Source organism: Stegostoma tigrinum, chromosome 17 (genome assembly GCF_030684315.1).
Source record: "Stegostoma tigrinum isolate sSteTig4 chromosome 17, sSteTig4.hap1, whole genome shotgun sequence".
Classification (NCBI taxonomy): domain Eukaryota; kingdom Metazoa; phylum Chordata; class Chondrichthyes; order Orectolobiformes; family Stegostomatidae; genus Stegostoma; species Stegostoma tigrinum.
In genome coordinates, this window is record NC_081370.1 from 10,451,417 (window position 1) to 10,523,505 (window position 72,089).

Consider the following 72,089-nt stretch of genomic DNA (forward strand, 5'->3'; position numbering starts at 1 on the left):
TCACTTATTCTGTGTGTTTTGTGACAAAACTACAGCAAGGCATTACTCGTGGCACAGCAGAAATTCACAGTCAGTTACATTGACTGATGACCCTGAATTCAACTAGAGAGAGATTCTGATGAAAGTGTGCTGAGCGATTTAATATGTTTGTTTCACAAACTTGTTTAAAATTCTTCCTGATCCCAGTTTGTAGCAACCGTTGCAGTGATAAATATATAAGATTAAGCAGCATCAGAGGAGCAGGAAAGCTTGACGTTTTGGGTCAGGACCCTTCTTCAGGCCCTTTTCTGAAGAAGAGTCCCAACCCGAACTGTCAAGCTTTCCAGCTCCTCTGATGCTGCTTGGCCTGCTGCATTCGTCCAGCTTCACACCGTGTTATCTCAGACCCTCCAGCATCGGCAGTTCCTACTACCTCTGTAACAATATGTAAGATTAGTTCATTCATGTCATTCAAACCTTCTGATCTTATAATTTAATTGTCCAGCGTTCTGACGAGCAAGGAGCAGATGTTAATTTCTACAGATATTTTCAAAAATTATCTAACATTTTTCTTTTCAGCAATTAAAAATAGGTACATGTGGAAGAACTCCTTTCTGTTTAATATTGTTTGAAGGCTAATTTTTATTTTGCAGGGAAACCTAGTGGCTAGTATCCACCAGGTAGCAATATTCTTGCTAGTCAATGAATATTTTTGAATCCCTTCTAGTTTGCTGTTGTGCCTCATTTCAACCATGTTCAAATCTGTGTTTCAACCACGGCTTAATTGAGAGAAATCTCGTCTCTACAGGAAAGTTTATGCTTTTACTATAGAAATCCAATTGGCTCAGCAGTGCCGAATACCACAGAGGTCACTGGGATCATGTAAATGGGCACCTTTTTCTCCCCATGGGTCTGGTAATACACTGGGACTGGTTTATATACAGTCCACTGGCACTTCAGAAGGATTATTTGAAATGAACTTCATCATCACAGCCACTGTGCTTCACACAATGGTACAAAATCAATGTATTCAGTTACTCAAGCTTTCACAAACTTCAATTTCTGTTATCAAAACGTTTGTCCATTCTGACAATTGGGCTTAGCTGTTTCTGTAAAAGAGATCTGTGATAAAGCGTATTTGGTATTTTTCAATTCTGTCTTTTAAATGCAGATTTGACACACAATCTCTGCCCTGATGATGATTGAGGTTTTAATTTTTGTTTTCCAGAAAAGCCTACTGACTACTACCCACCAGCTAAAAGAGTACATGCTCGTTAGTGACTGTCATTGATCTGCTAATAATTAGGCTCATACCCAGCATTGCACAGAGTCCAAACTTGAAAATATCAGTTGTAGTCCAGTGTTCAGAATGTTTGTATCTAAGATAAATCAAGGCCTGATCACAGTTGAGGCAACCAAGTGTCAAATTAGTTTAGAAACAGGACATGCCATATCAAGACTTTTACAGACAATAACGTCCCAAAAGATTGTCAATTCACTGGTTACAGAGTCATACTCTCAGAACCATATCCTTTAGTAAAATATGAGGGTCCCCCATTACTCAAATTCCTCAGTATATTCTGTCCCTTGCAAGAATATCTATAAATGGTGACAGTAAAGAAATATAACGTCAAGAAATTATGGCGGGTGCTTGAATCTGAGAACTTTTTTTTGTTTATGAAAGCTATTTAGGGATAAGATCTCATTGAATGCCAACAGGCTGGAAGGATCCAATCCTGTTCCTTGCTCCTGTGAAATTATGGCCCTTGAAGTACTCAACAGTGACTTTAATCCCTTAAAGGCTGTCAATACTAGATCAAACATAGATGGATTTTACAAAACCTGTAAAATTGAGGAAGTGCTCCCTCAGAATCATTAATTCACTGGGTTACATAGTCACCCTCTCACAATCATACCTTTCAGCAAACATCCCGGATACCTCCAACTAATTTTCTCAGTATATTCTCTCACACGTTTTGATTTGATTGATTTGATTTATTGTCACATGTGCCTAAGTACAGTGAAATGCTTTTGTTCATAAACAGTACAGGCAGATCATGGTAAGTAAGGATATACAGTTCCGAGGGTGAAAAAACTTGTACAGAGTGAGGCATACAGGTTATGGTGCAAGATCATCACTGACAAGATCAACGGTATTTGAAGCTAGAGAATCCATTCATCATTCTAAGAATAGCAGGGAAGAAGCTGTTGTTGAACCTGCTGGTATGTGTGTTCAAGCTTATGTATCTTCTAGCTGATGGAAATGGTTTTAGAAGAGTATTATTGCTGTGGGATGGATCGTTGATTATGTTGGCAGCCTTTCCATGGCAATGAGAGGTATAAATAGAGTCCATGGATGGAAGGTTAGCTTTCATGATGGTCTGGGCTGTGCCCATAACCTTACGTTTCTTATGGTCCTGGACAGAGCAGATGCCAATCCAGGCTGTTATGCACCCGGACAGTATTCTTTAAATGATGTACCTGTAAAAGTTGATGAGGGTCCTTGCAGGCATGCCAAATTTCCAGAGTTGCCTGAGGAAGTACAGGCATTGTGCTTTCTTGACCATCGCATCCACGAGGGAAGTCCAGGACAGGCTTTTGGTTATCAATAAATACTCCTAGGAACTTGTGACTCTCAACCTTTTCAACCTCGACTCTGCTGATGTAGATGGGGACGTGTTCTCCTCCTTTCTTTCTGCAGTCACTGATCAGTTATTTAGTTTTGCCAACATTGAGAGTGGGGTTGTTATCAATGCACTGCCACATCAAACCCTCTATCTCCTTTCTGTATTCTTACTCATCATTGTTTGATATCCATCCTCCCATGGTGGTGTCATCAGCAGACTTGTAGATAGCATTCGCTCGGAATTTGGCAACACAGTCATGGCTGTACAGGGAGTACAGTAGGGGGCTGACAACGCATCCTTGGGGTTTCCAATATTGAGGGCTATCACAAGGAGGTGCAGTTGCCTAACTTCACTGATTGTGGTCTATGTGTCAGGGAGCTGAGGATCCAGTTGCAAAGAGTGGAGTTGAGACCTAGGTCTCAGAGATTTGATATCAGTCTGGAGGGGATGATGGTGTTGAAGGTGGAGCTGAAGTCAATGAGCAGGAGTCTGACATAGGTGAACTTGTTTTCCAGGTGTTCCAGGGATGAGTACAGGGCTAGGGAAATAGCATCAGTAGGCAAATTGCAGGGGATCGAGGCAGGCTGGGACACTACAGTTGATGTAGGCCATGTCCAGCCTCTCGAAGCGCTTCATGATTATGGAGGTCAGAGCCACTGGGCAGTAGTCATTAAGGTCTTGTTGAAGCAGGTGGGGACTTTGTTGTGAAGGAGGGAGAGGGTAGAGATATCAGTGAATAACTCTACCAGCTAGTCCACACAGGATCTAAGTGCATGGCCTGGAACAGTGTCCGGGCCCACTGCTTTGCTTGGGTTGACTGCCAGGAAGACCAATCTAATATCTGCAGCGGTAATGGAGGGAACAAGTGCAGGGATGTTGGCGCAGGTGACACTGCACCATTGGCATTCTGCTTGAACTGGGTATGGAAAGCATTGAGTGCATCAGGGAAGGATGTGTCTTTATCTACTATCTTGTTCTGCTTCATTTGGTATCCCATTACAATTTTTAGGCCTTGCCACGGTCAACAGGAGTCCATATGGTTGGTTTGGGCCTCTAACTTGATCTGGAACTGCCTGTTTGCACCTCTGATGGCTTTGTGGAAGTCATTTCTAAACTTTCTGTACACAATCGGGTCATCTAACTTGAATGTTGCACACCTGGTCCACAGGAGGGATTTCCTGGTTCATCCAAGATTTCCAATTGGGAAACACCCAGATTGACTTCTTTGGCATGTGGTCCTCCATACATTTGCTAATGACATCTGTGACATGGTGCCATATTCATCCAGGTTTTCCGCCGAGTACTTGAATACAATCCAGTCCTCCAATTTGAAGCAGTCCCAGAGACCCTCTTGCACCGCCTCAGACCAGCACTGTATTTCTTTCTGTGAAAGGTCCTCCAATTTCAGCTTTTGCTTGTAAGCTCAGAGGAGGAAAGCAGCATTGAGATCCAATTTTCCGAAGTGTGGACGGAGAATGGAGCAGTAGGCGTCTTTGATGATTGCGTAACAGTGGCTTGCAGGAATATCTATAAGAAGTAGCAGTACAGTCCTATAAAGTCAAGTAATCATGACCTGGAAGTCCTCAACGATGACTTGTATCACTTGAAGGCTCACTGCATTCAGCCAAATTAAAAAGAAACCACCCTCCAATAATCGAGACCACAATCTCACAGCTGATGAATAAGACCTCCTTCTTGTTACACAACACAAGAGAATAGATGAGGGTAGGGCTGTGAATGTTGTATGTATCGACCTTAGTAAGGCCTTTGACAAGGTCCTGCACAGCAGGCTAGTCATGAAGATTAGAGTGTGTGGGATCCAGGGAGAGCTAGCTAATTGGATTCAAAGTTGGCTTTATGGTGGGAAGCAGAGGGTGATGGTTGAAGGTTGTTTCTCGCACTGGAGGCCTGTGACTCGTGGTGTGCCACTGGGGTTGGTGCTGGGACCTTTGTTATTTGTTATATGATGAGTGATCTGGATGTGAATGTGCAAGGTATGATTAGTATGATTTGCGGATAATACCAAATCAAGAGATATGTTACGGTCCTAATTGGTTATCAAAAATTACAGAGGGATCTTTATCAAATGGGGACGTGGGCTGAGGATTGGCAAATGTAATTCAATACAGATAAGTGTGAGGTGTTGCTTTTTCCCGGGGAAGTGGAATTGATAACTAGAGGGCATAGGTTTAAGGTGAGAGAGGAAAAACTTAAGAATGACCTGAGGGCCAACTTTTTCACACAGAGAGTGATACGTATATAAGATGGGCTGCCAGAGAAAGTGGTTGAAGCAGGTACAGTAGAAACATTTTAAAAACATTTGGATAGGTACATGGATGGGAAGGGTTTAGAGGGATATGGACCAAATGCAGGCAATTGGAGCTAGCTGAATGGGTACCATGGTCAGCATGGACCATTTTGGGTTGAAGGGAATGTTTCCATGCTTTATTACTCTATGAATCTATGCACAGCTTGCAGACTGGATGGGAAACTTCTATGGTCCATGACCCAGAATGGGTCGGTATAGCAGAACTACCGGCCAAAGTCCAAAAGTTAATTCTGCTAGACTCGGCCTAGGTGATGTGGTGTGGGAACGAGTACAAGTGAGTAAAGTTAATTGAGCTCATCATCAATTATCCTGCTGTTGCAAATACCTTGATCTATAACAGTAATATTGAGAGGGACAAGGGTACAGTCCTTGCAAATAGCATGTCTTTTCTTCACGCTGGGAATGTTGTGTGGCACTTGCACCATGCTGAATTGTATATGTTGAGAACAGATATCAAAAAAGGGTGCCACATAACTGAATTTCTTTTCATTTTCACTCTCTTCTGTGCATTTGGAGAGCCAAAGAGTGCCTGAATATCGAAAGATCAGAACATTTCCATTATCTGAGCCAGGTTTCCGTGCCAGGTCCATGATGACTGAAATGAACTCACCTCCTGATAGCACATCATTCTGCTGGACTGTGTATGTTTGCACAGTTGGAACCCTGTGATCTGATAATGTGCGGATACTGTATAATCTCGACAGGGAATTAGACGTTATTTTGCATGGATTTTCAATTTTTCACTGTGAATTTTATTCACAATTCTTAAGACCCAAGTGACACTTGCAGCCAATTCTCTGGGAGTTCTGCCTGTGTGTGCCAGCACTATGATACAACTGAAATTCACAGTCAATAACATCGGTTAGTGACCCAGAATTTAGCCACTGTGACGTTCTCATCAACATATGATGGGATGGGTGATTTGATATTTTTGTATGATTCTTTGATCAAAATTCTTCTTGGTCCCTCTTTATACCAACACAATGACGGTTATTTGTCATAAATGTACAAGGTTAATTCATTATTCCCTCAAACATACAGATTTTTATAATTTAATGCCCACCTGTTCTGACAAGCAGGCTTTGCGTCAGTTTTCTGCAGTTAACTGCAAAAATTATGTCTTTTTTATGTTAAAATATAAATTTCCCTACTTGAATTCAAACCTTGTTTTCCAGGAAAATCAAGCAATTACTGCCTACCATGTGACAAAACCTATTCCAGTGAATGAACATCTTTGATTCCCTTCCTTTCATCTTGTCCCTAGTTCTAGCTACATCCAAATTTAAGTGTCCGCAAGAGCAGTGTTAGGAGAAATAGTGACTCTGAGACAATATTTATAGCTTTAAACATTGTATTGAATTTGACTAAAAAAAATCCAGGTGGCACAATAGTGCAGTGCTAAGAGAGTGCAGCGTTGTCAGAGGTGCTGTCCTTTGCTTAAAATCTGAAAGCATGGGGCGCCTCAGAATGGCATTTCAGTTTCTCTGGCATTTTTTTCCAGGAGAGAACAGATGAGTTATTCACTGAGACTTGGTTACTATTCATTCTTCAAAGTGAGTCAGAAAATCTGTTCACATTTCTGTGTATGGTATCTTTGTGGTGCATAAGATTGGCTTTTGCACTTGCCCCATTACTAGACGTAGCTACGGTTTAATTTACTTAATTAATGTGAATGCATGATGATAATGTAAGGAGCTTATATAAATTCATATCACTCCTTTTAAAGTGAGAACTTAGGAACTGAGGCATCTTTGCATTTCAAACAATTGTGATGCTTCCTGGACCTGGGCCTGAGTGATTTGGTTAGATTAGATTAGATTTGATTTGATTTACTATTGTCACACATACCTAGGTACAGTAAAAAGTTTTGTTTTGCATGCAGTGCATGCAGATAATACCAAAGATTTCAGGGTGCTAGAACAGATATGTAAAATTATTCAAATGAGCTGAATTCATGACAACACAGAGTTCACTAAGATTGTGTAAATAGATTTTCTTTGTCCAAACACTGCATTTTCTCAATCTACTGATCTTTGAAAGGGATTATTTGAAATGATTTCTCTAAATTTCACAGTTGAGTCAAGAATAAATGATGGCTTATGCTTTTTGGGAGCACTACCAGATTGTGTCTTATCAGTCAGGAATCAGTATTGACAAAATATAAATTAATGAATATTAACTGTGCCTTAGAATTGAATTGCTGGAAGGTTCTAACAAACATATGATCTGTATTTTGATATTTTTATTTTGTATATTGAGAAGAATTATTGAATTGTTCATCCAGCTCCACACTTTGTTAACTATAGGCCAGTTAGCTTAACTGCAGTAGTGGGAAAAATGCTTGAATCTATCATTAAGGAAGAAATTGCAAGACATCTGGATATAAATTGTCCCATTGTGAACACCCAGCATGGGTTCATGAAGGGTAGGTCATGTTTAACTAATTAGGTGGAATTCTTTGAGAACATTACTTGCATAATGGACAACGGGGAACCTGTGGATGTGGTGTATCTGGATTTCCGGAAGGCATTTGACAAGGTGCCACACCAAAGGCCGCTACATAAGATAAAGTTGCATGGTATTACAGGTAATGTATTAGCATGGATAGAGGATTTGTTAACTGGTAGAAAGCAAAGAGTAGGGGTAAATGGGTATTTTTCTGGTTGGCGGTCAGTGACTAATGGTGTGCCTCAGGGATCAGTGTTGGGACCTCAATTGTTTACAACTTAGATGGATGATTTGTAGTTGGGGGCTAAGTGTGGTGTGTCAAAATTTCCAGATGACATTAAGGTGAGTGGTAGAGCAAAGTGTGTAGAAGACATGAATGTATGCAGAGGGGCATAGATAGTCTAAGTGAGTGGGCAAAGGTCTGATAGATGGAGTACAATGTTGATAAGTGTGAGGTCATCCATTTTGGTAGGAATAACAGGAAAATGGACTATGTTTTAAATAGTAAAAAATTGCAGCACACTGCTCTGCAGAGGGACTTGGATGTCCTTGTGCATGAATCGCTGAAGGTGGGATTGCAGGTGCAGCAGGTGATTAAAAAGGCAAATGGAATTGTGTCTGCCATTGCTTGAGAGAATGAATTAAAAACAGGGAGGCTATGCTGCAGCTGTATAGGGTACTGGTGAGACCATACCTGGAGTACTGTGTGCAGTTTTGGTCTCCTTACCTGATAAGAGATATACTAGCACTGAAGGGGGTGCAGAGGAGATTCACTCAGTTGATTCCAGAGTTGAGACGATTGGATTTTGAGTAGACTGGGATTATACTCATTGGAATTCAGAAGAATGAGGGGAGATCTTACAGAAGCTTATAAGATTATGAAGGGAATAGATAAAGTGGAGGCAGGGAGGCTGTTTCCGCTAGCAGGTGAAACCAGGACTAGAGAGCATCACCTCAAAATAAAGGGAAGCAGATGGGGACTGAGGTCAGGAGGTACTTCTTCACCCAAAGGGTTGTGAATCTGTGCAATTCCCTGCTCAGTGAAGCAGTTGAAGCTGCCTGATTGAATGTTTTAAAGGCAAGGCTAGATGAATTTTTGAACAGTAAAGGAATTACAGGTTATGGTGAGTGGGCCGGTAAGTGGCGTTGAGTCTCAAAACAATCAGCCATGATCTTATTACATGGCGGGGCAGGCTCGAGGGGCCAGATGGCCTACTCCTGCTCCGAGTTCTTATGTTCTTATGTAGGTGGATTAGGCATGAGAAATACAGAAATAGGATAAGAGGGATGAGTCTGGGTGGGATGCTCTTCAGAGTGTCAGTGTGGTCTTTTTGGGCCGAATGGCCTGTTTCCACAGTGGAGGTATTCTGTGATAGTTATTTTTTGGGTCAGATTGGCATGCGATCAATGCATTCAGTCATTCAGGTCTGTTTCACAACCTTCTGTTTCTGTTACTGAAAAATTTGATGATTTTGACAATGTGATATCAACTGTCTGCATAAATGAGATTTGTTGCAGAAATGATGTCTTCTTTCCCTGTCTGATTTTTAAACATGGGTAAGTTAAACTTTCTTTGTTTATTAATGATTAAAATGTTAAATCTTGATTTCCAGAGAAACCTATCATCCACAATCCACAAGGTAAGAGGCTACTGTTCATCAGTGACTCCCGTTGATCTGCTGATAATGTGATCTGTCTACATTTAAAGTGTCAGCTATGATCCGATCAATTGAAATTTTGTATTTGAACCATGTAAAGATCAAATCACGCTGAGAAGAACCCAAGTGTCAAATTAGTTTTCAAGAAAAACTGTATAGGGCATCAGTATTGACCTTGACAAAGACACATCCCAGCCCCTTTAATTGTGCACAGTTCACGTCACCACCATATGGGAACTTGCAATATGTCAAGAAAATTGTCACACAGACTAGTTGCATTACAAAGTCTCACAGTTACACGCACAGAATCAGACATGTCAACCAACAACCCATACTCCTCCAATGAAGTTCCTAGGTATGCCCTGCTCCACCAGTAGACTGTAAGAGGCAAATTAGAAATTGGCGACCAATTGCAATGCAGAGTGCAGATCACAAAATCCGATGTAAGGCCATTGCCAACCAGGTGAGATCTGCTTTGGGATCAGTGATTCACCCTGACCAAACTTGTGCTATGATAACAAGGTGTAGAGCTGGATGAACACAGCAGGCCAAGCAGCATCAGAGGAGCAGCAAGGCTGATATTTTAGGCCCAGGGTCTAGGCCTGAAACATCAGTCTTCCTGCTCCTCTGATGCTGCTTGGCCTGCTGTGTTCATCCAGCTCTGCACCTTGTTATCTCAGATTCTCCAGCATCTGCAGTTCCTACTATCCCTCAAACTTGTGCTAGATCAGCCAAGAGGATCTCTGAGTGTCTTACACTACTCAGGGATACAATCACTTATGTGCAGGACAGAAGGGTGGACACCTGCCTCATCTGCTGAGACCAGGAGAAGCCCTTTGACTGAATATCCGGCATACATGTACGACGTGCTGCCCAAAATGGGCTACGGGTAGGGAATTCACAACTGGATCCGACAGCTCAACGCAAACATCATTAGGGAGCAGACTCAATTCATGGGTGGGAATCAGAAAACTTCCCGATCAGATCTGGAGTCAGGCAGGACTGCCCACTCTCTCCTACCTTGTTTGTGTGTTATATAGAGTCTTTTGTTGAGTTCATCAGGAAAGGTGTGAGTCTGAGAGGGGTGACTATACCAGACAACAGAGACCTGCAGGTCAAAGTCTCCCTGTACATGGATGACATGCCTTTTTCTGTTCAGGTCTACTATCAGTGCGCAGGTTCATGAGAATCTGAGACCAGTTTGAACTGGCCTTAGGAGCCAAGGTAAATCAAGGCAAGAGCGAGCCCATATTCTTTGGGAATTGAGCCAACTGATCCTTTATGCTGTTCACCAATAGGACTGATTACCTGGAGGTGCAGAGAACATAATTTGGAGGGGCCACAGTGTGTGCAAAAACTTGGAATGAGTGCATCACCAAAATGAGGCTGGAACTGAGTTTTTGGGGGTGTCACTCCCTCTCCACTGGGGGTAAAATCCTGGTCATCAGGTGTGAGGTACTCTTGGTGCAGTTGTATATGGTGCAATTCTGGCCCATTCCCAGAACTTGTGCCACTGCAGTCACCTGAGCCATCATCCATTTCATCTGGACATCTAAGTTGGACCATGTTCACAAGGGCACCACATTCAAAACTCTGAATAAGGGGGGAGGAGAACATCCTCATCCTGATGACCACCTTTATGTGTGGCTTCTTCAAGCTGTGCATAGACCCTCAATATGCAAACACCAAGTGTCACTACATTACTAAGATTCTACCTGTCCCTGGTGTGGCAAAGGATGGGACTGGCCTCGCTGCTGTGGAATGCTTCAAGTAGTTGAACTGTTCGGTATCACTTGTCTTTCATGGAGAAATTTGCAAAGAAAAATACCTTTGACTACAAGACCATCAGGATGTGGTCAGCATGCAGAAAAAGGTGAAGGTAGATCCTATCGCGTCGTTCCCTGAGCAGACTGTTAAAGTCATTTGACAGAATGCCTCATCACCAGATACCAAAAGAACTGCAGATGCTGTGATTCAGAGACAATCAGAGGCTATTTTAGCACCAAGATATCACTTGGCTCGTGATGAGAAGGGTACTACCTGTGAAATCCTTCAATATGCCCAGTCAGTGCACCACCACATGCTGCCCTTGAAGCAGCTACGGGGAGGTTGAGATTGTCACACATTTTCTGCTGGAATGCACCTGGAGAAAGATGCTGTGTTTTTTTGTCGAGTTTCATCCTGAGCAACTCCGTGATGCAGGACTGTATGCTCTGTGGTCTATTCCCTGGGACATACACTGAGACAAACTTGACTGCACCTAGACGATCATCAACTCAGTGAAAGATGCTCTTTGGTTTGGCCGAAGCTTGTCAGTCTTCCATTTCAAGAAGTTGACCTCAAACCGGTGTTGCAGACTGGCACATCCCAGGGCCCAGGACTACGTGCTGAGGGACGCACTAAAACTTGGGCAGCTGCTGTCAAGGCACAGTGGGGAAAGACCATCACCTATGGTCTTTCAGCCAAAGTATAGTCAACGGACCCTGCTGGTGCCTCAAATCTATGCAAATAGTATCTTGCATAAGTATAAGTAAGAAATGCCTTGATTTTGTTTCAACTGTCGGGAAAGTCAAATTCCAATGTTAATTTGTTCTCCATATGCCAAGACTCTACAGAACCAAACCACTTTAGTGATTATATATAGATACAAAGACTTCTTTTATGAATAAAGAATATTTTGAAATATATTTTTTTTAAAAAAGAGGCCGCAACACAGTAATATAAATCTAGGAAAGCATGGCCCTGAATGTCCTGAACAATGACCCTGAAACCATTAAATGGTCACAGTACCAGGTCCAAATGTACAAGGAAAGCATTGAATAATTATTGATATAACAGTCTCAGCTGATGAATCTGATTATCAAGGGGATCGAAGGTTATAGAGGGAAAGCAGGAGAATGGAGTTGAGGAACTTATCAGCCAATGATAAGTGGTGGAGCAGACTCAGTAGGCTGAATGGCCTAATTTCTGCTTCTATGTCTTGTGGTCTCCTTTGGTATTTCACCTTGTTAAACACTGCTTGGAAGACACATAGCTTGTAAAGTGGATGAGGGACTTCAATGTCCATAATCTAGAATGTCTCAGCATAACAGATTGAATGGCCAAATCCCGAACAACAAATCTGCTAGACTGGGCCTGCATGTTGTGGTGAGAAAAAAAAAGCACAACAGTGAAAAGCTACTTAAGCTGTTCCTCAACTGTCCTGCTGTTGCAGATCCCTTGATCTAGGAATGTCAGAAGTGACAAGTGTACAGTCCTTGCCAAGAAATACATCCCTTCTTCACATTGGAGAAAATGCAACATCATGCTGTTTGGCACTTAAACCATGTTGGATTGCAGAGCTTCGGCATAGGTCAGAACAGGTATCATGAATGGCATGTCCTTCTATTTCATTGACACTTTCTTACGTACACTTGGAGAGATGCAGAATACCTGAATATCAAAGGGTCAGGATATATCCAACCCCTGACCCAGTGTGCACTGTCATGTACACAGTGATTGAAATGATCTAACCTCTTGGTAGCACCTAGGTCAGAAAAACAATGTAAATTGACACTGGCATCCTGTGACCCAGCAATACATGGACAATGGATAATCTACAATCCATTGATGCTCAACAGAGAATAAGATTAATTATTTGTCATTATGTTTCCAAATTTCACCGTAAATTTCACTCACAATTGGGTGAGGACCAAATTATACTTCCCTCCATTTCTCACAGTTCTGAAACAAAAATCAGAAATTGCTGGAAAAGCTCAGTGAACAGAGCCACTGGACCTGGAGCGTTAATCCTGCTTTCTTTCCACAGATGCTACCAGACCTGCTGAGTTTTTGCAATGATTTCTGTTTTTGTTTCAGATTTCTAGCACCTGCAGTTCTTTGGGCTTTTCTCAGGGAGTTTTGTTTGTTTGTGCCAAAGCAATGGCAAGTGATCAGCCAAAGTTTACGGTCAATAACATTGACCAATGATCCAGAATTTACGTCTCATGTGGTAATTCAGAAACTCAGTTAATGTTTTGGTAACCCAGATTTGAATCCTGCCATGGCACATAAGGGAATTTGAAGTTAATTTTGAAAAACTTACCTGGAATTAAGAATCGACTAATCACCATGAAATAACTGTCGATCATCTGAAAATCCCATCTGGCTCACTAATGGCCTTCAGGAAAAGAAATTTTCCGTCTTCCTCAGGTCTGGCCTACATGTGACTCCATACCCACAGAAATATGGTTGACTCTTAACTGCCCTCTGAAATGACCTAACAAGCCATTCAATTGTAACAATTCCTACAAAGTCTCAACTAGTAACTGAAACCAGATGGACCATCTGGCACCCATCCAGACATGGAAAAAGGCAATGACAGAAACAGCCCTGTTGACCCAGCAAAGTCCTACTCACTAACATTTTGGTACTCATGCCAAAATTGGGAGAGCCATCTCACAGATTAGCCAAGGAACAGCTTGACATTGTCATACTTACAGAATCATACCTTACAATGTTCTGAACACCACCATCACCATCCCTGGATATGTCCTCTACCAACAGCAGAACAGGCCCAGCAGAGGTAGCAGATAGTGGTGTACAGTTGTGAAGGAGTTGCCCTGGGAGCCCTCCACATTGACTGTGGACCCCATGAAGTGGGCACAGAAACTTCCTGCTGATTACTATGTACCGACCTCCCTCAGCAACACTTGGAAAAAGCACTAATGGTGGCAAGGGCGCAGAATACACTCTGGGTGGGGGATTTCAATGTACAGCACTGAGTGACTTGGCAGCAGTACTCTTGATTGAGTTGATTGGATCCTAAAGACATAATTGCTAGACTGGGTTTGCAGCAGGTGGTGAGGGAACCAACAAGAGGGAAAAAAACATACTTGACCTCATCCTCACCAATCTGCCAGCTGCAGATGTACCTGTCCATGACAGTATCAGTAAGAGTGACCACCGCACAGACCTTGCTGAGACAAATCCCACATTCACATTGAGAATACCCTCCACGTGTTATGTGACATGATCACCATGTGAAAGGAGACAGACTTTGAACAGATCTAGAACTGAGGATAAGTGCCAAACAGCATAAGCAACAAGTAATTATCAGAGGTAAGTGATCCCACAACCAGTGGATCAGATATAAGCTCTACAGTCCTGTCACATTCATGTGAGCTATCAACAGCAGCAAAATTGTACTCCAGCACTAACTACAACCTCATGGCTTGACATATCACCCACTCAACCAGTAACATCAATTCAGGGCTTCAACCATGGTTTAATAGAGAATGCAGGGGGACATGCCAGGAGCATAGGTAGAGTTGATAACCAGACACTATTTCCCAGGGCAGAAAAGGCTAACACGAGGGGTCATAGTTTTAAGCTGGTTGGACGAACGTATAGAGGGGGTGTCAGAGGCAGGTTCTTTACACAGAGAGTTGTGAGAGCATGGAATGCGTTGCCAGCAGCAGTTGTGGAAGCAAGGTCATTGGGGACATTTAAGAGGCTGCTGGACATGCATATGGTCACAGAAATTTGAGGGTGCATACATGAGGATCAATGGTCGGCACAACATCGTGGGCTGAAGGGCCTGTTCTGTGCTGTACTGTTCTATGTTCTATGTTCTATGAGCAGCACTAGGCATGCCTAAAAATGAGCTGTCAACCTGAAGAAGCTACCAAAAAAGACTAATTATGTGCCAAACAGTGTAAACAGCAAGTGATGATCAGAGTTATGCAATCCCACAACAAACAAATCAGATCTAAGCTCTGCAGTCTTGCCACATCCAGTCGTAAATGGTGGTGGAAAACTATACAACTCACTGGAGGAAGAGGCTCCACAAATATCCCATCCTCAATGATGGAGGAGCCCAGCACAATAGTGCAAAAGATAAGGTTGAAACATTCACAGCAATCTTAGCCAGATCTTGGCCTCCTCCAGTGGCCCCCAACATTACAGCTACCAGTGTTCAGCCATTCAAATCTCTCCATGTGATATCTAGAAATGGTTGGAGGCACTGGATAATGCAAAGGCTATGGGGCCTGATAACATTCCAGCAGTAGTACTGATGACTTGTACTCCAGAACTCGCCACTCTCCTAACCAAGCTGTTTCAGAACAGTTACAACACTGGCATCTAACTGACAGTGTGGAAATTGCACAGGTATGTCCTGGGACAAAACGCAAGATAAATCCAACACTACCACCCCAACTTGATCGTCAGTAAAGTGATGGAAGGTGTCATCAACTGTGCTTTCAAGCGGCACCTGGCCAGCAATAATCTGCTCAGTGACGCCCAGTTTGGGTTCCACAAGAGCCACTCAGCTCTGAACCTCATTACAGCCTTGGCTCAAACATGGAAAAAAAAACTGAATTCCAACAGTGAGGTGGAAGTGACAGCCCTTGACAACAAGGCCATATTTGACCGGGTGTGGCATCAAGGGGCCCTCAGCAAAACTGGAATCAGTAGGTATCAGAAAGCAAACTGTCCGCTGGTTGGAGTCATAGCTGACACATAAGGAGATGATCGTGGTTGTTGGAGATCAGTCAACTTACTCCAGGACATCTCCACAGGAGTTCCTCAGGGTAGTGTCCTAGGCCCAATCATTTTCAACTGCTTCTTCAGTGACCTTCCCTCTATCATAAGATCAGAAGTGGGGATGTTCACCGATGATTGCACAATGTTCAGCACCAATGTAACTCTTACAATAGCAGAGCAGCCCGTGTTCAAATGCAACAAGATCTGGACAATACCCAGCCTTGGGCTGATAAGTACCAAGTAACAATTGTGCTACACAAATATGAGGCAATTAGCATCTTCATTTAGACTCAATCTAACCATCACCCTTGACATTCAATTGTGTCACCATCTCTGAATCCCACACAGCCAACATCCTGGGTTTACCATTTGCCAGAAACTTAACTCATCTTGCCATCTAAATACGGTGCCTACAAGAACAGATCAGAAGCTAGGAATACTGTGGAAAGTAACTAACCACCTAGTTCGCCACATACGTCGATGGGCGCAACACCGATAACACTCAAGGAACTTGACACCATCAAAGACAAAGCAGCCCGCTTGATTTGCACCACATCAACAAACATTCACTCCATTCACTTCCAATGCTCAGTAGCAGCAGTATGTATTATCTACAAGATACACTTCAGAAATTCATCAAAAATCCTTAGATAGTACCTTCCAAATCCATGACCACTTCCACCAAGAAGGACAAGGGCAGCAGATACATGGGAACACTAGCACATGTAAGTTCACCCCCAAAACCACTCGCTATCCTAACTTTGAAATATTTTGCAGTTACTTCTCTGTCACTCAGTGAAAATCCTGGAATTCTCACCCTAAAGACATTGTGGATCCACCTACAGTACTGGGATTGCAGCGGTTCAAGAAGGCAATTCACCACCACCTCTCACAGTGGCTCAATGATTAACCTCCTGCCTCACAGAACCAGAGTCCTGGGTTTGATTCCAGCCTTGGGTGACTGTCTGTGAGGAGTGTGCGTGTTCCCCCCATTTCTGTGTGGTTTTCTGCCAGGTGCTCTGGTTTCCTTCCACTGTCAAAAGATGTGCAGGTTCATTGGATTGGCCATGCTAAATAGTCCTTAGTGTCCAGGAATGTGTTGGCTAGGTAGATTAGTCACGGGAAACACGGGGCTACAGGAATAGGGTGGGTGTGGTGGGATACTCTTAAGGGTTGGTGCAAACTCATTGGACCAAATGGGCTCTTTCTGCAGTGTAGGGTTTCTATGTTTCTCAAGGAAAACAAGAGATGGGCAATAAATGCTGGCCAGCCAGCCATGTCTCATGTCCCACAAGTGAATAAAAAAGACATGGTATCTTTTAAGCACATGAACAACTGCTGAATCCCCAACTATCAAAAGGATTGTGATACTTCCAGTACCTGATGCAGTGTGCAAAGGCATGTACATAAATTATTCAAATGAGCTAACATTCTAATGACTCAAAACTCACCTGAACTGTGTAAATGTTTTGGTAATATACTGATGCTATCCATTGACCCTTGAGAGAGAATTAATTACATTATTTGTCATGCTTTCCCACAACTTCGCAATTGAGTCAAGACATGTTGTTTCACGCTAGATAACAAAGTGTGGAGCTGGATGAACACAGCAGGCCAGGCAGCATCTTAGGAGCACAAAAGCTGACATTTCGGGCCTAGACTGTTTGTTTGGGAGTGCTGCTGGATTGGGCCAAAATTACTGTCAGGACTCAGTGTTGGCACAATGTAAATATCCATGTGACCATGCCACAGAACTGAAATGGTGACAGATTCTCATAAAATGTGTGAGGGTTATTTTGATTTATTTGTGAGACGGACAGGATTAGGATCGGATTGGCACACAGTTAGCTTCAGTAATGCAACCAGTGTGTTTCCCAGTCAGAGATAATGGGAACTGCAGATGCTGGAGAATTCCAAGATAATAAAATGTGAGGCTGGATGAACACAGCAGGCCAAGCAGCATCTCAGGAGCACAAAAGCTGACGTTTCGGGCCTAGACCCTTCATCAGAGAGCCTGATGAAGGGTCTAGGCCCAAAATGTCAGCTTTTGTGCTCCCGAGATGCTGCTTGGCCTGCTGTTTCCCAGTCACTTCTGTTTTATAACCTTCAGAATCTGTTTTAGGGATGTGCATCCTTGCTGACAAGTGGGCAGCAACTGTTTCTATACATGAGTTTTGTGAGATTCCTTTGTATTTTTCCTTAATGTTTTTGAGAAAAGGGTATGTCAAACAATTATCATTCTGCCGTTGATTCAAAATTTAATTTTCTCTTCCAGAAAAACCTACCAATTATTATCTACCAGGTAAAAAAAGGACATACTCATCATTGAATACTATTACTCTCCTAATGATGACTTCTGCCTAGGATTATAACATGTTCAAGTTTTAAAGTGTGAGCAGTGGCCTAATTGGCAGAAATTTTGTGTCTGAGGCACAGTAAACTCAAATCGCACTTCAGGCCAAGCAAGTTTCAAATATGCAAAAAAAAGTAAACAAACAGGTTGTCTGGCATTGATCTCGGCAAAGTCACTCAAAGCCCAGTCGACACTGCAAAGTTGAATTCACCAGTACCCACTAACTTGTGACATGTTGAGAGAGCTATCCCACAGAATCATTGTATGACAGGCTTACACAGTCACCCTCATTCAGTCATACATTTCAGGCAACATCCCAGACTCCCCCAACAATGTTCTTAAATATGTCCTGTCCCACTAGGAAGGATATTCACAAAAGGTAGCAGCACAATAGTAGAAAGCTAGGAATGCATGGCCCTTGTCGTTCACAATAATGGATCTGGACACCATGAAAGTTCATGTATTTGGGCCAAATTGTGCAAGGATTGTACAAACTGTACAAAGATTTGTCAAATTGTACAAAATTGTACCTGCCAGCTGCCAGATGCTACAATCTCTCAGCTGATTAAGTACTGTTTGGAAAAAGCAAAGAATGCAGACCAGATGTCGGACTCCAATATGCTTCACCAAGAATAACTTGATACAGCAGAACTACTGACTCATTGCTGAAGGGAAAATCAGCCAGACTGATTGCTATCCTGTGTCAAGAGATTGAGCTTGAGGGATAAAGGCTACCTGAGCTGTTCCTAGTTATCTGGTTTTTGCAGATATCTCTACATATGACAGTAATGTTCAGGATGACATGGACAATCCTTATATAGAAACATTACTATCCTAACACTGAGGACCTTCTGCATCATATTGTTTGTAATTTCCACCATTCTAAATTCCATAAATTCATAAATGTGACAACCGCCATACACTGTACACATTAGGAGAATGAGCAGAATTGTATTAAGTTAGAGTCTTTCACCTCATAGACCCAAGTAGTATACCTCGTCTGTTTCCCAGTGAAGCAAAGGATTCACACTGAGTGGAATATTCAGCCCCTGAAACCTTCCCAGACCCTACAATTGTGCAGTTGTATACTCAAGCCTTTCACAGTACTGATCAGTAGTTTTTACCATGTACTATTGCACAATTTTTCAGTAAGAAATTATTTATCCTTTTCAGCTATTCTTTCAACATGCATATGTCTAAGATTTACCATCTTGTTTAAAATTGATTTGTGTTTGAATTCACATTTTTCCTGAAAAACCTACCCTATACTATCCACCAGGTAAAAATAAACAGGCTTATCAATGTTTAAGCAGCACATTCAAGTTCCATGTGTATGTCCATTGATGCTGTTTTGACAAATGAGCAACAGCTGTTTGTATTATGCCACTTTATCTAAAAAAATTTTCTCTTGTTTTTCCTTACTTAAAACATGTATCCATGTTTCAAACAAATCCCCATTCTTTTTCTATTGATGTTTGCTTCCCTTCCAGAGAAATATTCACCTTTCACCAGGTGGCAAATTACATGTTGGTGAATGAATATCTTTGATCCCTTTTCATCTTGACCAAGCTTCTAATTTACAACCATTAGCAGGATCTTAGTTGGGCATAGTTCATCATTTTAAATTTCATGCCAGGACTGGACTGTAGCATTCGGTAACGCTGTGGTGCACTAGTGAGGGTGCATCATTTTCAGATGTGCTGTTTTTTGCAAGAAACCTTAAGGCACCATCCCCTCTCAGGTCACTGTATCAGTTCCTTGAAGTTATTTCCAAACAAAACAGATGAGTCATTTGTCAAGACATGGTTATTATTTGCCCCTGAATAAACTTCAGAATATACTGATCACATTTAATACATGTGATTTTAGAGTGCACAAAATAACTTATTACATTACTAGAAATGGCTACACTTTAATTTACTTAATTACCATAAATGTGCTGTGCAATATTGGATAGGATTGGTTTATCTAGTGACACCGACAACATTGGTTCAATTCCTGCATCAGCTGAGGCTAGTATGAAGGACTTTCCTTCGCAACTTTGCCATTTTCCTGAGATGTGGCCTTCCTTAGGTTAAACCAGACCAGTTAATGAGAGAACAAGCCCTATGGTCTGGTAAAACTATGACAACTTAGTCATGCAAGGACTTATTAGATACATGTTCATCTTCTTAAAGTGATAATATCTTTAGAGAGTTTGAGGAGCCAAAAAATCCCCAGATCTCAAGTGATTGTGATGCTTCATATGCCTGGCCCTGTGTGCACAGGCATTATTATTCAAATTATTCAAAGTCAAATTAAAATTATTCAAATAGACTGCACTCCTGGCGGCACAGTGCTAACTAGGACTGTGTAAATGGACCCTATTTTGCCTTAAATTTTCAAGCCAGTCAAAAACAACCACCTAACTGTTCTTATGCCATTTTCCAGCACCTGAGTTTGAGTTTGATTGAGTTTGATTTATTGTTGTCACATGTATCAATGTAGAGTGGAAGGCATTGTTTTATGTGCTATATGGGCAGATCATTCCATACAAAGTGCATCCAGGTAGCAGAACAGATTGCAGAATGTAGCGTTAAAGCCACAGAGAAAGTGCAGAGAGATTAACATTAACATTCGAGAAGTCTGTTCAAAAGTCTAACAACAGAGGGGAAAATATTGTTCTTGAATCTATCCATGCATATATTCAAACTTTATATCTTCTGCCTGAAGGAAGAGGGTGGAACAGTGTATAACTGGGATGGGAGGAATCTTTGATTATGCTGGATGCTTTCCCAAGGCAGCAGAAAGTATAGATAGAGTCAGTGGATGGAAGGCTGGTTTACATAATGGACTGGGCTATGATCATGACTCTCTGTAATTTCTTGCAGTGTTGCGAAGCATAGTTGCCATACCACACGGTGATGTATCCAGATAGGATGTTTTGTATGGTGCATCTATTCAAATTTGTAAGAGTTCTTATGGACTTTCCAAATTTCCTTAACCTCCTGAGAAAGTGGAGACATTGTTATGCTTTCTTGACCATCACATCAACATTGGTAGACCAGCCCGTATTGTTGGTGATCATCACTCCCAGGAACTTGACGTTCTCAACCATTTGCACCTCAACACCACTGGTACAGACAGGGGCACGCCCTCCACTCCACTTCCTGAAGTCAATGACGAGCTCCTTCATTTTGCTGTCTTTGATGGAGAAATTGTTGTCTTTACACCATGCCGCTAAACACTCAATCTCTTTCCTCTATTCTACCTCATAGTTGTTTACGATTCGAACTACAGTGGTGATGTCTTCAGCAAACTTTAAATGGAATTGAGGCATCATTTGGCCACATCATCGTGAGTGGATAAGGAATACAGTAGGGGGCTGAGTAAATGGCCTTGTGGGGCTCAGGTGTTGAGGATTATGGTGGAGAAGGTGTTGTGACCAGTTCTCACTGCTTATGGTCAATGGGCCAGGAAGTTGAAAATCCAGTTACGGGGAGGGGGAGCCAAGACCTAAATCTCAGCGTTTAGAGATGACTTGTTTGGAATTATGGTGTTTAAGGCAGAGCTGTAGGCAATAAGTAGGAGCCTGACGGAGATAACAAAGTGTGGAGCTGGATGAACACAGCAGGCCAAGCAGCATCTTAGGAGCACAAAAGCTGACATTTCGGGCCTAGACCCTTCATTCTGATGCAAGTGAATTGCAAAGGGTCAAGGCAATTTATCAGGCTGGAATTGATGTGATCCCTGACTAATCTCTCAAAGCACTTTATAATTATGGAGGTTACAGCCACTGGATGGTAGTCATTGCGACATGTTGCATGATTTTCCTTTGGATCAGGATGATGGTAGTTACTTGGTCTTTTATGCCTTTGCATTGCAAGTGCGCATCCCAAGACAGTACTTCTGAAATATTAGGATGGGTCTGCATTACTGCCCTTAGATGTCAATGAATTCCAGATTCCCACCATCTCTAAATAAAAAAAAAAGTTTTCTTTATATCTCCTCTAAACTTTCTGACCCTTACCTTAAATCTGTGCTCTCTGGTCTATTGATCCTGCCATCAAGAGGAAATGTTTCTTCCTGTCTTCACTATCTATGTCCCTGGTAATTTTATATATCTTAAACAGTTTCCTCTGCTTGAAGGAAAACAACCTCAGTCTGTCCAATCTCTCTTCATAACTAAAACTCTCCAGCCAAGACGATATCCTGGTAAATCTTCTCTGCACTCTTTCCTGTGCTAGAACATCATCCTATGATATGCATTCCAGAACTAATAATCTAGCTGTGGCTGAACTACTGTTTTCTGCTGTTCCAACATCACCTCCCTGCTCTTAAACTCTATGCCTCAGCTAATAAAGACAAATATCCCAAATGCCTTCTTAACAAATTTATCCACCTATCTTGGTAGCTTAAGGAACCAGTGTACATGCACACCAATGTCCCTCTGATCCTTGGTGTTCCCGGGTTTTACTGTTCAAAGTGTATTCCAATGCCTTGTTTGTCCTGCTCAAGTTCATCACCTCACATTTATCTGGATTGAATTCCATTCATCGCTGATCAGCCCATCTGAACAGTTCATCCAAATCCTCCTGCAATCCAAGGCAATCCTCTTCACAGTTTACCACAACACTGATTAGTCAAACAAATGTATTCCAGAAAACTGGGCCATAGCAGGTGTCTTGTTAAGCAATCTCTATCACTACTGATTCATTTTATTTCTTCTTTTTCAGAAAGGCCTATAATCTACTATCCACCAGGTAAAGTACACATGCTCAGTGACTATCATGGATCTTCTAAGGATTTGACTGATGCACATGGTTGCAATATTTCCAAAAAGTAAGACACCTGCTATGGCCCAGTTTTCTGGAATACATTTGTTTGACTATGAATTAGTTTTGTCATGTTTTTGGAGGACTTTTCACTATGCAACCCAGTGAGATCTCTCGTTCTACCTTATTACTTTACCTCCCTTACCTTCCCTATGGCACCCCTCTGCTAAATCTTAACTCTGTAACTTCAAACGTCCTCACATGTCACTGGAAATCCACTAAAGCACAATATTTAGTAGGCTGTAGTGCACATTGTGTTCTGAAGCTGCACCGTACAGCGACAGACATTCATGCAGGAGGCACTGGCAAAAGGTAAATGGCGCCACAATTCCCCGACAGGTGAACAGCTCCTGATGGACTTTGTGGTGCAGAGAAAGGGCGTTTTCTCCCTCAAGGGTAGAGGATTTGCACGCCACCAGTCCCTGCCAGACTGGTCTGAGGTTGCCACCTAAGTCATCTCCATGGTCTAGAGGAGAGGACAGTAGTTTAATTGTCCAGCCATTCTGATAGTCAGGCATCAGCTGTTTGCATAATAGTTTTATCTAAAAATATTACTTCATAATTTTTGTATTTGCTTTTAAGCATGAGTGTACATCAAACCATTTCTGTTCTGTTTAATATTGGTTAAAGTTTAATTCTTCTTTTCCAGAAAAACTTACTGTGTACTATCCACCAGGTGACAAAATCCATGTGATTGTGTGAATATGTTTAAACCCTTCCTTTTTGACTCAGGCCCTACTTTCTAAAATGTCCAAATTTGATGTCAGCAAATGGCTTAGTTGGGAGAAATCTTTCTGCTGGTGCAAAGTTTATCATTTTAAATTTCACTCCAAGACAGGACCATTGCAATGTAGATGGCACAGCATTGGTGATCCTTTACAAACAAGGATGACTCTCTTCCACTGTCAGGGCAAGTCTGCAGGTGGCTGTACAGACCAATGTGGCTACTGAAGGCTCTGTTACACTTTGGGCAGAAAATACTCGTGGGAAGGGGTGGGTGGAGCATTGATGTAGTGGCGCACTCCTTCCACCTGGCTTCCACTTTATCCCCACGGCAAGTCTCGAGGAGCTCGATACCTTTCTGGATCCTCCTCCTCCACCTTGGCAGTCTTGGGCCAATGATTCCCAGGTGTCTGTGGGAATGCCAGTGGCTATCACTGAAGCACTTCCCCTGTCCAACTGGGCTTGCCTGTCATTTCGAAGCTGGGAGTAAAACGCCTGCTTGGGGAAGTCTTGTGTCAATAATGTGGATGACTTGCCCAGCCCATCATAGCCAATCAAGGATGGTCAGGTCCTCCATGCTGAGGCTGTTGGCCTGGTCAAAGACGCTGGTGTTGGTACATCTTTCTTTCCAGCAGATTCGCAGGATCTTGCACAGGCAGCTGTGCTCCTCCCTGCTCTGCACAGTTGTGCCTAACCTGATGGCCCTAGACCTGCCATAGGCCAGACTCCCATTTTATGGTCACATAAAACATGTAATGAGCCACATAACCTGGTCAACTACCTGAGCACACAACTGCCTGCCTGCCATCTCTCCGTTACCTTGCCTTACCACCTCATACTTCACTCAACTTCTCCTTTTCACACAGCTCCGGGGACTAAGGCCCGAGCACTGCTCCTTCTGTCTTCTGACTGTCCCCAAACTGGGTCTTCTGGTGCTCAGAAAGGGGCCTAGTAGTGGCTGCACAGCTTACAAACCACCTGGCTGCCAGATGGATCTCCTCTTGCTGCTGATTTTCTTAACACTACCCTAACCCCCAGCCCTCTGCTTACATAACCCCCAATAATTTTATAACACCTCCCAGCCCAGTAATTTTTATAACTTTCCCCAGCCCAGTGCTTATATAACCCCTGCTAATTTTATAACACTCCCCCCAGTTCAGTGCTTCTATTCTCCAACAGAATGTAGTATTGTTGTCCTTTGCATAAAAATTTAAAATGCATATCGCACCCCTGCCTCATTGGAATTGGCAGTGCACAAACTGGCTGTTGCATTTTCTACATTCCTAAAGACAATAGATTTCAAAATACTTCATTTGAATTTATTAGTTTTAAAGCATTGTGAGACACTGGGTGGTTCTGAAAGATACTATACAGATACATGTCATTCTTTTTAATGTGACAGTATCTTTTAAGCACTTGGAATGCAGCTGAATCCATGTTTATCAAATGCTGTGATACTTTCTTCACCTGGCCTAATGTGTACAGACAGGGTTATTTATTTGCAAGTATGCTTCTTTATAGCACTGTTGAAGATTCTTTCCATCATTTTGCTGATGACGGAGAGTAAAATGAGACCATGGGAATTGGTTAGGTTGGAATTGTCTCACTTTCAGTACACAGGACATACCTGGACTGGAACAGCTTGGCCAGATTAGGGATATTTGTGGGATCTCCACCTCCTGTTGGTTGTTGAATTGTCCACACTATTCATGGCTGCATATGGCAGGACTGCAGAGTCATAAAGTCATACAGCAGAGAAACAGACACTTCAATCGAACTTATCCATACTGACTAGGTTTCCCAAAGCTAAACTAGTCCCATTTGCCTGCATTTGGCCCATATCCCTCTAAACCAGTGGACTTCACCAGTTTCAAAATCTCCCCTTCCCCTACTGCATCCCTAAACCAGCCCAGTTCGTCCCCTCCCCCCACTGCACCACACAACCAGCCCAGTTCGTCCCCCCCCACCCACTGCATCCCAAAACCAGTCCAACCTGTCTCTGCCTCCCTAACCGGTTCTTCCTCTCACCCATCCCTTCCTCCCACCCCAAGCCGCACCCCCAACTACCTACTAACCTCATCCCACCTCCTTGACCTGTCCGTCTTCCCTGGACTGACCTATCCCCTCCCTACCTCCCCACCTATACTCTCTCCACCTATCTTCTTTACTCTCCATCTTCGTTCCGCCTCCCCCTCTCTCCCTATTTATTCCAGTTCGCTGTCCCCATCCCCCTCTCTGATGAAGGGTCTAGGCCCGAAACGTCAGCTTTTGTGCTCCTGAGATGCTGCTTGGCCTGCTGTGTTCATCCAGCCTCACATTTTATTATCCCTCTAAACCTTTTCTATTCCTGTCCCTGTCCAGATGTCTTTAAAAGATTCTAACTGGTGCTTTATTCTACCTATGAACCACCCTCTGCATCCCTTAGGTCCATTTTAAATCTTTCTCGTCTCACCTTAAAATTGTGCCTGTTGTTTTGAATACCCCCACCTTACAGAAAAAAACCTCTGCACTTCACATTCTCTATGCCCTTCATGATTTTATAAACCTCTATAAGGTCACCCCTCAAACTCCTACACTCCAGGGAAGACAGTCCCAGCCTATCCAGCCTCTCCTTATAACACAAACCCTCCAGTCCTGGTAACATCTTTGTAAATCTTTTCTGCACCCTCTCGAATTTAATAACTTCCTTCCTTCTAAAGCAGGGTAACCTGAACTGTCCGCAGTACTCTAAAAGTGGCCTCGCCAACATCGTATACAACCACAATATGACATCCCAACTCTGATACTCAACAATCTGAGCAATGAAAGCAAGCGTGCCAAATGCTTTGTTCACCACCTTGTCGACCTGTGACACAACTTTCAAGGAACTGTGTACCTGAAACCTGAAGTGTCTCTATTCAGCAACACTCCCCCTCCATAACTCCTACCCACGTTCATTTTACCAAAATGCAACACTTCACATTTATCTAAATTAAACTCCATCTGACATCCTCAGCCCATTGGCCCTGGTGATCAAGTGGTATTCTTAGATAACCAAGATAAGATATAGAATAGAGATGTTCAAAATCATGAGGGATTTAGGCAGAGTAAATCGAGAGAGACCTGTTCGCTTTCAAAAGGACTTACCCTGAGAGGAAGTGATAATGGGAACTGCAGATGCTGGAGAATCCAAGATAACAAAGTGTGGAGCTGGATGAACACAGCAGGCCAAGCAGCATCTCAGGAGCACAAAAGCTGATGTTTCGGGCCTAGACCCTTCATCAGAGAGGAAATACGGGTGCTGGGTCATGGGCTTAGATTTAATCTACTGGCCATGTGATCACTTGACCTTGTGTATCCCATGCTGCCTCCACTGTTTGACACTCAACTGGTTTAAATAAGGAATCATGTTTAATTACACATTCAAATTTAGGGCAGCCTTCAAAGAAACCTAGACCTGAGACAAGCTTAGTTATCATTCAGGAATGCTGCTTTCTGCTGTTGGTATTGTGGCTGGACAGCTCAGTTGGCTGGACACAGTAATAACAGCTGCTGTATGTTCACTACCCACACCGGCTGAGGTCCTGTCTTCTTGACCATGCCCTCACCTGAGGAATGGTGAGCTGTCAGGTTAATCTCACCACCAGTGCCCACCCCCCCACACCTCTCTATCTCTGTCTGTCTCTGTCTGTCTCTGTCTCTCTCTGTCTCTCTCTGTCTCTCTGTCTCTCTCTGTGTAATGAGACAGAAGTCCTTGGGTCTCCTGCAACTTTATTGTAGACAGGCTGTGTGTCAAATGTAGACTGGGACAGAAAGTTGAAATTGTACAGTTAAATCTTTTCACAGATCAAAGTTTTTCTGTTCATGTAACTATCCAATAAGAAGTCAATTCCAACTTAACAATTAGTTTCATCTCCTCTGGTGAATGATTCATTGTCCGCCTCAGGAGATAAATGGGGGATATTCGTATTTTCACTGAGGTACAATGACTCTCCGTTTCTCACAGGTTCCTTCTGATGTACCTTTGTGTTTGTTGACTGCAATGTCCACATAAGGAAGGTGTGAGATTCCAAAAGGATGGTGTCCAAGCTCTGCCCTTGTAATTACTGTTGGAACTTGCTAGAATTGTAATTAACTTGCATCATGTGATTGGTAGTGGCCATGTTTTATGGAATTAAAGTTCATTTTTAAATGGATAAGACAGTTAACTTTGACATAAACAGTTTTTTTTATCTCATTGAAGTCTTATTTTCATGACAATCCAGTTATTGGTTTAAGTTTTAATTCTTTTTTTCCAGTAAAACCTGCTGATTACTATCCACCAGGTAAAATCCTATATGCTTATCAGTGATAACCTTTGATGTCCTGATGCTTTGTTTTGATCCCTGCATATAAGATGCATAAAATTATAGTTGGCTGTTCTATCCCAGTCACATAGAAATTTTATGTCTGGCAAAATAATTCTAGAGCGCTCTCCAGGAGAATTATGCTTCAAATTAGAGAAAAAAATAAACTGACAAATCGTTTGGCATTGACCTCAGCAAGGAACACAGAAAAGGTTACCCAGCCCAGTCAACTCTGCATCGTTCACTTTACTAGCGTCTGTAAAGTTGTGACAAAACTGAAAAAAACTGTCCCACAGATTAGTCACGTAACAGGCTGACATAGTCACACTCACAGATTCATACCATACAGCCAACATCTCAGACTCCTGTAAAAACTTCCCTCGGTAAATTTTCTCCCACAGGAAGGAAGACCTACCATTAGTGCCAACACAGTGATGTGAAGTCAGGTCAGCATGACTCCGGCAGTCATCAACAATGACACTGGACACCTTGAAGTCTCATGACATTAGGTCAAACTTGTACAAGCAAATTACTCTTGTATTATCAGCTACAGCGATCCTTCAGCTGATGAATCAGTGTTCCTCCTTGTTAAACACCATTTGGAAGAAACAAAGAAGGTAGACAGGTTGAGGACGCCATGATTTCTTGTACCAAGATAAATCATTTGCAACACTGCTAGTGTATTTTTTTTAATTCATTCATGGGATGAGGGCATCACTGGCTAGGCCAGTGTTTATTACCTATCTCTAACTGCCCCAGAGGGCAGTTAAGATTCAACCACATTGCCTCACCAGAGGCCCACAGACAATGTTACCTAGCAGGGTGACAAAACATCTGCAATCAAACACACCAGCTTGGTGAGCAAGTCCTCAACCTCACATTACTTTAGGCCTGGAGTCACACAAATCAAAGACATAGTGAACCAGAGATAATGGGAACTGCGAATGCTGGAGAATCCGAGATAACAAAGGGTGGAGCTGGATGAACACAGCAGGCCAAGCAGCATTTTAGGAGCACAAAAACTGACGTTTCGCGCCTAGGCCCTTCATCAGAAAAGAGGATGGGGAGGGGGTTCTGAAATAAATAGGGAGAGAGGGGGAGGTGGATCAAAGATGGATGGAGGAGAAGATAGGTGGATAGGAGACAGACAAGTTAAAGAGGCGGAGATGGAGCCTGTAAAGGTGAGTATAGGTGGGGAGGTAGGGAGGGGATAGGTCAGTCCGAGGAGGACGGACAGATCAAGGGGGCGGGATGAGGTTAGTAGGTAGGAAATGAGGTGCGGCTTGAGGTGGGAAGAGGGGATAGGTGAGAGGAAGAACAGGTTAAGGAGGCAGGGGCCTCCTGCAATGCTACAACAATTTCACCCGAAGGTTGCAGGAACAGCAACTCATATTCCGCTTGGGAACCCTGCAGTCCAATGGTATCAATGTGGATTTCACAAGCTTCAAAATCTCCCCTTCCCCCACTGCATCCCGAAACAAGCCCAGCGTGTCCCCGCCTCCTTAACCTGTTCTTCCGCTCATCTATCACCTCCTCCCATCTCAAATCGCACCGCCATTTTCTACCTACTAAACTCATCCCGTCCCCTTGACCTGTCTGTCCTCCCCAGATTGACCTATCCCCTCCCTACCTCCCCACCTACACTGACCTCTACAGGCTCCATCCCTGCCCCTTTAACTTGTCTGTCTCGTCTCCACCTATCTTCTCCTCTATCCAACTTTGATTCGCCTCCCCCCTCTCCCTATTTATTTCAGAACCCTCTCCCCATCCCCCTTTTCTGATGAGGTGTCTAGGCCCGAAACGTCAGCTTTTGTGCTCCTAAGATGCTGCTTGGCCTACTGTGTTCATCCAGCTCCACACTTAGTTATGTAACATAGTGAACCAGATTTTTTTTTTCCTGACAATTGATAATGGATTCCTGGTCATCATTACATTCTTAATTCCAGATTGTTTCAATTATTAAATTAAAATTTCAACATCTGCTGTGGCAGAATTCAAACTCAGGCTCTTGGAACATTACCTTGGTCCCTGGATTAACAGTCCAGTGATAATACCACTAGGCCATTGCTTCCTTCAGCTTCAAATGTTACTGATCAATGGTTTTTAACTCTTTCTATTGTATATCTTTTGTGTCAGAAACAATGTCGTTTTTCCCAGCTATTTTTCAAACATGCGTCCAAAAATCTTCATCCTCCATAATTAAAGTTGTAATTATTGTCTTCCAGAAGAACATACTCAGTATTATACATCAGGTAAAAACAAATAAGTTGGTGAGGACTTAAATATATATTTTCTCCAAATGTTTAGACTGCTCTCACTGCTTCCAATGAGTTCAAATTTTAGTGCGTCACCAGGGGCTCAGTTTGTAGAAATCTTACCTCTGAGACAAAGTTTGGCATTTCAAATTCCTCTCAGCATATGAGTAAAACCATCAGGCTGATGCTTCAGTGCAATAGTGAGAGAGTGCTGTGCTGTCATTGGTGCTATATTTTCCCACGAGATATTAAAGCCTGACTGCCCATATGGATGAGGAAAATTGATCTCATGGTAATATTTCAGAAAGCAGAGATTTTTTTCTCATGGTGTTTTGGTTAATGTTTTTCCCTCAATTGCCATAACAAAAACAGACTATCTTTTTTTGACATAATAAAATGTGAGGCTGGATGAACACAGCAGGCCAAGCAGCATCTCAGGAGCACAAAAGCTGACGTTTCGGGCCTAGACCCTTCATCAGAGAGGTCTCTCGGGGTCTAGGCCCGAAACGTCAGCTTTTGTGCTCCTGAGATGCTGCTTGGCCTGCTGTGTTCATCCAGCCTCACATTTTATTATCTTGGAATTCTCCAGCATCTGCAGTTCCCATTATCTCTGATATCTTTTTTTGGCAATTTACTGTACACACATCATGTGTTGTTTTCTTCAGAAGCAGAAATCCCTACACTTCAAATGTAACTCATTAGCATTAAAGCACTATGAGATATTTGGTGTTCATGAAAGATGATGTGTAAGTGTATGCCTTGCTTTTCAATTTCTACTACTTTTCTGCACTTGAAGAACTGTAGTATCCTTGGATATCAAATGATAAGGACACTTCCTAAAACTATCTTGTATACTGTCTCACAATTATTAAAATCGTCTAAACTCCTGACAACACCCAGATCAGCTGGACTGTGAATGGACAATATTTGCTTCATGAGATTTGCGGCTGCACTGAAGCTTGATACAATTCACTTAACAGTTAACCAGAAAATAATAATATCGTTTATGACGATTCCTCTGAATTTTATGGCGAACTTCTTTCACACTAAAGTGAGGGCCTAGTGACAGTGTAAACTGTGTGGAAAACAGCATTGAACTTAAAAAGGACACTAACATATTGGAGAAGTGGGCCAACAGTTGAAGACAAAGTTCAGTGTGGAGAAGTGTGAGGTGATGGACTTTGGTAGAAAGAAACTGCAGACACAGTATAAAATAAAGGGTACTGTTCTAAATGGTAATAGAGTGACCTTGGCATATATGAACAAAAGTCAATAAAGGTGAATAGATAGGTGGCGAGACCTGGAAATGAAACAAATAGTGTCCTAGGCTTCATACTTAGGGCCATAGAGTACAAGGGAAAGGGAGGTTATGACGAACTTACATAAGACACTGGTTAGACTATAGCAGACACCGCACCATATGCAGGATGTGAATGGGTTGGAGGGTCTGCAGAAGAATGGCTTCAGTTATGTAGAAAGATAACAAGTCGGGCTGTTTTCTTTGGAGAATAGGCTAAGAGGAAATTTAACAGAAGTTTTCAAACTCATGAGAGGTTGAGATAAAGTTGATAGGAAGAAACTATTCCCACTCAAATAGATCGAGAACCAGAGTACATGGTTTTAAAGTGTTTTGCAAAAGTGCAAAATATGAGGTGAGAAAAAGAAAATTGCAAGGGTTCTGAGAACTGTGGTTAGAAAATTCAGTGTGTCACGCATCAAACAAGAGATGTGATCAAGACAATTCCCATTGATTTCTTAGCAATCCTACCTCAGATGTTTGTGTCATTGCGAGTCACCAAATCTCATTAAAACTTAACAAGAAATTACAGTTTTTCTCTTTTGAAAACCTTGCCTTGAAATTCCCTCAAAAGCCCCTGTCATAGACTGCCTCAATGATTGACCATGTTCTGGTGGCTCAACTTCTTTTCCTGGGACTACAGTCCCTGCATTTTGGAAAAGTGCACTTCTACACTTAATCACAGGCATAGATCGAGCTTTTCACAAACTGCAAACTTGACCAAACCAGTACTGAGTCTGTTCCTTGTGTTGTAAGCTTGCTCAGTCAGACAATTACTGCTTGTAGATTTTCTTCATCCTCAGTCAGAGCTGAACTACAGAACCAATGATTCCATTCAAATTTTTTAAGCTCCCACAGTTTTTAGGAGCCTTCCAGAGGCTGAGCCCCCACACATAGTGCCTACTACTTCCTAGAACATCTCTCTGAATTCTAATGGCACAGAGCTATCCAATTACACTTAACTACTCAGAGTCCCGAGTAACACAAACTTAGTGCAGTTTTTTTGCCTTTAGCAGTATGACTTAACAAGTCTTTTTTGCAATGAGCTTCCTTCTGTCTTTGTCTGCCTTCTCTCCAATTGACTATGAACTGCTCTTCAGTGACTACTGAGTAGTTTTTGAGCAACCTATTCAAAGCCTTGCAACAAGCCTGCCTGTGTCCTGATGCAAAATTGAATGTAACTAATATTTTGGAACAGTCAAACGTATTAAACCCTTTGAACTATCTGTCCTTTCTGTGTGATAATGTTCACTGAGCGCATATGCCAAAATACATTATCAGCACAGTTTCTGTGTAAATGATCATTTCCTGTCTGAAGTCTCGTTTAACATCTTCAGTTGTTTCCCTTGTAATACTAATTGAAAATATAATCCTGTTTTTCCAGAAAAGCTTCGCTACAATCATTCATCTAGTAAGGAAAATAATATTCAGCATTCGCATGCATTTAATTTTGAGACATTCTGATTTCCAATGCCTTTTTCTCCAATTATTTTTAAGAAAACTGTTTCAGGAGCCCTTGAATATTTGCTGATGGATGAATAAAAACACTTGGGTTATAGTGACGGTTAAGAAAAAGGCATACAGTAATACATAGAAGGGAAGCGCATGATACAAGAGAATACGAGAAGACGAGAAGTCAGAAAAGTACTTAAGAAAGAAAGGAGGTATATACAAAATTAAATGATCAGTGAACATAACCCAAACTTGCAAAATATTTTACAGGCACAGGAATAAATCATAAGTCTGCAGTGGAAACATAACCATTAAAGGATTAACAGGATAATGTACCAATAGGACAGATGGCAGAACTATTAAACAAACAAAAAATCCCTACAGTGTGGAAGCAGGCCTTTCAGCCCATTGAATCTGCACTGATCCTTTGAAGAGCATCCTACCCAGATTCACCCCCTTACCCTCTACCTGTGACCCTATGGCTGCATTTCCTATGGCTAACCCACCTAACTTAAGCTATTAAATAATTATTTAGCTTCAATGTTTACCAAGGAAATAGATAGTAATAGGCAGACATGCCTTGAATTAAAGGGAGAGAAACGTAAAAGTGCTTTAAAATAAGAAAGAAGAGATGTATTCATAAGCTGAATTAACTCAGATAAAAGTTCTGGCTGATTCAATTCCTTCTTGTTTTTTTTAAATCAATGAAGAAATTAGATGCACTGCTACACATTCAAAGTATAGCATCATAAAACTGACAGACATTTATTGTGCAAGAACTGCAGATGCTGGAGTCAGAGTCAACACAGTGTGGAGCTGGAGGAACACAACAGGTCAGGCAGCATCAGAGAAACTGGAAAGTCGGCATTTCAGGTGTAATTGAATTATGAACTGGATTTAAGACAGAAAGTGGAGAATGATAATAACAAATAGATGCATAGGCCCAAAAGACAAGGAGTGGTGTCCCACTGGGATGACTGCTATACATAATTTACACTCATAATTTCGATTTTGGAATCAAAAAATCTATTTCTAAATTTGTGGATAGCCATAAATTACAGAGGGAGGCAATGCAGTTGGTGGAGGTATGCAGACAATCAACACAACAATAAATAAGGTCACTTATTATTTAGAAGATTGAAGGTCAGGTGAATTAGAAGAAGAGGCTTCTTGCAGTAATAATAAATCACTAAAGGTTTTGCCACAGTTTATCACGGCTATAGAAAAACAAATTAAGCACTAGGCTATATTTAAAGAGGAATAGAAATGAAAAGTAGAGACATGAAACCGATCTTGTACTTTGGTTAGACAGTGCTTAGAGTATTACATGCAGTTCTGATCGCCATATTTTTGAAAGAAATACATAGGCACTGGCAAGAGTGTGGAGAAGGTTTACATCGTGATACCTGATACACAGAGCTATACAGAGCGGGAACGGAGTGACAGGCTTGGTTTCTTTTCTCCTGAAGAAGGAAAGAAGAAGGAATAAAAGGCTTAACATTATGAAAGGCTTTGATGGAGTGGATAGAGAGAGAGCAACATCCTCCACTGTGGAAGAACATAATCAAAAGCCATCAATGTAAGATAGTGATTAGGAAATCCATTTCTACTTCAAGAGTTGTTATATATCATTTTGCTACCACTGGAAATGATTGAAGTACATATCCATCTGAGGGAAATGTGGAGAAGCTTTTCCAGAAGGACTGAATAGATGATTAAGATAGTGAATTTTGATGAGGAAGGAGTTAAAGATGTCTGAGTGAAACATGGACTAGTTGGGATGAATAGTCTGTTTCTAGGCAGTATAGCCTATGTAATAGATCTGAAAATGAATGGATTAAGGAAATCTGTATGTAACTCCCTCTGTAGATCAGCAGAAGGTGTAACATTTTTTGAAGACACCGCAGTGACTTAATTTATTTCACTGTATTGCCCCCAAGTTGGAAAACCAGCAAATATTACACTGCAGGAGGCTCTAATTAGATTGAAGAACCCGGTGATTGAGAGAAGCACAGTTAGCCTGTACTATCTGCTGGTTTTAAAATCATAGACCATAGAATCCATACAGTGTGGAAACAGGCCCTTTGGCCCAACAAGTCTACATCAACCCTCAGAGCATCCCATCCAGACCCATCCCCCGATAACCCACCTAATCTACACATCCGTGAACACTATGGGCAATTTAACATGGCCAATCCAAGTAGCCTGCACATCTTTGGACTGTGGGAGGAAACCAGACCACCAAGAGGAAACCCATGCGGACACGGGGAGAATATGCAAACTCCACACATTCACCCAAGGGTGGGATCGAACCCAGGTCCCTGGCACTGTAAGGCAGCAAGGCTAACCACGGAGTCACCGTGCTACTCAAAATTGATTAAAGACAATTGTGATCCCAGTAAAGAAATGCTAGGATTCAGAAAATGACACAATAACTTCTAATTGTACTCAAGGCCCCTCCCAACACCTTCTCGTACCAAATATCCATCCTCAGATTTCTCTCCACCAGAAATCTCTCTGGCAAGCCATGCACAAATTGGCCTCATTAAGTGTACAAACAAAAGGACCCGTAGACATAAACAAATTAGATCAATCCAAAAAATTTCTTACGCCCCATAGGATTTGTAATCACTGCTGATACATCTCTAGATCTCATTGTTGATGTTTTAGTTCCAGGAATAATGCTTCAAAGTTTCTCACTTTCCAGTTCTATAAAACTTTCTTCAAATTATATCAGATAATAATCAATCAGCCATCTTAACTCTTTTCTCAAACAATGCTTCTAGACTTTGGTAACCTCTCAAAGCACAGCTACACTACAGATCCCATCTCACTACAGCCTGAATATTGCCTCCCTCCTATACTTCCATACAGTTGATTCACCCTCAGTAGCAGTTGATCAATGTCCTTGGTAGTTTGACTTCTACAGTATTTTTCTCATAAAACTTCCGTCTTACCTTAAACACTACAAGAATTTGCCTCATATTTCTTCTAGTTATATCTTCCATTACATTGTGACTCGACTGCAGAGTCTTTTGTAGTACTTTATAAATTCTCCAACAATCTCGTGTTTAGCCAGCAGTTTGTGCATTTGGTAAGTAATTATGCAGTATAATGGGATATGAATATGCAAATTATGATGTCTGACAATGTATTTGCCATAATCAGAGCAGGGAAGAGCATGAGAGAGCAGTCAAGTAAAACAGAGTATCCGCTAAGTGTGCAATTGCTGAACCGCAAGAAGGGACAAACAGCCCAAGGCAAAATAGCCATAGGTTGCTCACAAACCATGCTGGACTCAGTCAGACATCTGACTCTCCTGGACAGATGTTCACAGAACCTATCTCGCACAACTGTATGTAAAATCCCCACGTCACCTGACAGTTGGGCTATCCCTGTGAGTCGATCAAAAACAAATGATAAAATCAATGGGCCAATAAAACTTGTGTCATTATCAGTCTAAACTGATTAGGTGATCAAAGCCAATCTAGAAGACCACACAGGTCCTGTTTAATCCAAACCAATACCTACATATATGTATAATCTCCATGAGTTAGAAACAAACCCAGCTCTGGCTTGAACTGACTGATTGAATCAGGATTCAACTAGAACAGCCTGTTCTAGATATCCACAATTTTCTGGGAAGAGAATTGCCTCTGTCACAATATGCATTTATATAATGGGCTTAAAATTGTTTTTTGACACACTGCCTATAAAAGACTAATGGCTGAATGTTACGATATTTTGGCTGAGTTCAAATTGTGTAGAGTTTTTTGGAGGATTTGTCACCATGTGAGCGAGCAAGTTCTCTTGTCAAACTCATAACATTAACTATCTAGTCTACTTCCACCACACCCATCACATCTGACTGAAGTTTTCTACACTCCAAGAAGTAACTTGTCAAGCAACATATCCCATGGAATTTGCTATTGTGCCATCTTGAAAGGCCCCTGTGCATTCACATGAACACTGGCATTCTGAATATGCCCTGTTTGCTCAAGAACGTTTTGCGGAAGATTTCTTTAAAGAGGAAGATGGCACCATGATTCCTCACCAGGGAACTGAAGATCCTGGCTTAGTAACTGGTCCAAAGGAGAGCCATTCTTTTTCCACAGGACTGGCAGAAATGGAGCCTGTTCCAAGGACACCACACAGGCTGTGCCACATGGGGTGGAATGGCTAACAAATAAGATTTATTTAAGATATCTGGTTGGCATTGGACAAGTTAGACCGAAAGGTCTCTTTCTGTGCTGTATATCTCTATGACTCTATGACTACTGCTCTCTATTTTCTATTACTCAGTCAATGTTTTGCCCATGTTGCTAATGTCCTTCTTATTCCATGAGCTGCAAGATTTATTTATTGCTTGAATACTTTTAAGGTGGAGATCAATAGTTGGGCAAGGAAATCAAATGCTATCAGGGCAATTGGAAGTATTGAATTCAGAATACAAAGAGATATTTTATTGAATCATGGAGCTGGCTCAAGGGCACAACTGGCTTATTTCCTGTCCTCATTAATATGTTTGTATAACAAACCACACATTAATTTCTTCATTGTTAATTTCTTGAATATATTTGAATTAATTCTGTGAATTATCAGGTGACTAATACTTTGTTATTACTGTTGTTACTCCATTGATCAATCCATGTTATAATTTGCCTCAGTAACCTGACTCTAAGGGAAAGTGTCAACATGGGTTAAAATGTCAAAAGCTGGAGATAACAACAGGTCAGGCAGCATCCATGGAGAAAGAGCAAGCTAATGTTTTGAGTCTAGATGACTCCTCATCAAATCTGAAGTGAAGATTTGAAGGAGCAGCATCTGCCCATCACTCATTTATCAACAGAGCATCCTGACTCTGCCTGCCTTCAACAGAGCCTGGACTGGTATCAGAGGTGGCCTTTATTTACTGTACCAGGATCCCTTGAGCAAAAGCTATCTCACTCGACTAAACTGAGGCCTGCAGATAATCATGGCAAGCTTTCTGGATTTGTGCCTGTGCAAAATGGCATGGCAAGACAGTAAGAATATAAGACAGCTTTCTCTGGCTGAGGGGGCAATTCACAAATACAAGGTAATGTAAGGCAGATATACTGCGAGCATCCAGATAGGTTTAGAGTAGCACTATGACAGCAAGCAAAGAGCTGGAAATAGGGGCTGGTTCAGTCCATGACCTGCATCTATGTCCGGGACTACAAAGTATCCTTGCTGCAGCATTACAGTGATAGTTGCCGTTCAAGTTTAACTTGCAGTGCTGAACTGCAGAAGTGCCCTGTGGAGTGGATTGCCATGTTAGATGCTGGCACATGTGAATGCCAACATGCATGGATGAGAGGTGCTTGCAGCTGGTGCTCATTTGGAGCAAACAGCAAATTGAACTCACCAAGAACTTGCAGGTTTGAATGGCAAGTTTGGCAAGATTGCAACCTGTTGCAAGTCAGGCTGTACACAAAGTATTGAACAAGCAATAAGAAGAGTTACTTGGGAACTCACTGCTACCTATTGAGAATCTTGCGACACTACTTGAGGAAAGTGTACAATATGCAGCAGGTTCATCTCGACAGAACTCAGCAAATGTCTCATCTGATTCTACTATTCATCTCACCATAGCCCATGTCACTCAGAGCCTGATAAAATATCGCCCTTTGTTATGAACCAGTTAAGCAGAATGGTCTGTTCCTTTATTTTGCCCAATTCCCCACTGAATGCAACAAAATTTGAACTTAAAAGAGCAGTGATATTGTCAATTCTATACATGTTAGTCTGCAATTAGCTCAATATGAGAAATAACTGAGCCATATTCCTTTAATTAACAGATGTACAACTAGTTTGTCTCAAAAATCTTTCATCAAAGATGCAAAGAATATTAACAAAAGATTTAAAACGTACGCCTCTCTGAAAGTGTTCCAGACTCAGTGTTTTCATTCCAGCATGTGGAGGTGCTGGTGTTGGACTGGGGTGGACAAGATCAGAAATCACACGACACCACGTTATTGTCTGACAGGTTTATTTGAAAACACAAGATTTTGGAGTTCAGCCCCTTCGTCAAGTGAAGTGAAAAAGAAGCACACAGAATACAGAATTTATAAGTAGAAGTTCAAAGAGTCAAACAACTGATGAGCATGTATTAAACAAACCTAAGATGCTGTTAAATCTTTAATCAGTTAGAAGGCTTTCATTGATTAATACATATAGTAAATCCCTAAATTTCTTTCAAGTGACTGCCCTGAGAGAACTAAAGGTTTTATCAGTGTAAAGAAGAGGTGACATTTTAGATCAGACAATGCTGTTAGGTGTGAAGCCCTGTTTAGAATCTGTTTGTGTTTTGGTTTGGAGTCAGCCTGGTTTTATTTCTAAAGCTGCAATTTATAAAACACATTGACTGACTATCTATAAATTGTGTGCTCTTGAACAAAATAGAATATAACTGCAAATACAAATTCACCCCGTGTGTGTGTGTGTTTGTGTTTGTGTGTGTTTGTGTTTGAGAAAGAGAGAGAGAGAGAGAGAGAGAGAGATGGGGGGCAGTGAGAGAGAGGGAGAGTGAATCCCTATGGACAAACCCTACACATACACAGGAACTGTTTGAATGAGGAGGAACGCAACAGACACCTGAAGATGTCAAAGAATGCCCTCATAGGAACTTGATATGATGCTCAATTCATCAACTGCCAGCTCTGATATGCCTCAGTGAAAAACCACAATGACGTCCTCAGAAGACAGGCAAGGGATACAACTATTAGGGTACCCTTCGTCGTCCAGGATATCCCAGGAGTGGAGAAATTACATTATGTTCTACGCAGCCTTCAACACATTATCGATGATGATGAGCACCTCTCCAAGATTGCCCCCATGCCTCCACTTCTTGCCTTCAAACAACCACCAGACCTTAAACAGATCTTCGTTTGCTGCAAATATCCAGCCTTCAAGACTTCATTGATCACAACACTATATAACCCTGCCAAGACAAACTCTACAAGACGTTTCAGATCTTTGACGTGGACACTGCCATCACATGTGGGAACACTACCCACCACGAGCACACCAGATACTCATGTGACTTAGCCAGTGTTGTCTATCTCATACGCTGCAGGCAAGGATGCCCCGAGGCATGGTATATTGGCAAAACCATGCAGACCCTACAACAATGGGTGAATGGACACCACACAACAATCACCAGAGAGGGAAGTTTCCTCCCAGTCCAGGAACACTTCAGCGGTCAAAGACATTTGGCCTCAGATTTTCAGGAAATGTCCTCCAAAACGGACTATGGGATACACAATAATGCAGAGTCACCATGTAGAGGGTGATGGCCAAACTCAGTACCCTTAAGGATGGCCTCAACCGAGATCCTGGGTTCATGGCACACTACCAGTGATCCCACCACACTATACACACACACACACACTCACTCACCCAAACAGACACACCTTGTCTCTCTCTCTCTCCCACACACACTATTTCTCTCCCACACACACACACACACACACACACACACACACACTCACTCTCTCTCTCATGCACACACCCTGTCTCTCTCACATAGACAGACACACACTGTCTCTCTCCCACACATATACTACTTTTCTCCCTCTCTACCACACACACACTCTTTCTCTCACCTATCCCCCCACACACACTCTCTATCCCCCTACACATACACTCTCTCTTTTTGCCCACACATACATCCTGTCTCTCCCCCTACACTCTCTCGCACACAACCTCTTTCTTAGCCCCCTCACACATACACACACACTGTCACTCTCACAAACACAAACACAAACACACGCACTCTCTCTCGCTTTCCCCCTTCACACATACATACAGTCTCTCTCTCTGTCCCACACACACACACACACACACACACACACACACTCTTTCTCACCCCCACCACACACACACACTCTCTCTTTCCACTCCCCCTCAACACATACATTATTTCTTTCTCCACATGAGGAGGTGAAGGATAATTAATCCAGAGATCCAGATAACATTCTGGAGACCCAGGTTCAAATCCTGCCATGTCGTTTGTGGAAGGGAAACTGCCATCCTATATATGACTCCAGAACCAAAGCAAAGTGGAGGCACAGTGGCTCAGTGGTTAGCTCTGCAGCCTCACAGCTCCAGGGACCTGGGTTCAATTCCTACCTCGGGCGACTGTCTGTGTGGAGTTTGTAAATTCTCCCCGTGTCTGCGTGGGTTTCCTCCGGGTGCTCTGGTTTCCTCCCACAGTCCAAAGATGTACAGGTTAGGTGGATTGGCCATACTAAATTGCCCATAGTGTTCAGGGGTGTGTGGGTTATAGGGGAATGGGCCTGGGTGGAATGCTTCAAGGGGCAGTGTGGACTTGTTGGGCCAAAGGGCTTGTTTCCACACTGTAGGGAATCTAATCTAATCTAATCTAATGCGGTTGAGTCTTCAATGTCCTCTCGGCAGTTAGGCATGGGCAATAAATTCTGCCTTAGCCAGCAGCACCCTCATCCTGTGAATGATTAAAGGAAAAAAAAACTCTCCCTCACACAAACACAGACAATCTCTCTCTCTTACCCCCCCCCCGCAACACTTTCTCACAGACACTCTGTCTTTCCTCCCTCACACACACTCACTCTCTTCCACCCACCCACAAACACATACACACACATGAATCTATCGAGTGAATTTGTATTTGCAGGTATAATCTATTTTGTTCAAGAAATACACCATTTATAGACAGTCAGTCAATGTGGTGTTTTATAAATTCCAACTTTAGAAATAAAACCAGCCTGACTCCAAGCCAAAATACAAACAGATTCTGAACAAGGTCTCACACCGAACTTGCATTGTCTGACTTAAAACATCACCTCTTCTTCATACTAATAAAACCTTTGGTTCTCTCAGGGCAGTGAGTTGAAGGAAATTGGGGGATTTACATATAAATATTAATCAATGAAAACTCTCTCACTGATTAAAGATTTAACAGCATCTTAGGTTTGTTTTTTACATCCTCATCAGTTGTTTGACTCTTTGATCTTTTACTTATAAATTTTATGTCTGTGTGCTTCTTTCTCACTTAACCTGATGAAGGGGCTGAACTCCAAAGCTTGTGTTTTCAAATATACCTGTTGGACTATAACCTGGCATTGGTGTGATTTCTGACTTTGTTCCAGCAGCTCATTTTTTGCAAATGCGATATTGTTGCTGCTGTAGTCATTGGCTTTGTGAAATGTTTTCTTCTAAATGTTCCATGTATCCAGTCAGTGATAATACAAATTAATCTTTTAGATAAGACATTGTCATAAGATTATTTTAAATAATGACTGTACTCCAGTAGTAACTTTTTTATATTTTTCTACAGTTTTGGCTCATATTTACATGAATACATCAGCTCAACTTTTCATCGGTAGTCTCAATTCCAGGCAGTATTTTAAAATATCACTCTCTGAATGTTATTGAAAGCGTGGGAGGACACAAATGTGAATTTGCAATTTCCCAGACAATGTGAAGAAGAAAACTATAGAGATCATGTTTATTTAAATATTTCTTTTTCAATAAGGGTTTCAGCTGCTGCTTGGCTGATAAGAAAATTTATTTTGCTGAACAATTATTAAAAACATAGTTCTAATGTGATTCTCATCTGGGCAAGTCATGATAGTAGCAGCAAATACAATAGTAAGTTCATATCGTCATGACTCATTGCTAATTATAACCTTCGGATTGTTACTTTATTAAAGCTGAAAATATTCTGTTGTTATTTTTTCAGAGTGCTTTGTAAATGGAAAGTATATAAAGGTAATTACAGCATGCAAACTGTTGAACATACTGCCTCATGAAAACACCCATTTCACTATAAACTAGTTGTTCTCTTTCCACAGATTGGTGAAATTATTCAGCTGGAAGTTTATAACTGTACAAGGGTCATTGGGACTTGTGTCTGCAAAGATCATCACTGCCTATTGACAAAAACAACTCTTATTAAAAGTTGTACTGAACCTGGACCAGATGAAAATTGTGTAAGTGATGTAATCTTAAAATCTATATATCAGTCTTTCACTGAAAGATTCAAATTAAACTTCCTCTTAAAAAAAATGTCTCAAACTGAATGCCTTTACACTACTAAGCATTCTACATCAGTTCTCTTTCAAAAGCACATTTGACATAGAGCACTGTAATCTCTGCCACAGACAGGTCCCAAAACCAACTTAGCCAAAACAGGCATCAAATCCCACATTGTTTACAACAATCTGATTCAAACTAGCCATCCAATCAACCATTTTCCACAGGAGTGTGAGTACTGTAGCAGCATAAACTTTTACATAAGTATTGTAACTGGGAGGCCTGATAATTATGTTCAAGGCTCCAATTTCTTTCCACTATATGGTTGACCAGGAATCTGTCTCACTCCTGTATTTTTGGAAGGATTTACAAATTGATACTCAACGTGTTTGGTCATGTTATGAATTCACCCTCTTTGCCCATCAATCTCTAGAATGGGTGTTGAAAACAAAGATTCTGTCTCAGAGGAAGGAACACTACCATAAGACATCATTGATAATGGGAACTGCAGATGCTGGAGAATCCAAGATAACAAAGTGTGAAGCTGGATGAACACAGCAGGCCAAGCAGCATCTCAGGAGCACAAAAGCTGACATTTCGGGCCTAGATCCTTCATCTGATGAAGGGTCTAGGCTCAAAATGTCAGCTTTTGTGCTCCTGAGATGCTGCTTGGCCTGCTGTGTTCATCCAGCTTCACACTTTGTTATCATAAGACACCATGTTCTGTTTTGCTTACACATTTTCATTTCTTGTGAGGCCTTTAGGTGGTGCTGTAATCATATTTTCCAAGTTAATCTGAGCATGTTGGGTGATCAGAGAAATAATTGCTTAGTGAGCATGTGATACAGAGTCACTACTTGTCCTATTTTAGCAAATTATAAACGAATATCCAACAATTAAATTGTCTGAAAATATAGAATTTGTAGTCAAGACTGAAGATTGTTGTGGTGGTTGAAGGTCAGTTACCTTAGGAGAAAAAACAGAGATAACATTGCTGGTCCGGCGACCCTTTTTCAGAACTGCAAGAGTTCCTCAGGCCAATGTCCTGGGTTGAGCCATTTTAATCTGCTTCATCAATGACCTTCCATCCACAATAAGGTTGGAGTGAGAATGTTTGTCAATGATTGCACAATATTCAGTGCCATCTGCCACTATTCAGAAGTAGTCCTTGCTGAAGTATAGGAAGACCCAGCCTTGGCTAACAAGTGGCATCTAACATTCATGCTTCACTAGCGCCGGGCAATGACCATCTCCAACAACAGGTCATATTGACTTTCACAGGCATCACCATATTGGGGGCTAGCATAGACCAGAATTGAAATAGACTAGTCAAATAAATACCATGTCTATAAGAGCAGGTGAGAGGGTGTGAATTTTGCAGTGAGTAACATGTCTCCTGACTCCTCAAAACCTGTCCACCCTTTATAAAGCATAAGCCAGGAGTGTGATGGAATACATGCTTTATGTTAAGGATGAATGGAGTTCCAACAACACTCGAGAAGCTTGACATCATCAGGGACAAAGCAGCTTATTTGAGTGACACTGCATCCACAAATATTCAGTCCCTTCCCTGCTGATGCTCAGTAACAGGAATGTGTACTTTCCACAATATGCACTGCAGAAATTCACCAAGGCTCCTCAGGCAACACTTCCTTCCAGGAGAACAAGCACAGCAGATACATGGGAACACCATCACCCACTAATTCCCCTCCAAGTTACTCACAGTCATGACTTGGAAATTTCTCACACTTCCCTCAGTGACATTGGACCAATCTCCTGGAACTAACCCCCATGCCCCAGATCCCACTGTCTGCATACACCAGTTAGACTACAGGGACTCAAGAAAACAACTTACCAGCACCTTCTCAAGGACAAATAAGGGTGGACAATGAATACTGGCCAGCAGTGATGCCCCAATCCAATGAGTGAATTTAAAAAAAAACAGGTTATGTGGCCCATCATGGATGTATCAAGCTAATTTTTCAGTTGGAAGTTATGTCCTCTTCCCATTTTCTTGTTTTATCTCATCAGGTAAAGCATTTCAAATTTGTGAACAATATTACTTAAATGTCATGTTTATCTCAGGTTAAATAGAGTAGACAATAGCAAGAAAACTTCAAAATCTCCACTGAGGCATTTCATGGAGGTAAAACAAACTGATTTTCTTCTGTTTGTTTGCAGATACCACTGGGATATGATGCAAATGGATGCTGCAAAAGATACCACTGCAAACGTACGTTATTTTACTTATTAAATGAATTTTCACTTGTTATTTGTATCTTCATATAAATCAGGAAATCTAACCAGTAAATTAATTTAAATCAAATTAAGGAGGAATTGTAGAAGTCAAATAAAGCGTCATGTTCCTGACCTTAACAGAATTATTGGGAAATATTTTTGCCTAAATTGGCAGTTTCACCCTATTGAAATTACACTTGACTTTGCAGATGACACTAAAGTCAGTGGAGTGGTGGACAGTGTGGAAGAATGTTGCAGGTTGCAGGGAGACTTGGATAAACTGCAGAATTGGGCTGAAAGGTGGCAAATGGAGTTCAATGTGGATAAATGTGAGCTGATTCACTTTGAGAAGAATAATAGGAAGGCAGAATACTGGGTCAGTGGAAAGATTCTTGGTAGTATGGATGTGCAGAGGGATCTTGGTGTCCATGTACATAGATCCCTGAAAGTTGCCACCCAGGTTGATAGTGCTGTTAAGAAGGCTTACAGTGTGTTAGGATTTATTGGTAGAGGGATTGAATTCCGGAGCCATGAGGTCATGCTGCAACTATACAAAATGCTAGTGCGGCCTCACTTGGAATATTGCGTGCAGTTCTGGTCGCCCCATTACAGGAAGGATGTGGAAGCATTGGAAAAGGTGCAGATGAGATTTACCGGGATGTTGCCTGGTCTGGAGCGAAGGCTTTATTAAGAAAGACTGAGGGACTTGGGTCTGTTCTCATTGGAGAGAAGAAGGCTAAGAGGGGATTTAATAGAGACTTACAAGATAATCAGAGGATTAGATAGAGTGGACAGTGAGAATATTTTTCCGAGGATTATGATGTCAGCTTGTATGAGGGGGTATAGCTACAAATCGAGGGGTGATAGATTTTCGACAGATGTCAGAGGCAGGTTCTTTACTCAGAGAGTGGTAAGGATGTGGAACGCCCTGTCTGCCAATGTAGTTAACTCAGCCACATTAAGGGCATTTAGACAGCCCTTGGATAAGCAGATGGATGTTTATAGGATAGTGTAAGGGGATGGGCTTAGATTAGTTCACAGGTCTGCGCTATATCGAGGGCCGAAGGGCCTGTTCTGTGCTGTATTGTTCTATGTTCTATGTTGACTATATCTCAAATTCTAAAAAAAGAGTGCAGAGTAAGGACTAGAGTGCAAACTTACTATTTTATTCAACCACACTTTCCCTATGTTTGGATATTTGTAAAATGCAGACTGACAAGCAGGTCAAACCCTGAACCTAATTGTTAAACCTGACCAATAAATGCAAAAAATAACAATCGATCACTGGTCCTTGATTAGATGAACTTTCAGTTTTCCTTCATTGCTTCTCCCAATAAAGCCATCAGTTACTAAAACTATTTGCTTCATGATGCCCCCAGCAACTAATTTCACATCCCTCCTGGAATGATATCCTTCACCCTGGTCATTGGGTAGAGTTTGATGAATTTTGATCACTTAGACTCACTTCCTGGGTTGTAGGGCTGTTTCATTACTTAAGGGAAAAGTTCTGCTACATCCAGTGTTTAAACACCCACCGTGTTTAAAATTCTACCCAAAACCTCACATAACTTTTTATATTTTATTCATTTACAGGAAATGGGAATTGTTCTCTCAGCCAGCATTTGCTGCCCTTGAGAAGGTGGAATAGGTAAACCCACTACATTAGTAGGAAGGGAATTTCTGAATTTTGACACAAGCAACAGTGAAAGAATAATGATATTGTTTCAAGACGAGATGATCTTCTCTTGGAGAGGATCTTGCATTTGATGGTATTCCCATGCATCCACTGCCCTTGCTTTTTTAGGTGATAGACACTATAGGTTTGAAAGAGGTTATCAAAGGATATTTGGTGAGTAGATGTGGTGCAACTTGTATATGGTAGACATTGCTACCATTATAGATGAGGGGGTGAATAATTCATGTGATGAATAGGGTGCCAGTCAAATGAGCTGCTTTGACTTAGATGGCGTTAAGCTTCTTGATTGTTGTTGGATCTGGTACACATGCAAACAAGAGGACAGTATTCCATCACACTCATTATAAATGGGGTGGACAGACTTTGGGGAGTCAGGAAGTGATTACTCACCACAGAATTCCAGCCTATACATAACATAAAATACATAACACAAACAAATTTGTGAGAAGTATTCATTCTTAAGCATGTACATTTTTAGATATTTTAATTAGTATCTGAATGTCATTAAAACGTTCAAGTGATTGATATTACAATTTTCTGCAATTTCTGTTCACAGCTATGTGTACAGTTGCTACAAGCACAGTTACATTGAGGAAGAATGACTGCAAAGTCAACATTGTTCTCAATCGTTGCAAAGGGCGTTGTAGTTCTGAAACCACGTAAGAAATTTCTGCTTGCTATCTATTCTCATTAAAGTAAATAAAACAATATTAGCATATATAATGTGGAGAATTCTCTGCTCAAATGGTGCAACTTCAACAGAGGTTTGGTAGAAATCTTGCTTACATATGCAAACAGTTGGAAAATTAAGGGGAATATTGGATTGGAGTGATGTCCATTTAAGCAATGTCCATCAATGACTCTAGAGCTCCGTGTAGTCTTTTCCTCAGTATTTGCTGGGAAGGTCATGTTAGAATACTTTTGTTCTATACGCCGTCTGGTGAATTCTACTCACTTGAAAATCACAAATGCGTTTATTTACATTTTTTCTATTTATTTGTTGAGTGGACGTTGCTGGCTGACCAGCACTTATTGCCCGTTCCTAGATGTCCGTGAATTGACCAGCTTGCTAGGTTATTTCAGAGGGCCGTTGAGAGTCAGCCACATTGCTATGGGTCTGGAGTCTTATATAGGCCAGAACAGATGAAGATGGCAGATTACCTTCATTGAAGAACATTAGTGAACCAGATGAAGTTTTCTGACAATCAGCAATGGTTTCATGGACATCAGTGAATTCTTAATTCCAGAATTTTTTAAAATTGAAATCAGATTCCACCATCTGCTATGGCTGGATTTGAACACAGTCGCTAGAACATTAGCTGAGTTTCTGAATTAATAGTCAACTGATAACCACTAGACCATCACCTCCCTGAAAGCAAAGTAACAGACAGACACATCCAGTGCCTTGAGTGCCTCATTGCAGAGAGTTTCTGGCCTGTAATCATGTGATAATATCCTGCTACTTGACTTAATTGCATATTGAGCCCTTATATGGACAGAACTTAAAAGATGATAATACAATATTCCTTTAATTTTCCAAAGATAGCTGTCATATGCTGGCTGGTAAAACATATAATCTTTGTGTAACAGCAAAATTAGTTATACAGAATTTACAATACAGAAGTCTAAGATTCCGTAAAGATTACAAGGTGTAGAGCTGGATGAACACAGCAGGCCAAACAGCATCAGAGGAGCAGGAAGGCTGACATTTCGGGCCTAGACCTGTTTTGACATCTCTTCCAGAACTTGTTTTGATACAACCTTCTGGAGGCATGATGTTAGTGTGTAGATTGTTTAATTGGTATTCCAAAGTTACTTAATAATCTGGGTGTCTTCTTTTATGTTCACTGTGTGCTCTTTGTATTTAGTACACTTTCTTTAGCTAGTTTCTATTCTTCCTCAGTATTGCCTCATTCGGAATCAGGACTTCATTTGTCTCTGTGCACTTTGGAAATCTCTAAGTGTAAGCTTGTTCCCAACATGGTATGATTCTGACCTTTCGTCTGACGTGTAGTTTATGTAGTAGTACTGCATTAACTTCATTTTCCATTGTTGACAAGAAGGCCATCCCACAACTTGGAGTATTTGGAGAGGTGGCAAAATCATTCTCACTTGTCTTCTGAGCATGACCTCTGCTGACAATGATATGCCAAATTCCCAAGGTGTAGCGCTGAGGTGTAACATGGTGACATGAAAATATTCTTTTAATGTTTTACACTTCAATGGCTTAACAGCACAAACTTTGAAACCATTGATCTAGAGTGATGTGGTGAAGGTGTCTCATTTGGAACACATATCTTTGCAGAGTCTGATTGTAATTTGCAGTCCATTATCAGCAGTGATTTTTTTCACCTGCACCAAACAGAGTGAATATGGCACTCAATGTATCTGCTATGCTACAGTTGAAATGTTCTTTATCTGTCTGACAAATGGCAATGGGAAATAATTGCTGAATAAAATGATATCATTGCCATTCAGTAATGGATTGGCGATGACTTTGGACCAAGGGGCTTACAGAATCTCATATGAATGTCAAGGTTCTCTTTGTTTCCATTGCCCTGCCATGCCTCACTAACTTTTCAATTTCACCATTAATCCGTAGCCAATCGTTTATGTCATATGCTAGGTATGACATCTGCTCATATCCTTGGTGTGGTAGTGACATGACATGCTGATAATGAACTTCAGGTGCAAGTACTTATTTTCCTTTCACAATAGAGCCTCTCCAGATATTGAGCTGATCTCTGTAAGGCCAAAGGCATCTGACATCTTCATTTGTGTCAGGCCACCCTTTAGAAATAATTTGCCACAATGCCTTCAATTGCAGGTTGTAGCTGTATCTGACTGAACATGGTTACATTTATACTGACCAAAATAAAATATGTAGATGCACTACTTCCACTCAATGTGCATGCTGTTGATTTGTAGATCCAGTGGAACATTTACATTTTTATTCATTCCTGGCAGTCTGCTCAATGTATCCTAAGTGATCACATTGGCACCAGGTTTGTAGCAAATGTCAATGTCATGTCCCTGTAATTTAAATAGAATTTGCTGTAGTCTAAGGGATGCAATTGTCAGTGGTTTGAGCTAGATCACTTCCAATTGTATGTGATTGTTTCCACAGTGAATTGCTGATCAAATAGGCACATATGGAACGTTCTGATACTGAATACTATAGCAAGTGTTTCCCATTTCATTTTGGAATAATTGGATTGCACTTGTGATAAAACATTTAGATCCAAATGCAATTAGTTTTCCATCTTGTATGTTGCAGATTCCTTTCCCTTTTTGAAGCCTTGACTTCCAGGATTGTATTCTGCCTTAAATTGTGCAGTTTTCCATTGATAACACTTGCTTGAAATATTCAAACATAGATTGATGGTCCAAAAAACCAAAGGAACTGTAGATGCTGGAAATCTGAAACAAAAATAGAAATTGCTAAAAAATTGCTGGGTTTTGTGGTGACAAGATCCAGTGTGTCTACTCTACTTCATTCGCTGCTCACAATGTGGTCTCCTCTACGTTGAGAAAATGAAGCGCAGTCTGGGTGACCACTTTGCAGATCACCTATGTTCTCTCTGCAAAAAAGACACTGAGCTTCCAGTTGCCATTTCAACACACCACCATGTTCCCTGGCCAACATCTTTGTCTCAGGCTTGCTGCATTACTTGGTAATGAACCAGGCCAGATTTAGTGGTAAGTGAGCACTTTGGAGAGAGTGACCATAATTCGGTTATGTTTACTTTAGCAATGGAAAGGGATAGGAACATGCCACAGGGCAAGAGTTATAGGTGGGGGAAGGGCAATTATAATGCGATTAGGCAAGACTTAGGAGGCATAGAATGGGTTAGCAAAATGCAGGGGATGGGGACAATCGAAATGTGGAGTTGATTTAAGGAACAGATATTGCGTGTCCTTGAAAGGTATGTCCCTGTCAGGCAGGGAGGAAGCGATAAAGTAAGGGAACCTTGGTTTACTAAAGAAATTGTATCTCTTGTTAAGCGGAAGAGGGAGGCTTATGTGACGATGAGACGAGATGGTTCAGATGAGGCGATGGAGAGTTACAGATTAGCTTGGAAGGATTTAAAGAGAGAGTTAAGAAGAGCAAGGAGGGGACATGAGCAGTCATTGGCAGGTAGAATAAAGGAGAACCCTAAAGCTTCCTATAGGTATGTGAGGAATAAGAGGGTGACTAGGGTAGGAATAGGGCCAGTCAGACAGAAGTGAGAAGTTGTGTGTGGACCTTGTGGCAATTGGAGAGGTGCGAAATGATTTCTCGTCTGCTTTGACTGAGGAACAGGAGAATGTTGTAGAGGAGATGACTGAGTTACAGGCTACTAGAATTGGAAGGATTAAGGTTAGTAAGGAGGAGGTGTTATCAATTCTAGAAGGTGTGAAGGTAGATAAATCCCCTGGGCCAGATGGGATTTTTTTACGTGGATTGTCTGGGAAGCTAGGGAGGACGTGGCAGAGCCTTTGGCCTTGATCTTTGAGTCCTCATTGTCTACAGATTTAGTACCAGAGGACTGGAGGATTGCAAATGTTGTGCCCTTGCTCAAGAAGGGCAGTAGAGATGATACAGGTAATTATAGACCTGTGAGCCTTACGCCCGTTGTAGGAAAAGTTTTGGAACAGATTATAAGAGATAGGATTTGTAATCATCTAGCAAGCAACAATTTGATTGGAGATAGTTAGCATGGATTCGTCAAGGGCAGGTTGTGTCTCACAAACCTCATTGAGTTTTTTGAGAAGGTGACCAAGCATGTGGATAAGGGTAGGGCAGTTGGCGTAGTGTACATGGACTTCAGTAAAGCCTTTGGTAAGGTTCCACAAGGTAGGTTATTGGAGAAAATACAGAGGCACGGGATTGAGGGAGATTTAGCAGTTTGGATTAGAAACTGGCTTTCTGTAAGAAGGCAACAAGTGGTGCTTGATGGAAAATATTCAGCCTGGAGTCAGGTCACTAGTGGTGTGCCCTCAAGGATCTATTTTGGGACCACAGTTGTTTGTCATTTTTATAAATGACTTGGATGCAGGCATAGGTGGATGGGTTAGTAAGTTTGCAGATGACACTAAAGTCGGTGGAGTGGTGGAAGGTGGCAAATGGAGTTTAATACGGATAAATGTGAGATGATTCAGTTTACAAGGAATAATAGGAAGGCAGAATACCGGGTCAATGGTCTTGGCAGTGTGGATGTCCAGAGGGATCTTGGTGTCCATGTACATAGATCCCTGAAAGTTGCCATCCAGGTTGATTGTGCTGTTAAGAAGGCTTACGGTGTGTTCGGTTTTATTGGTAGAGGGATTGAGTTCTGGAGTCATGACGTCATGCTGCAACTGTACAAAACGCTAGTGCGGTCTCACTTGGAATATTGCGTACAGTTCTGGTTGCCCCATTACAGGAAGGATGTGGAAGCATTGGAAAAGGTGGAGAGGAGATTTACCAGGATGTTGCCTGGTCTGGAGTGCAGACCCTATGAAGAAAGGCTGAGGGACTTGAGTCTGTTCTCATTCGAGAGAAGGAGGCTAAGAGGGGATTTAATAGAGACATTCAAGATGATCAGAGGATTAGATAGAGTGGACAGTGAGAATATTTTTCCGAGGATGATGACTTCAGCTTGTACAAGGGGGCATAGCAATAAATTGAGGGGTGATAGGTTTAAGACAAATGTCAGAGGCAGGTTCTTTACTCAGAGTGGTAAGGGCGTGGAACGCCCTGCCTGCCAATATATTTAACTCAGCCATATTAGGGGCATTTAAACTGCCTTGGATAAGTATATGGATAATGATAGGATAGTGTAGGGGGATGGGCTTAGATTAGTTCACAGGCCGGCCAACATTGAGGGCCAAAGGGCCTGTTCTGCACTGTATTGTTCTATGCTCTATGCTCCAGTGAAGCTCAGTGAAAGCTGGAGAAACAGCACTTCATTTTCCACTTGGGAACCCAACAGCCTTCTGGACGTAATATCAAGTTCAATTCAACATTGAATTTTAGAGCTTGAGCACCTTTCCTCATGCTTTTCCCCGCTCTCAGGTCTTGGCATTACTCAGGCTATTAGCACACACCACCCATTTCAGCCACTAATACCTATCATTAGCAGCTATTCATTCCCCCAGACTGGCAGTTAACCACTCCTTCATCTGTCCAACTGATTTTCTCTCTCTTTGGGCTCCATCTCCACCCATCGTTTACTCACCACCCCCCCCCACCCCAGTCTTCTGTAGAGATTGATGGTCCTCATGCTGTATAAATGGTACATCCTTGTTTATGAGGATTCACTCAATGTCAATGCTTTGTCACAAAAGTTTGAAATGTATGGTGCCAAGAAATTGAAGAGTTGAAAGCATCTCTGTCTTCTTTGTTTTGTGATATAGGTATTTGTCCTTCATCTTTGACTTTGACTGGGTTTGGACAGATTTCACGACCTGAATACATAGAAACAAAATAATTAATCTGATTTATATTTAACTGGCTCTTCTCAATGTCGATAATGATCCCTTCACAGTGAGTTACTGCCATCACCAAGTGACAGATCTACTCATGCTCTTTACTTTTTTCCCCATTACAGCAATATCATTAGCAACGCACATTCATTGCCCTTGTTACAGCATCTCCTAACTAAACTTCTGTACAGCTCCAGTATAACCCCTTGATCATATAATCTATGTCATGACTGATAGAAGCAAGTGTCCTGCATGCCTACTTAACTATCCTATTAACCTGTCCTACCACCTTCAGTGGACCTGTGGATGATATGACTCCACAGAGGCCAGTATCCCATCACGAAGTTACCCTTTATTTCCAGTTGGCTAACTTCATTTCAATCACTACTATGGACAAGCACTCCAAGATCCCTCTGTTTCTCTGAGCTTCCTAGTGTCCAGCCATTCATTGAGTACTCTATTGTCTTGTTCCTTGTTCCAAAGTACATGACCTCACATTTATCAAGGGTGGGAGGGTCTTGAGAGGGTCAGTGCAGACTCTGTACCAAAAGGCCTCTTTTCACACTGTATGGATTCTACAATTCTCTAGAACCTTCACTTTGCTCCTTTTGTACCTGTTGTAGTTCTTTCTTAGCATTTTTATCCTTCTTCAGAAGGGTCCCAACCAGAAGCGTCAACTTTCCTGCTCCTCTGATGCTGCCTGGCCTGCTGTGTTCCCCCAGCTCCACACTGCGTTATCTCTAATTGAGTGCATCAACTGTTTAATTTTTAACATTTATAACCATTGGATAATTTGAACCTGGAAATATTCACTGAACAGGGCAATACAGATGGAACACAGTTCAGTGCTTTTGGGCCCAAAACTTTGAAGTAGAACAGCTTTTTAGAATCATTTTTCCTTTATGATTTATTTTACTCTTTAAGAATCGTTTGTTTAATCTTAGTAGAAAAACAATATGCGTCAAGGAGAAATTTTGAATGTATAAATTTTCAGTTTGAAATGACTGACATTTCTATTTTGAATTGACAGCTACAATGAAGTAACGGGTCAGGTTGAAACACTTTGTGGCTGCTGTGTGCCAAAAAAATTCAAGAAGCTGACTGCGAAGGCCACCTGCAAAAATGGCCGAATCATACTTCTGAAATATCTCTTTTTCCAAGAATGTGAATGCAATTATGATGTCTGTAAATATAACCAATGGAAGAAGAAACTACTTGGTGTAAACTAGAATAAATGAGATACACTCTACTGAAGAAGTACAAATCCAAAACTACTCATCATTATTAACGTGTGACCATTATTGCACTTTTTAATCAAGAGAAAAAAGTCATAATTGTGTTTAGAATTAATTTTATGACTATGAAATGCTCACCATTTTTGACTCTACTTGCTTTAGTTTCTTTTAAAGCACATACATCCCATTTGTGAAAGCTAATCTTGTACTGTCTACAATAAATAATAAATGCTGAATTAAATGTTTTCAATAACTGTTTTATTTTCTTCATTTTCTAATGCTGTTTGATTTGGAATATCTATTGATAAAAGCATGCTATTGAACTTAGAAAAGAGAGTCCATAAATATAATTATAGCTTCTGTAGTTGAGTCAGTGCAAACTGTATGTCCTACCACGTTTACAGGCTCTATCTTGCTTTAGTCTCCCAAGTAACTGCTTCAAGGCGCTGCCATAACATTCCTTATTTACAGCAGAATAGATGCACATATTATCAAATGCCCAGGCTAATGCTGTTTCCGTCCAGCTGTCTACATATTCAAGTGACGTTGATATTATCATTACATTATTATCCTTACATATTCTGTCCCATCGCTCTACATGACGCCCCCAGTTATGGCCTGTATAGAATTAGTTAATCACCAAGTGCTAGAGTTAGCTTTAGGAGGAAAGAAGAAAAAATAGTCCAGTGAGTCCATGTGATTGCAAATCAATGTACCTTTACAATCTCTTGCCAAATCATCCACAGGAAGATCACACTCAATTTACAAATGATCATTTTGGAATGACCAGTTGATATCAATTACTTTATTTGTATTTAAATTTGCAAAATGTTCACTTAATAGGATAACTGAACTCATCTAAAAGATCCCAGAAATCATCTGACTTGAGAGCTAACAGGATAAATGAGATTAGTAGGATAACATACTTGGCAGAAAAGGGGACCCAACACATCTCAGTAAGAACCTGATAAAATAACAGTGTGCACATTTGCACTGTGTCTGGGTGGGTTTCCACACACAGTCCAACGGTATACAGGTTATAGATGGCTTGGCCATGTTAAATTGCCCATAGTTCCAGAGATGTGTAGGTTAGGTGGATTAGCCATGGGAAATGCTGGCCTACAGGAATGGTGGTTGGGGGGGGGGTGGTTGGTGTACACTTGAAGGGCCAAATGAAGCCTTCCTTGTAGGCTTCTTCAATCCAATCTGTAAAATGTGTCACATGGAGTGACAGCCTACAATCGGGGTATTCCTTAGAGCTATACAACATAAGACCATTAGATGTAGGTGAGAGAAGTAAGCTATTCAGCTCAGCAAGTCCTCTCTACCATTCAATGAGATCATGACTGATTTGGAATCCTCAATTCCACTTTCCTGTCTTTTCCCCGTAACTCTCGATAAGCATGCTGATTAAAAATCTATCTCAGCCTTGAATATACTTAACAACTCAACCTCTACAGTCCTCTGCAGTAAAGAAGTCCACAGATTCATTCCGTCTTAGAGAGGAAATTCATCCTCAGCTGTCTTAAATAAATGACCCCCATTATTCTGAGATTGTGGGAAGCAGCTTCTCAACATCTACACTGTCAAGATTGGACCCCCAAAAGATTTTTAATTAAATCTGAAAGAACTGCAGATGCTGTAAATCAGGAACAAAAACAGAAGTTGCTGGAAAAGCTCAGCAGGTCTGGCAGCATCTTGAAGAAAAAATCAGAGTGAACCTTTTGGGTCCAGTGACCCTTCCTCAGAAAAGAGTTTGAGCCCAAAACATGAACACTGATTTTTTTTCTTCACAGATTCTGCCAGACCTGCTGAGCTTTTCCAGTTATTTCTGTTCTTTTTTCTTGTATGGTTCAGTAAGGTTGCCTCACCAACCTATTTAACATCTCTTCATAAGGTAATCCCTCCATTCCTGGGATCAGCCCAGTGAAATTTCTCTGAAGTCTCCAATGCTAGTATATCTTTCCTTAGATAAGGAGGCCAAAAATGTTTGCAGTATTCCAGCTGTAGTCTGACCAGTGCCTTGTATAGTTTCAGTAAAATCTCCCTTTTTATTCTGTGTTCCCTCGAATTAGAAGCCAACATTCCATTTGTCTTCCTTTTCGCCTGCTGAAGTTGGAGCCACCTTTTTGTGATTTAGGCATGAAGATTCCCAAAACTTTATTTAAATAATATTCTTTATTCCTGCAAAGTGCATAATCTCACATTTTTGCATATTATATTTCATCTGCCAAGCTTTAGCCCAATCACTTAATTTATCGATATCCTCCATGGCTCTGTGTCATTCTGATCTTTCATCTTCCCATCTAATCTTTGCGGCATCCATAAACTTGGCTATGGTATCAAGTCATCAACATATATTTTAGATAACTGTGGCCCTAGCGCTGATCCCTTTGGCACTCATGACAAATTGCCAACCCAAAATGCCCCCATTATCGCAACTCAGTCTTCTTGTTGTTAGTCAGTTTGCGAGTGAGAAACTTCAGTCAAACACATCCAATTCCAAGTATGAAGTGGTTGAATAGATTGGACTTGTACTCAGTGAGTTTAGAAAAATGAGAGAAGACAAAGATTTTTTGACGAATTAACTGTGAAGAAGGTTTAACAACAAAAAAGACCCTTTTCATTTTCAAAGGATCAAGCCAAGTTCCCCCGACTCAGAGCTCATTGCATTTTAGAGCAGGGAACCATGGTTTGGAATCGGGAACCCCTTGAGAAGTAACTTCAAAAGGTCTTGTTCTTGTCAATTCCAACTCATACCCCCTGCAACATGGCCTCTTTTGGTGCATAGGACAATTCATGCCAACAAGATAGCCTTCTATTCCCAGTGTGTTCTTTGTGATTATATGAATTATTGGTTCTGGACAATGATGTGTGGAGCTGCTCAAAAGGAAAAGCTATTATTCATAGATCTTCCTTTGTGGAAAAAAAGTGCTGTTCTAACAACTCTATAAAAATGTTAATTAAACAAATAACGTAAGTATCAATGACAGAGAGGCCGCAAATTCTTCACACATTCAAATTTTGTACAAAGAAACACGCAGACCTGAAGTTTTGGCATAGCAGAGGGGTCCTTGGGCTTAGACAAATTGGTGCAGGACGTCTGAATCCACAAGTCCCATTCTCAAAATCAGCATCCAGTGCTGGATGGTCACACTGTTAGGCATATAGTTTATATTAAAAATGTTGTGTGATGTATAAACAATTTAGTGTTAACTCAGCAAAAAGGCATGGAAGTATTTTCCTCTGGTTAGAAGTGATTTATTTGCAATAAATAGCAGTTTCTTATTAAATGCAGGTGCTTTGTCAATGTTTTCTGTTAATCTGAGTTCATCAGATTGAGAAGTTTGGGATTTTGAGTAATTGGATTAAATCTTTAACATATAGAATGTCCTGGAGAGTATTGGGGATCTAATAACAGCAGAATTTCCCACGTGGGGCTTGACACTTGTCCGGAGTAATTACGTTCTTCCTTCAATGTGATGACCAGAATTGGATATAAAACTCCAGCTGTGGCCTAAAGAGTGCTTTATATAGTTCCTGCATTTTATAGATTATAAAGGTCCCTGTTTTTATATTTAATACTTCACCCAATGAAAGAAAGCCAACTCCCCATTTGTTTCCTACCTCCTTAACTATCTGTCCTGCCACCTTCAAGGAGGCATTGCCATATATTCCAAAGCCTCTTATTTCCTCAACTCTTCTCAACAACCCCTCATTTAATGTGAATGAATTCCTTTCTTTGTCTTTCTCCTCAAATGTAGAAGCTCACATTCTTGGATTGGATTTGATTTGCTACTTTTCCGCCAAGTTCACAAAACCATTGACGTCTTCCTGCATTCAACAGCAAATTCAATTATTTGGCCAATTTTTGTCTCATCTGCAAATTTCTCAAATCATTTTGAAATCTGTATCATTAATATATACCACAAATAACAGGGAAAGCAAAACTGATGAGCCCTGTGGAATGCCGCTGGTTAACCACCTTTGATTCAGAGATAGTAGGAGCTGCCAATGCTGGAGAATCTGAGATAACAAGGTATAGAGCTGGATGAAGCCAGCAGGCCAAGCAGCATCACAGGAGCAGGAACGCTGATGTTTTGGGTCTGGACCCTTTTTTCTGAAGGGTTCTGAATGTTATCTCTCAACATTGATACTAATAAGTTGCCCTCAACTGAGGTCAGATTTGACTGGCCCATATTTATTTGGTAATAACCCAACACTTTTTTTGAGTGATGGTATATTGTTAATAGACCGCCGGTCCTCTTGGACCTTGCCTGAATCTCGTGAGAATTTGAAAATGATTCTCAGAAAGTCTGTTATTTCCACCATGACTTCCTTTTAACAGCCCAGGATAGAAACCAATCCATATATCAGGTGATACATGTATCTTCAAGGAAGTTAGTCCCTGTAGTACATATCATAAAGGTAATATTTCACATTTCTCCAATTTAACTTGAATGTTTGCATCATCCATCTCCTTTGTGAAGTCAGAGACTAAACAGTGATGAGGAACCCTGCTCACATCTTCTGCATCAACACACAAGTTATCATGTGCAAGTATGAGAGCCACAACCCTTTCTTTAGTTTGTTCCTTGTTCTTAACATACTAATAAAACATCTTTGGGCTTCTTTAATGTTGCTGGCTGATATTTCTTCATATCCAGCCTTTGCTCTCCTAATTTCCTTTCTCATTTCAGCTCTGTACTCTCAAAATGCCTCTAAGATTCTGACCATATTTTTTGAGATAGTCAATAGCTCTATTTTTCTGCATTAGCTTAGCCTCTATGCTTCTGGATAACCAAAGAACTCTAGGCTGAGCAATATCACACTTTTTCTTTGTGGTGGCATGTCTACATTGTGCTAGCTTGCCCTCTTACTCACTTAGTGCCTATCTGAATGCTTGCACCACACATGCCTTGTCTTGCTATGCCATTGCCAGTTAGTACATTGTCACAACTACCAAATTGATGAGCTCTTACAGAGAGGCTGCTTGCCGTGTTTGCTAGCAGAGATCTGTCCAAGATCTCATTTATCAGTTATTACAGCAGTAATTACATTTCCAAAATTCCAGCATCTGAAAGCAAATGGAAGAATTACAAAAAAAAAGAGGTCATACTGAACTAGTGTCAACAATTTTTCTGGTCCCTTATTATCAGGAGGTTGTTTTTGAAACTAAGAAGTATTTGTTCTTTCAAAGAATGAACCGTCAAATGTAGCTGGGTAAGGGATCAACAATTTTCTGATGTGATGAGTGTCCATTGGTCAGAAAGATTGAGATAACTGATTGACGCTATGTAAGATACCAACCCTAGAAATATGATATAACACCAGTGCTGAGGGGACAGCGGAGGTCTTTGATGGGGATTCTCATTGAGCAGACCTTATGGGTAGCAGTCTTCGTTGGGCAGTCCTCACCAGGCAGACCAAAAATAGAGCAGAGGAATAGGAGGAAGGCTAGGGAAGTGAGAGAGTGCAGGATGCTGGCTCCACCACTTTAACATCAGTCCTGGTAGTCTGTTTGTCCTCTGGTATCGGTGAACCATCCCCAGCTGTCACCAGTTCTATACTTTATTTCTGTAACTAACTTGTGTCATATCTAAACTGTTGTTCCTTGACAAAAAATCAATAAAGTATCAGAACATTACTTACAAATCATTGCCTACCTAAATTAGGAAACTGTGTTCACAACTCCCCTAAAATCCCAGTGGCGGGTGGGGGATGCCTTCTTGATGTAGGTGTGAAAGGGCAGCCTGTAGGAATGGCAGACTGAGACATTAGGAGGCGGAAACAAGGATAGTGCTGGGGAGAATACCTCAAGGTGTAGGGAGTGTTGTAGAAAGCATCAGAGGGCATGGTTTGCTGAGGTAAGGGGACTTATTGGCAGAGACAACTACCATGGCCTCTATAATGGGAGCATAGAGGAGGAGGGTGGACAATTTAAGATGTAACAATGCGGTTCAGGGAACAGGGAGGTCTGTGGAAGTGATGTTGAATGTGGTGAATCTCCACATTAGGGCAATAGATGGAAATAGATTTTCAGGGTAATTCTTGGGGAACTTGGAGGTTCAGGGTAGGGTTCCCTTTTCCCCATAATCCTTGATTCCCCTCTTCAAAAATTGATCTTAGTCTTAAATACACACAGACTCTGCCCCCACACGTCACCATGACAAGGAGTTCCAAAGACTCACAACCCTCAGAGAAAAAAACTCCTCCTCATCTCAAGTCTTAAATTCGTGCTCCTTTACTTTGACAGTATGCTGTTTGGTCCTGGGCTCTCCCATGAGGGGAACCATCCTCTCAGAGAGTTGAATGCTTGCCAAAAGCACCCTATTACTTGCAGAACTTCCAAGGGTGCTCTGGGAGGAGTGGAACAGAGCTGCATCATATGTCATGTAAGTATGTGAAATGTGTACTGAATTCAAAGTCAGGTCTCATGGTTAATGTGGTTCTGGAATGGAAAAGAGGTGAGAGCACAGAAAGCATTCCTCGATTGACATAATGTGCAGGTCACTCATCCAACATGGCACTTTCACCTGATTTTGTATAAGCTGCACCCAGGGTCATGATGGAGACAATGGCAGGGCTGGGGAGAATCGGATCCACAGCCTGTGAACTTTCTTCATAAATTCACTTTTGCAAGTTTAACACATTTGCTTCAGATTGAACTATCTCACTTTTGAACTTATTGTAAAATATTGTGGTTATTCATTCCTGAAGGCTCTTTTATATCAAGATTGTTAATGAGCTCTTTTTCATTACATAATACTAGATCAAAATCAGAATGTTCTCTTGGTGTCTCCTCAATGTGTTTCTTTAGAAAACCATCCTACCACATTCCAGAAATTCATCCACCACAGCTTTAGTGCTCAGTTGGTTTACCCAGTCTATGTATAAATTGAAGCTACCTGTGATACCTGTGTTGCACATATTACAATCTTTTCTCATCTCCTGATTAACACAAGCTCCGCATCCCCACTATTACTTAGTGTCCTCTAAATAACTCCAACCAATATCTGTTGTCCACTGCTGTTCCTTACCTTCATGCAAACAGATTCCACATATTATTCTTCCAATCTGAGCCCTTACTTTCCGTCTTGTCTGTCCTTCCTAAAAATCAAATATTCTTGAATAATCAGTTCCAAGTCACAGAGTGATAGAGGCATACAGTGAGGAAACAGGCCTTTCGGCCCAACTTATTCAAGCTGACCAGGTTTCCTTAACTGAACTAGACCCATTTGGCTCATTTCCCTTCAAAACTTTCCTATCCATGTACCTGCCCAAACGTTTTTAAAGTCTTGTGGCTGTACTCACTTCTACCACTCCCTCTGGTAGCTCATTCCATAAATGCAACACCCTCTGCCACTCTGGTCCCTGTTAAACCGTGCCCTTTCACCTTAAACCAATGTCCCCTAGTTTTGGACTCCCCTATCCTGGGGAAAAGTCCTTAGTTTTCATCATATCTATGCCCCACATGATTTTTTTAAAAAACCTCTTTAAGGTCATTCCTCGGCCTCCTACATTCCTGGAAAAAACATCCCAGCCTATCCAGCCTCTGCTGATAACTCAAACTTTCCAGTCTCAGTAACTTCTTTGTAAATATTTTCTGCACCATTTCCATAACATCCTTCCTGCAGCAGGCCAACCAGAAGTGTATGCAGTACTCCAAATGTAGCTTTACCAATATGTTAACATCTATGACATGACATCACAATTCCTGTACTCAATGTTGTGACTGATGAAAGCAAGCATACCAAATGCCTTCTTCACCTCTCTGTCCACCTGTCACACCGCTTTCAGTGAACTATCTAACAGAACCCCTAGGTCTCTGTTCGACAACATTCCCTAGGGCTTCACCATTAACTGTGTAAGCCCTGGGTTTGTCTTACCAAAATGCAAAACTTCACGTTTATCTGAATTAAACGCCATCTGCCATTCCTTGGTCCACTGGCCCAACTGATCAAGATCACATTGTACTCTCAGACAGCCTTCTTCATGTGTCCACTAAACCACTAATTTTGGTGTCATCTACAAATTAAGAAACCATGACACCTATATTCTCATCCAAATGATTTACATAAATAACAACCAACAGTTGTCTGTCCCAGCATCCATCCTTGTGGCACACCACTGGTCACAAGCTTCCAGTCTGAACAACAACTCTCTACCACCACCCTTTGTCTCCTACCATCAAACTAATTCTGTATCCAGTTGGTTAGCTCTATGGATCCCATGTGATCTAACCCTACTAACTAGTCAATCACACGGAATCTTATTGGAGGCCTTGCTAAAGTCCATGTAGACAATGTCAATCACTCTGTCTTTATCTATCTTCTTGGTCACTTCTTCAAAAAACTCAATCAAGTTTGAGAGACATGATTTCCCACTCACAGTGTCATGCTGACTATCCCTAATCAGTCCTTGCTTTTCCAAATGCATTTAAATCCTATCTGTCAGAATCCTGTCCAAGCACTTACCACCATTAACATTAGGCTCACCAGTTTATAGTGCCCTGGCTTTTCCTTGCAGCCTAAAAGAATGGCACCAAATTAGTCAAACTGCAGTATTCCAACACCTCACATGATACAAATATCATGGGCCTGGCAATTTCTTCCACAGCTTCCCACAATGTCCTGGGATATACTAGATGTGGTCCTGGGTACATACCTACCTTATGCGTCTTAAGACCTCCAACACCTCTTCTTCTGTAATGTGGACTCTTTTCAAGATGTCTATCTATCCAAGTTCCCAGCTTCTATGTCTTTCTCCATAGTAAATACTGACAAGGAATAATCGTTTAGATACTCATCCATCTTCTGTGGCTCCTCACATAGACAACCTTGTTAATCTTTAAGGGGCTGCATTTTCTTCCTAGTTACACTTTTGCCCTAATACACTTGTAGAATCTGTTTGAATTCTCTTTTAGCTTATCTGCTAAGGCTATTTCATGTCCCATTTTAGCCCTCCTGATTTCCCTCTTAAGTGTCCTCCTTTGCTCCCTGTACTCCTCCAGGGATTCGCTTTATTCTAGCTGTCTATTCTTGACCTTAATTCCAGACTTTTTTTGTCTTATTAAATTTAAATACTGCCTCCTTCCCTGGTGCGATTCAAATCTTGGTCACTGGAACATTACCTGGATGTCTGCATCAACAGTCCAGCTATAATACTACGAGGCCATCACTTCCCCCTTCAGTTTAGTCCCTTCATGCTTGACTGCTTGAAGATAATTACAATGCTGGAACGTAACTGTCTTTAAATATTCATTGTGTACTTCTGAGGGATAGGCTGTATTGACTCAGAGCTTTTCCATGATCAATAGTATGTTCTAACTCAGAATCTTGAATTGAGATTGGTGAAAGCATTCTCTGTTACACATTTCACCATTCTTGTCAATAGGCAATCTTTAAATTAAGCGCCTATTGGCAAGTTATTTTTGTGGAATACTTATCATTTCATTTTTAATATTGATTACTTTTACTAAATTGAACTGGAACAATTTGTTTTAACTAGACTATGTTTCTCTTTTTCTATATAATTTTGGCCTCAGCTGATCTTTAAAGTCACATTTTTCAACTTACTCACTTGTGTTCATGTTGTGGAGAACAAGAAGCCAAGATGGTTCTTCCCATTTCAACATGAATCTAAACAGTAAGGTCATAACTTGAAAGTGCTGCAAATTGAGCCCACCAGCCATTAGTAAAAGTGATACAATTTTAGCACATTCTCTGTTTTTGTTCACCATGCCATTAAAATTGATCTTAAGTCTTAAAATCCCAGGAATCCCGTGAAACGTGCATTTTATTAGAGAGACAGTCTCCACATACAATACAATCTGCAATGATTTAGTACTTTCTGCAACAATTCAGGTTGATAAATATCAACATCAGGACCTATTCTAGCATTAAATTGAAATTCTCACCGAGAATTAAGATTTCCATTTGCTTCAAAGCAATGGTTATCCCCAATTAGCATAAAAGAGAAACAACCTTTCATTGAACTGAACATTCAGCCTTATTGTGTTTCTGCTTCAGTGCCACTGACAGTAATAATTTAAAACTAGGGTTCTTTCTAACTACAGAAGTAGGTACATGTTGTCTTTTGTTTATGAAAAAACCAAGGACAAACATGTCCTGGTTCTTAAAAAAAGGTCCAGTAAATTTTCTCCATGAACTTTCTGCGACTGAGTGTGAACAGGAACTTTGTGCCACACATAAATGATGTATGGTAGGATGCACTTAAAATCAATCACAGCGAAGTACATGAACCCAGCAACCAAGAGCAGCACAAGTGCCCATAAACAATACCAGTCAAAAGTGAAGGGGCAGAGAGCTGGATGACGTGAGCCGATGGTTTTCCAAATTGGGCCTCTGGTTACTCATTAGCCTGTGGATATATTGTCAGCACACCATCATTTTTCACCATTTTTGCCTTTTTTTTGGGAAACATTTCACTTGCATGCTGTGGCTAAGCTCATGGCTCACATTAGACTTGGAGTTGGGAACTTTCCAGGTGGGAGATGTGTGTAAAAGGCCTCAGTATAACTGGCTGAAAATTGGGTCAAAGGTGTGAGCAGAGGTTTCTGAGGCTCCTAACATTTTGAACGTACATTTCAACCATGCCAAAATTATTGTCCAAAAAAACATTTCTGTCAAAGTCCAGTGTCGGGTACAATCAGACAAGGAGATTGAAAAGACCACCAGTAACCAATTATAAGAGTGACAAAATAACCGGTGACATAGAAAGCTTAGCCAGACTGGGTGGGGTGGGGCAGAGGGTGGCATGGAGACAACGGGTTCTCCTTATTTCCTCTGTGATACTATCCCCATCCTGAGAAAGGATAGTAGGAGAATCTCAGCTGCTGCTTCCTGCTAATGCTTGTGCCAGCTGGCTTCAGCATCAGTCCTGACAGATTATGTGGTTGCCTGCCTGGGGCACAGTGTCTCCCCATTCACTGACACGTAATTGTCTGTAAACGTGACGTCACTGACATTCCCCAGTGTGTTACTTTTCTTACAAAAGAATAAAGGGAAGTAGAAATGCCTGTGGGAAGCTAAACAACTTAATGGACGGAATTTACCCTCCCAAGAGGTGACAAGAAAGGAAAATAATCAATTGGTTTGGAACTGAACAGATACCCAACCCTTTCTTGTTAACCTCAGCAATTAAGTTCTTGGTTAGCTTTCCTGACCCACCATTGCTGGCTCGGAGGTAATGTGGGATTCTATTTACCCCAATTCAGTACAGTTCCAACACCGGTATCTACCAGGCAATGTGGAAAATTGCTCAAGTGTGTCCCATATGCCAAAAGCAGGACTAATTTAACCCATCAATTACCACCCCATCAGTCTACTCTCGACCATACACCATGGCCACACACAGTGGCCGTTAGTCTCTGATTGGAAGGCAGGGTGTGGCAGAGAGGACTATGTCAGGTCCCAGAATTTGATTGGTCAGGAAGCTCTGCCAATCATCATTCAAGTGCTGAGTTGGTATTTCATTTTCTGGGCTTTCTCATTGGTGAGGAAAGGGGTTCGTTTCTACCTTAAAGATGCCTACTCCCTGGCTTAAACGGAAAATGAAAAACCAGGGCTATTATATTATGGGCATATCTAACCTATGATAAATATATATTTAAATTTTCAATACTATGTTACCCACAGCAATTTTACACAAACTAACAACATGCTGGAGTGAAAATCTCCCAACACAGTTGGAGATGATGACTATAGCATGGTGGGAAGCAGTAGTGGTTGCTGATAACATAATTCAAGATCTTAGTGGTATATATTGGAATTCTAACTGAACTCAGATAGGGGTAATAGGAACTGCAGATGCTGGAGAATCTGAGATAACAAAGTGTAGAGCTGGATGATCACAGCCCCAAGCCAAGCAGCATCATAGGAGCAGGAAGGCTGACGTTTCAGGCCTAGGCCCTTCATCAGAAAAAAAAAATGACGGGTCTAAGCCCGATATGTCAGCCTACCTGCTCCCATGATGCTGCTTGATCTGCTGGGTTCATCCAGCTCTACACGTTTTTACCTTGAAGTCAGATAGGACTGTACTTCAAAGAATTCAGAAAATTAACAACACCAATTTCAATGAATACAAATTTACAAATTAAACAGCCTGAAAATATCAGCTCTGTCAAGTTAGAAGTCTTTTTCTTAAGAAAATAAATTGGCACATTGCTTTGCTATTTAAGTGCCAAAAATGGCAGTCAAAGGGTTTCTTACAGCATTAAAAACTAAAACATAAACACAGTCAAACTGAAAATATGGCTCCTAAAACACTAAAAAGTGTTTTTTCTAGATGAAGACAGTTTACCTGTGTGCAGAGATGAGCTGGTTCTCTCAGATTTGGTGTCACCATTTCTTAATTGGCACAAACACCATCTAGTGGCCAAACCCAACTATTACAAACCTGTATTCCTTAAAGATATGGTCTCAAAATGATCAAAACTTAGTAAAAGGGCTGCAGCACTGAAAAGTAAAGTAAAAACAAGAACAGTGCTAGAGAAGTGCGTACGCGTAAAGAGAAAGCAGAGTTAATGTTTCAGGTCCTTTATTAGTACTCTGCTGCAGCATTCACAGTTCTTTGTGTTTATTTTAGCAAAAAATAAAGTGAAACTGAATGAAAAGAGGGATGAATAAAAAGGAATACGAAGCAAATAAGCAAGCAAAAGAAAGAAACACTGCATGCTACTCAAAAAGATAGCTTGAAACCTTCAGTGAGAATCGGAAGCAGTCACTTGTAATTTGGGCAGTAACAAAATCCTTATTGAATATAACTTATTGATATAATATGCAGAGCTTTATTTTGAGGTTGGTTGGCTCACTGAGCTTGTTAGTTGTTGTTCCGCACCAGTTTGGCAAACCAACCAACCTCAACAGCCACGACCCGAGCTACAAATCTACTCCAAAACCTTAGAGAGCCTTATTTTGCTGATTAAACAATAAAGGATCCCAGGAAAAGATCTCTGAAAATGTCAGCTCTGATAAAGGATCCTGGCAAAAGATCTCTGAAAATCTTACTTGATTTGGCAAGGATAGACTCAAGAGTCATAAAGATAAAGATAAAGATAAAGCACAAGAACAGACCCGTCGGTCCGACTCAACAATGCAAAGCAGACTTCCTAAATTAATTTAGTCCTATATGCTTGCATTTTGCCCATATCGTTTTAAGCCATTCCCATTCATATAGCCAACTAGATGCCTTTTAAATGTTGTAATTGTACCAGCCTCCACCACCTCCTCTGGCAACTTGTTCCATACACGCACCATCCTCTACATGAAAATGTTTCCTCTTAGGTCTTTCCTAAATCTTTCCTCTCCCATCTTAAATCTATGTCCTCTCATTTTCGACTCCCTCATCACAGGGAAAAGACCTTGTCTATTTACCTTATCCACGCCCCTCATGACTTTATAAGCCTCTGTAAGGTCACCCCTCAGCAGCCGATGCTGCAGGGAAGGTAGCCCCAGCCTTTTCAGCCTCTCCCGATAGCTCAAACCCTCCAACTCTGGCAACATCCTTGTAAATTTTTTCTGACCCTTTCAAGTTTCATAATATCCTCCCTGTAGCTGGAAGGCCAGAATTGTACGCTGTTTTCCAAAAGCGGCCTAACAAATGTCCTGTACAGCTGCAACATGACATCCTATACTCGATACACTGACCAATGCAGGCAAGCATATCAAATGCCTTGTTCACTATCCATTTAAATAAATTAAATTCTATCTGCCACTTCTCAGCCCATTGGCCCATATGATCATGATCCCATTGTACTCTGAGATAACCTTCTTCGCTGTCTGCTACACCTCCAATTTTGGTGACATCTACAAACTTACTAACCATACCTCCTATGCTCACATCCAAGTCATTTCTCGTAATGACAAGAAGCAATGGACCCAGCACTAATCCTTGGGGCACACCATTTTTCACAGGCCTCCAGTCTGAAAAGAAATCCTCTACACCACCCCGTGTCCTATCTTTGAGCCGGTTCACAGAATTATATGCCCAGTCCTTCCGGGGGTCCCTCCATTCATCTGTGGACTGCACTCAGAGGAGAAGGGAGAAAAATTTATGTTGTTATATAGGTGGCATGGGTGACATCATTGCAGATCTTCCTACACATTTTAAATATATGTTCACTTGCACTGTTAACCTATAATATAACTCACAATTGGACCTGGTTAAGTCACCAACTAATTCAGAAGTGAGCAGCTTCTGCTGATATTCCAAGGATGAAAGTTGCAATCACCAATGTCTCACACGCTACTGAAGTCATGACCGCAGATAATGTCAGATGCCTGGGATCCTTGAACTATAAAGTTCAGAACATCAGTGACCTCCATGTGATATCTGTGTGCAGCTAATCTGTGGGCAATGTCAGAAAAATATCACAAGTTCATGGAGGGAAATCCGCAAATCTCATATCCATCACTTTGAAGCCACACACAGTATAGCCTGAATGCTTATTGTTATGCTTACATAGGAGCTCTAAGCTATATTACATTATCTAATTGCACGTTGCTCAACCAAAGTTTTAATGCTACTTGGGTATAGCATTCAACCAGTAAGCCACCATTAACACATCCCACCCAACCCTTCCACTTCACTGAAGAAAAAGCTTCCTTCCAAATCTCAGAATCACTCCTTGCTGTGAGGATGTAGGGTTGGAGCAAGGGGTGTGATGGATGGCATTTTCAGGAAGGTGGAGACACCAAATATAATTGGGTAGCTGAGTCATTGCTAGGAATGGTAGGAGACAAAGAAGGTAGTGCAGGATACTCATGTGACTTTTCCCATTTCAGACAGGTATGTCATTTTGGACACTGTAGCAGGGAATTGCCTGTTTGGGGGGGGTGGGTGTAGGATTGACAGCCAGATTTCTGATACTGTGACTGGCTCTACTATGAGGGGTAGGTCAGGTTCCAAGCAATTGATTCTAATTGGGGATTCTCTAATCTGTGGCACAGACAGATGTTTCTGCAGTTGTCAGCAAGATCTCAAGATAGTGTGTTGCTTCCCTGGTGCCAGGGTGAAGGATGCCTCAGAGAGGATTAGGAATATTCTGAAAGTGGGGAGTGACCATCAAGAGGTCATTGTGCTCATTGGTACCTATGACACAGGGAAGGAAAGGGATGAAGTTCTGCAGAGAAAATATAGAAATCCAGACAGGAGGTTAAAAAGTAGGTCCTCGGGATAGTAATATTTGGACTTTCACTGGCGCTATGTTCTAGTGACAGTAGGGGTAGAGCAGATGAATGCATGGCTGAGGAGCTGGTGCAGTGGGCAGGGATTCAAACTTTTGGGCCATTGAGATCTCTCCAGGAGTAGAAATAACCTGTTTTAAAGGGATAGATTCTATCTAAATTGGAACAGGGCCAAGATCATTATGGGGAAATTTGCTAGTATTACTCGGGAGGCTTTAAACTATTATGGACAGGCAAAGGTTGGGAACCAAAGCAATCATGAGGAAAAGGGAAAAGGCTGAGGCTGTTATGGTAGATAAGGAGAGCAAGTTGAATAGTCAAGGCAGGCAAGAGCTTGGCAGAGAATGAGGTAAGACTGATAAATTAAACTACATTCACTTTTATGTAAGAGGCCTGACAGATAAAGCAGATGAACTTAGGACATAGTTGGGAACATGGGACTGGGATATCATAAATATTACGGAAATAAAGCTCAGGGACGGACAGGATTTTGCTTAATGTTCTGAGGACAGATGATATGAAAGGATAGAAAGGGAGATAAGAGGGTAGGGGAAGTGGCATTTTTGATGAGGGATAACGTTACTGTTATATTTAAGCACGATATTCCTGGGAGATTGTCCAGTGAAATTATATGTGTGGGACTTGAAAATAAGCAAAGGGTGATCACCTTGTTGGGATTGTATTACAGGCCCCGCAATAGTCAGTAATAAAGTAAAAAGATCTCAGATATCCGTAAGAATAATAGGATTGAAATGGTGGCGGATTTTAACTTTCCACAAAGACTGGTATCGCCACATGTTATGGCCTTGGATGGGGAGGAATTTGTTAACTGTGTACAAAAAAAGTCTTTTATTCAATATGTGGATGTACCTACTAGAGAAGGGGCAAATCGTGATCTTCTGTTGGGAAGTAAGGCAGAACAAGTGACTGAGGGGTCAGTGGGGGAGCATTTTGGGGTAAGCGATCACAAATCTGTTAGTTCTAAAATAGCTACAGAAAAGAATAGAAGTGGTCTAAAAATCAAAGTTCTAAATTGTAGGGAGGCTAATTTTGACAGCATTAGAAAGGAACTTTCAAAAGTTGATTAAGAGAGGCTGTTTATAAGTAAGGGTATGGTTGAGAAGTGGGATGCCTTTAAAAATGAGATAATGAGAGTTCAGAGACAGAATGTTCCTGTTACTGTGAAGAGCAAGGCTGGTAGGAGTAGGAAATGCTTGATGACTAGAGAAATGGAAGCTCTGGTCAAGAAGCAGAAGGAGGCATATGGCAGGTATGCACAACTGTGATCGAATGAATGCCTAGAGAGTATACCAGCAGTAGGAGTATGCTAAGAGGAAAACTAGGAGGGCAAAAATGAGGCATGACATAGCTTTGGCAAATCAAGTTATGGAGAATTCAAAGAGATTCTGTCAGTATACTAAAAGCAAAAGAGCAGCTGGGGAGAAAATCGTGCCCCTTAAAGATCAACATGGCCATCCAAGTGCGGAACTGCAGGAAATGGGTGAGATACTAAACAAATATTTTGCATCAGTATTTACCAGGGTGAAGACTTAGAAGCTAGGGAACTCAAGGAAATAATTATTGATGTCTTGAAAATGGTTTGTATTACCGTAGGGGAGGTGCTGGAGATCTTAACACAAAGGTAGATAAATCCCTGGGACCTGATCAGCTGTTTCTCAGAGGTTTGTGGGAAGCTGGGGAAGTGATTGCTGGGCCCCTTGCTGAGATATTTGTATCAGCGATATCCATAGGTGAAGTGCTAGAAGACAAGAGGTTGGCTAATGTGGTGCCATTAGTAAAAAAAGGTGGTAAGGAAAAGGCAGGAAGCTATGGACCGGCAATCCTTATGTCCGTGGTGGTAAGTTGTTGGAGAGGATTCTGAGGGATAGGGTCTACATGTATTTGGAAAGGCAAAGACTGATTAGAGGTGATTAGAGTGGAGGCAATGACCTAGTCATATTATTGCTGGACTGTTAATCCAGAGACCCAGATAATGGTCTGGAGATAACACGGTGTGAAGCTGGATGAACACAGCTAGGCCAAGCATCATCAGAGGAACAGGAAAGTTTGATGTTTCGGGTCGGGAACCTTCTTCAGAAATTGAGGTCTGGAGACCTGGGTTCAAGCCCCACCATGGCAGATGTGGAATTTGAATTCAATAAATATCTGGAATTAAGACTCCAATGATGAGCATGAATCCACTGTCAATTGTTAGGAAAAGCCCATCTGGCTCACTAATGTCCTCAAGGGAAGGACGTGCTATCATTACCTGGTCTAGTCGACATAGAACATAGAACATTACAGCACAGTACAGGCCCTTCGGCCCTCGATGTTGTGCCGACCTGTCATACCGATCTCAAACCCATCTAACCTACACTATTCCATGTATGCCCATATACTTATCCAATGACAACTTAAATGTACCTAAAGTTGGCAAATCTACT